This window comes from Cupressus sempervirens, chromosome 1, assembly GCF_028749045.1.
Source record: "Cupressus sempervirens isolate cs-2001-9-10 chromosome 1, ASM2874904v1, whole genome shotgun sequence".
Taxonomy (NCBI): Eukaryota; Viridiplantae; Streptophyta; class Pinopsida; order Cupressales; family Cupressaceae; genus Cupressus; species Cupressus sempervirens.
The window spans coordinates 589,218,895-589,290,983 of NC_143118.1; positions in this window are offsets into that span (position 1 = coordinate 589,218,895).

Here is a 72,089-nt window from a genome sequence, read left to right on the forward strand (position 1 = left end):
AGGTGAAGTTCAGTCATAAAGGAAGATTCCCAAATTAAAGGGAGTTAACTGATTTAATTTGAGTAGAAAAAGGAGTTAATTGATTTCATTTGAGTAGAAAAAGGAGTTAATTGATTTAACTCATTTTTTATCAATAGTGAACTGGAAATTTCCTTTTCTGAACTGAAGAGAGATTTTGGTGAAATATTTAATTTAATAAAATGAGATATGCTCTCATGATTACCTTTTCTATTTAATTAAATAATCTTTTAATTAATTAGAGACACTTTTCTTATTTGATTAAATAACTTCATTTAATTAATTAGGAATGGCTTCCCATTTAATTAAATAACTTTGTTTAATTAATTAGAAGTAAGTACTCCATTTAATTAAATAATTTCGTTTAATTGCTTAGAAATACCTTTCCCATTTAATTAATTAAGATAGGCATATTTATTAAATTAAATAAATTTAATTCCATAGTACATTAGCTTTAAGATATAATTTAATTTAATTAAAGTATAAATACTTATTAATTAAATTAAATATTAATCAATAGGTTTAATGTAACTAATTTGAGTAAATACTATAGGAATTAAATAATAAGCACGATGAATGCAGATTTAGGTTTTCTACATTTGACAATTAAGTCAAATAGCGAGTAGCAGAATGAGAATTGCCTATTAGAATAGGTCTTAGGATTGACCAGAAAATAGACCAGAATTGGTTGAGATGGCAATGAGCCAATTTTAGGGGTATTACAATGATACACCATGTTAATTTTATAATAGTTATTTTGTGTTGCACATTTTCTAACTAGTGGACTTTATTAAAACATACAATAATCTTTTCTTACATGGTCTAGGATATAAAGTCATAAATCATTTGTGTTCAAAGATTTAACATATCAATCAAATGAGGGTTCTACACAAGTTATGATGAAGTTTCACTAATTCACATGACTTACTGCACTATCTCCACTTTTGCTATGGGTGTTTTTGGTATTTATATTTTTGCATTAACAAACGACCTTTCGAATACTTGCACACTACATATTTAAGCAATATAGTGAAGTTTGTTCTATTGATGGAATGTGGCCATTATTTTCTTTTGTGATCACCATAGAACGATAATATCTCTTTACACTCTCAACTTCCTTGCCATTTTGAACTCCAACACCACTTCTATTGTTATTGAAAGAAGAGGGTAGATGGAGGATGGGGATAATAGTTTGATTCATTGTGTCTAAAAATCTCATTGTCATATTTTCTATAATGATCTATTAGAAATTTTAATATCAAAATTTAGTCACTATAAAGATTAGAGATAAATTTGCAAAATACTTCAATTTCCTAGTTTTAAAAAGTAGGAAAACAAATATACATTCCTACAAATATACATATGTAAAGATTTTATAGTCTTCTAAAATATGAAAACCCTCAAATATTCTTATATGATCAAATTATAAATTTGTGTACAATATAAAAAAGGAAGTAATGCAAAGAGGAAGATGATCTCTTCTTTTCAAGACTGCACATTTAGAAGGAAGATGTTCTAACATACTAAGAAGATCTAAGCGGTAAATAATTTAAGGATCCTTTACTAAAATAATATCCAATGTAGAGCAACAATGAAATAACAAGTATTTTCAAGAAATATGCAATCACCAAATTTCTATTTAAATGAATCATTTTGGAAACAAAACTCGCATATGATTAATATGGTTTGAGGCAGGAAGCAATTGATCAAATGGGATTATGGCTTCTCTAATGTCATTTTATGTATGCTGCATTACCGACAAGTCATATGCCCAAATTTTAATTTAAGAAGAGAAAACTAAAATCGTCTGTTCCCTATTTTGCAGTGAGTATCAAAATTTCATGTGCAAATAAATAACTGTAACATAGCTCCCACATAGTTCAATGCTTTGGTTAATATTTTTCAAATAGTGGCTCTATTTCTAAATATGATTCAATTGTTGACAACAATGCCAGTATGGCTCTATTTCTAAGGTGCACCTGATGAAGCAAATGTTTAAACAGAAAACTAAAATGTATTTCTCGCGAATGACATACTTAGAGGTTTTCCATCACTGTCTTAATAATTCCTAGTTTTAGTTTGCAATTTGGCCAGATCTGTCGCTCATAGTCCCCTGCCAACTATATTAATTAATTCTTCAACAAACTATAATCTAATTTAGGGAGAGCGTTGTTAGAAAGCTGTCCCAGTTATACAACATGCAATCTTTTAAAGAAAATACCATCTGTGTAGAAACAGATAAGTCATTTGTAGTGCTGAAGGTGTGTTTCACTGCAAGCTAAGTATGGTTAACTTATATTAGAATAGAAGAAGTGTGTATTTGTGTAAATGCTTATGGTTTAAACATCACACATTAAGTTTCATTCTAAGATTAAGAGTCTTAAATAGTCAAAATTGGCTTATTAGTTCTAAACTTAAAATTTTCTACTTAATGTGTGATGTTTAAGCAAATGAGGTGTGGTGTTTCCTACTATTTATGAAAGTCTTGTATTTGATGGATATAGGAGTATCAGTAAAAGAAACCTATGAGTTCTGAATTCTTGAGGGGCAAGTTGATATGTGTGGAATGCTGCTTTATATTGTTACGATTTACTATTTTGGAATGATCCTTCTACACTATCGAATGGTGTTTAGAAGTTGTTGATAACTTTATGTTATTTCAAATGGTACAAATTAAGGGACATTTTTAAACATCACATAGTAACAAAAAACTTATGTTTCAAAAAAGTAAGTCAATATTAACTATTCAATACTTTTAATCTACAAATCAAGTATTAGTGTGTGATGTTTAAGCCATCTACAAATTAAGCATATTTAAAAGTCGTGTTTCCAGTAAATGAACTTTTAGTGATTTATATTCTCATTGTGTGTAGTGGTTAAGAAAAGTGGGAAGTGGTAACCTTTTTTGTTAAACTGAAAAGTTTGATAAAGTTCTTTTAATCCTTTTTGAGTCATATTTTTCATAAAGTCTTCTTACTTGTTTGACATATGTATAATGTTTGTTAGAGACATTATGTTTGTGTGTTTCAGAGTTTGTTGAATGGTTGTCTTTGAGAATTATAAAGGCAATCAGTAAATAAATAGATGGTTCTCACAATGTAAGTTGAAAATGTAAGAAGAGATTAAATTTACAAATGAGAAGTTCATAAGAAGTATCAATAGGTGAGTTATCTATAGAACAAAACTAATATGAAAAATGAATTAAAATTAATATGAATGCACATAGTACACTTCAATAATAAATTCCACTTACATGAATTAGGCATCATGTTCAAAATTTGAAAACAATAAAAGAAATATAACTATCTCACAAAATTAAAGAATGATAAAATGAGTCTTATTATCAATAAATTTGAAAAAACTAAAGACATTATTTATAATTGATGCCCCCAATTACTATTATATAATTCAGGTACCTTATATTTAGTAATAAATAATCTAAACTAACACCTAAATCATAACCACTTTTTAAAAAAAAACATTTTAAGACTGCAAATCACTATTCTTTGAGGAGGTTGAGCCAAAAAAATTCATCTCCAATGAGACAAAACCTACAATTTATAAGGATTCTTCCAAGGTTTTTGATTGTGAAAACTAGAACGAGCTAGTGCATGATGAAATGGAGTATCCTTAAATAAATGATACTTAGCATTCAATCACTCTTCCAACAAATAAAAAACCACTTAAGAACAAGAGGGTGTCCAACTTGAAAGAAGGAGGAGGCATTAAATTCTACAAGAACAAGTTAGGTGTAAAAGGCTTTGATAAAAAAGGCTGATTGATTTTAATGAAATATTCTCATTGATCATTGAGATGAAAACAATCTAAATAGTTTTGGGATTAGTAGTCCCATAGGAAATTTTAACCTAGAGAAACTTGATGTCAAGATTGAATTCTTACATGGTGATGTGGATGAGGAGATTTATTTGGAGAAGCCTCAAGGATTCATCAAAAAAGGAAAAGTACATCTTTATTGTATATTGAAAAACATAAGTTTATGTGTGCCAAAGAAATCCCTAAGGAAGTGGTCTTTAAAATTTGATCACTTTATGATTGAACAAAACTTCATGAGGCATGGAAAAGGTCTATGCATTTATAACAACAAACTTCATAATGGTGAATATTTTATTCTTCTACTTATTATTGATCACATATTTGTGGGCGTTATAAGTACACAATTGTTCATAAGTTAAAGGCTCAATTAGCAATTAGGTTATCGATGAAGGACTCAAGGGAAGCTAAGAAGATTCTTTACATGATGATTACTAAAGATACATGAAAATATGAGATTGTGTTGTCATAATGGCATGCATTGACAAAATAGTAGACTACTTTGGTATGGCTAGTGTCAAGGTTGTTTTTACTCTTCTTGCTACCTATTCTTTTTTATCTTCTGATTTATGTCATAAATACAAGACAAGGAATTTATGAAAGGAATTCATTGTTATCTACAATTAGTAGTATTGTGTATTTCATGGTCTCCAATCCTTTTGACATTGCTAATGTCATAGGAGTTGTGACTAGATTCATGAGAAATCTCGAGAAGCCTCATTAGGAAGCACTTAAATGAATATTACGATATCTTAAGGGAACTTATGACTATGTTTAATATTTTGGTGGCAATAATCTATAGTTGCAAGGTTTCACTCATTTTGATCTTTTTAGAGATTTAGGTATACAAATATCTATTATTGGATATGCTTTCATGTTTTTTGGAGCTTTGCATTAGTTAGATTTCAAAGGTAGCAATATTCTATTGATCTTTCTTCTATTGAGGTCGAGTATTTGGGTCTTTCTAAAGGTGTAAGGAAAATGATTTGGCTACAATGATTGTTTAATGATTTGAAATATAAAAAAGTGATTATTTTGTTGTGTGATAGGCACAATGCCATTTTGAGAGCATGGAAGGTCTTAATTTAGTTTTATTTTATTTTTAAGAACTTGGTGGTGATTTTGGGGCTCACTTAACTTTGATAGGTATTGAGTTTAAGAAAAGGAGATGGATTGTCTCTTTCTTAAACTATTTTTTGGGAAGGTCTTGGGGATTAGTCTAAATTTTGATAGTGTATATTATAATTATTATAGGTGTGATCCTTTTGGGTTCACCTAGAATAAAACTTAATAGTAAAAAATATGATCGAATGTGTGTTTGTCTATATGGGGGTTGTGTTGGGGGATCACTTAAATTTTGATTGGGCATGTTGTTGTCATTGTGTCTATGATACTTTTGGATCTCTTTAGAAGTCTTTATTTAATTACTAATTAGCTTTTCTATTTCTTGAATATTTAAATTTTGTTTTGGGAACTTAGTTTTAGATAAGGGTACATTTCATATTGTGTGCCAAATATTTAATTGAGTAGTGGTTATGGATTATTGGTTGTTTTATTTGTAGATGATATTGGTAGTCAATTTGAATATTGATAGGAGGCATTTATCCTCTGTAAGTATATTGGTTATTTAAGAAGTCAACTTGTAACTAAAGTGACTTCAAGAACATCATTAAAGACAACTTAGGTCCTAGTTGCTATCATTTATGAGCTCTACATTTCCATGTTCTTTTTAGCGAAACAATGTTTCTCATGGCATTTTCTACTACTGTTAAAGCATTGAAAAGGTTTGAATGAGCTTCTCCAAATCATTTTATCCATGGCTTCTCATTTGCAAAAAAATGGGTGAAATGCTCTATGACTACACTACGAGGCTATAAAAGTAAGCAATACAACAAAAAGAAAAAGAGGAAATATCTCTATGTAGTCAAGATTATGATATAGGATCTCAACATTGAGAAAATAGGAAGAAACATTGTGATCACTTTGGAGAAGTACCACCTCAATATACATTGGGCACAAAAGATTGAGCAGCCCATGCGTGAAAACCAAATGCTTGTCATTCCATATGACTAGACCATATTAACAAGAGGACTAGAATCCAAGATCTTCAACCAAGTAAATAGGAAAAAACTTCCTAGAACCCTTTTCCTTTCATCGGCTAGAATCCCCAATCTTCAATCAAGCAAATAGAAAAAGAATTCCTAGAGCCCTAAGTTCCTGTTATCTTCTTTGATTATAATAACATCAAGATAATCGTTTCCCTAACCTTCATTTGACGAGAAAGAGATATCTTTGTAGATTATATGATTAGCTAGCTTCTTATAAACATCACCACTATATGGTGCTTCAACTGTTTAATATAGCCTTTATAATTAGATTAAGTATCCACTTGAAAATCCTTCCACTAACAAATTCTTCCATTCCTCTTCGCTTCTCTCTTTCCCACCAGGGGTGTAAGCGATCATGGCCAGATCAAACACAAGACCTGTATTTTCCAATTGGTTGAGATATGAATTTTTGAAAGGTTCAAAGATTAAAATATATACTGGAGTTGCGCTCGGTAAAGACAGGTACCCGCGAATCTTGGGAATACAAAATACCTAATCGACTTCGACGGGCTGCACCAATCATTCAACTTGTTTTAGTCACATTTCATTTAGTTTACAAACGTTGCTATCTGAGAAGTCAAAGTAATCTTAACAAGGACTGCCTTCGACATTAGAGTGCGTGACACTCGAAACATGCGTGCATTCACATGCCCCATTCCCATGGTATGAAATTTGCAAGTTGTCCACATTAGAGGTAAAAATACTGAAGACATCATTTGTGTGGTCATTCTTAAATATCACACATTAAGGAAAAAATTAAGTTTGGAAAAATAAGCGAACTTTCACTATTTAACACTTTTAGCCTAGGAATCAAGAATTAGTGTGATGTTTAAGCCGTCTTCAAAATTTTAGGTAGTTTTGACAAATTGTCGAAGTCATCAAGTGTTCTTGCAAAGATAAATTCTTTTTCGCAATAAGAAATCAATGAGCTTTGTCAAATACTTAAAATTTCACTTAAAAGTTTAGGGAAGTTATAGCCTTCATAAGTAGAAATAATTTTCTCACAACTCTCTCGAATGCTACGACCAATTTTAAATTTAATTTTATTAACTAGGATAATAGCTAGAGGAAAGATTTAGAAAAAGAATGGATAAGGAAAATATGCTACTTGCACATTATTTTATCATAGTTTTAAGAACTTTGAGGCTCCATAAAGGTTCTCAAAACCCTTAGATTTTTTAATGCGAACACCAACAAAAATTTTGTGTTAAAAGTCAAACCAACCAAGCTAGACGAGAGGTTTGATCATTTGGAAATTTTTGAGATGAAATAATTTTTGGCAACAAGAAGTTCTAGGTGTGTCAAATTCATGTGAGTGAAGAAGGTGTTCGATAAGGAGAAAAATGTTTAGGGAAATCATCAAAAGTTGCTTCAAATTTAGTAGTCACCACCATTATTCTCTGGATCAAAATGTTATCAATTGTCATCACCATTATTTAATAGATCACAATGTTTAGTTGATGAATGTAACGAAAAATGAGGAATATAAGTAGATCAAAGAATTGAGTCTCGTTTTAGCTCCTTTCTTAGTGATAGTGCACACAAATAAAATATCATCCATACCTCATTGACATATTTGTTTGTCTAGTCATCCCCCAAGATAATTCAGTACAAAAAATTGAGTTCTAGATTCATGGAGATTCAGTGAGAAAATGTTTTCCTAAATAACCATGACATTAAAATAAAAATCTAGTTAATACATATTTAAAAAGGAGAGTGAATGAATATTTAGCATATCTACAAAGTGTTGAACGAAAAGGAGGACAACTGAACTATTTTAGAATTTCCATCATAAGTGCTTCATAACATGCAAAGCGACAAGATGAACTTATAAGAAGCTTTGCAACTAACTGTTCATGGTAGTTTCCATGCTAGAAACTTTGGCCCCTTGTAAGAACTGCCCCTGCAGAACCAATACCAAATCAACAATCTCCATAAAATCTGGATAATTCAACAAGAGTCAAAGTATTTTTAATATAGACCAGTCAACATTAGTTGATTATCTATTGTTAACTTTAACAAAAATGATACATATACATATAAGCTTAGATTAAAAAGAAACCATAATTTCATTACCAGAATATTGAGATGTACCGATTATGTTGATCATGTTGATAGAAGCTCAAAAACCTATCTAAGAACACAAGGGCGAGAATATTCTAGGAGTGCTTAACCACCCTACCACGAAGGTATTAAGCTTCCCTAGAATCTTTCCTAACATGAAAGATACCTAGCCCAACAACAAGGAAGACTAACCAAGTAAAACCAAGAGAAGTAATGGAATTGTGCAATACATTGTTTATAACATATTCAAAAAATCTCCAACCACCCCAAAACGTAACATAATGCACTCATGCAATAGAAGATCAAATGAACACATTCACAGTTTCTCAATATGCACTATCTACACATAGACATTTTCATAAGTTATTTCAATAAAATATGCATTTCTTAAGATGAGTCATCATAATACAACATAATAACATGTGATAATATTTGAGTTGTACAACAATTTTTGGAGTATATCTCAACATAAATCTCAAGCTTCTCATAAAATTCTAACAATAAACAACAAGGATTCATATCATTATTTCCCAGTTTACCAAATGGAAGCATACTTTCAATTTCTATATCACTAGGAACTTTCATCCATTTTGAACAACATTATTCCAAAGTAAAAACATATGCAGTGTTTGAGCACGAGCCAAACAAAAAATTATGTCTGCAAATGAAGAATACATAGCTATGATATTTCTACTCATTTCCTTTGCATCTAAGTTTTCTTTAGACATTAATGACTTCAATAATAATTTCTCTCTATCGTTCATGCATAGCAAGCTCATTGACACATCCAACAAGTAATAATAATTAAATGTGTGTGATGAAGTTCATCATGTAGGAATGAAACATAAGGAGTTTTCTATGAAGAATTTATTTTAAACTATTATAAGCAGTGAATAAGAGGGATGGTAGATGAGACTTATTGAACACAACATTGTAGATCAAATCCAACATTTACCATGCTTCAATGCTAAATTTAGATTTCTTTATTTGATTGATACCAACTTAATGGTGATCCTCTCTTTCAAGAATAGAAAAGTTTGAAGAGATGGTTTCAACAGAATAACTCCACTCATTAGTAACAAGGAAGTTAACTTCATATGAATAAAAAACTTGCTTCTAGGCATCGAGTGAGATAGCTAATAAGAGAAATAATGGTCACAGTATTTTGGATAAACACACACAACACTAGGATAATCATATTTTATACTTTGTGAGCTAGATGACCCATATCCTATAATTCATAGATAATCAGCTCAAGGGGAAGAAAAGGAACATTGATGTTATGATATAGATTCTTCACCATTTCCCTAATGTATTTCTGTTCAACTAAACATTTTATAACAAGTATCGTAGATAGGGAAAATCCCTATATAGGGTTGCAACCCCTATATAGAGTTGCAATTGGATGACAAATGATGGTGGAAGCTAGTTCCTTCAACTCTTACTGACTAGATAAGTTAATGTAATGAAGAATAGAAGGCCTAGTCCTATAGCCTAACAACAGCTTAAACCACATGAAATCCTATGATATCCATTAAAAAGATTTTGGAGTTTGTTTTTCCTTCTTTTTTTCTGAAAAGGTACCAGTTTTGGAAGCTGAATAAAAGTGGGAGATTGTGTTGGCAAACCCCTCTAGAAAAATGCTCACCGACAATATATATCTACCTTCTTTAGATAAAAGTTGTACCAAAACTTAAGTAACTATCCAAAAGAAATTTTTTCTTAACCTCCCAATAAAAGTGCCAATATGAGTGTTAGAGGACTTAATGGTCTTCCAAATTCAATAATAAGTGCAACAGTGTGATCTTTTATTTTTAACAATAAAAAAAGGATAATTTATTCATCATGGGTAACAAGGCTTGTAACATCCCTCCCCACTTAGAAAAAGTATCGTCCTAGATGTAAATATATAGGAAAGACAATCATACTCATAAAATTCTAAGAATTTTTTGCAATGTTAAGATCAATAATCTAAGTTCGTTTATTCATAATACTACAAGTATTGAGTTTAATTCTATCAACAATATTGACTTTCATCTACTAAAATAAAGTCAATTTTTTTTTTGCTTAGTGAAACCTACATTTCTTTAACACATTAACACTTTAACGCTCATGGAACTGTCCTTTCAAAGACAATATTAACACATACTTGAAGTAACAATCTTAGAGAAAATGACACACATTTGTATAAGCACATGTATTAGCAATCATTTCAAGATCATTTTCTACATGTGAGTGTGTGAATTCCATTACTATTCTACAATTTTACAAGGTTAGGGTACCTCTCTCGGACAATATTCCCCCTTTCTAATGATGTGTCATTCCCTCTGTAGCATTACAAGAACAACACCAAATGTCAATCCATCATATAATATAAATCAATCAATTTTTCGATGAAATGTTAAATCAAATACTTTCTTATCTGAGTGATTCTCAAAATTAAGTAACATATTACCTTAAAATCACATGATATAACACACATACCAATGCTTACTTATCATACCTCAGCATCCCCATGATTTGACCCCGCTAGTAGGTGCTTCATATCCACATCCTACCATACTTATACATATATGCTCACAACATGTTTAGCTCATTCACAATACTAGTATCTCAAGGAGATCATTTCAAATATTAGGAGTCAAAATTATGTAATGACTTCTTAACTCATCTTTTAATCATATCTTGATCGTGAGTAACACATGATAATAATCAACCATATATACCATACATACCATCTAACATGTGGTGTTTGCTAAGTGAGTAAGTGTCCACATTAATAGGTCAATTACCAAAAGAACATACATCATTAGCATTTGATTTATCATGAAATATAATGACACATGCATATAAAATCACCAATACAAGTTCATTGACATTTACTCGTCATTAAGCATCTAAATACTTGCAAAAGTCAACATCCAAATGTATTTACATCATAATGCATCATTTAGCTCAAAATTAATGACAAAGATCCAACCAATATGATAACTAAAACAAAATGATATAAATGCCACTTAGTCAAATGTATCAAGCAATATTGACCCAAAGTTCTTCATCAATAGATAATTCAACCAATTTCCAAACATACATGTCAACCAAAGGGTCTAAGTTGGGTGCATAATAGATAATTCTATGTCAAACAACATATCGACTAGGAGTCAAATAGATAACTCAAGATGACCAAATTATTGATTGACATTCATTGACCAAGTTGACTAATAAAATGAATCAAGAACTTTCTATAAAGTAGAAGTCACATGCATAGTGAATAATCACATATACATAACACCAATGTAGAAATATGATCAAAAGTAGATAAAAGAGGGATCTATACATGCACTTTTTCATTCTCATAGGAAGACCACATTTTCATACACTTACCACATAGGCCAAAAAATCAAGTTAGGTTAGTCAAAAGTCAAGTACAAATAGTTGAATCAACAAGTAGATACAATGTCTTTCAATTAATTATGCAACTTCATTCTACTTTCTAACTTTCATGTCAAAATGATAGGTGGAATAAAAATTACATTTCATAAGCCAATTATCGACCAAATTGTTGAGCACAACATATCATCATGTGAATATTCCATACATGAATATAGTTAAAAAGTTGATCTACATGTCAAAATTTATTTCATCATATGTAAGAATAGTATCTACTAAACAATTTTCACATCATCAATTGTAAGAAACAAAAAAATAATCAAGCAAAACCTCAGTTTAAATAGTCAACAACTATTTCATTACCATAAGCAAGAATTAACAAATAATTATCCATTTAAGAATGTAACATATGACATTATCCATGGATGCTGACCTACACATTATCCATGGATGCTGACCTACACATTATCCATCCATCAAAATGCATGATTTAATAAATACATTTTTAGTATAATTTAAAGAATCATACCTAATGGACATCATAGAAAATGTTGACCTACATGTTGGACATGGAATAATAAGCACATCATACAAGTGCAATGCCATCTACCATATGATTAGTACCATTAAGAAAATCATCTAGGTATGCTCACAATCACCTACAAGGATCAATAAATCTATTTTTTATCAATTCAGCATGACATTAGGCCCTCAAACCCATCTCATAACCATAGTGTGCTTAACTAACATATAAGAACAAGTTGTGATATATGGCCTTCACACGATTCAATCATCACATAAAATATGGTTGAGGTGCTTTCCTGCCCAATCATGAAGCCTTACACTTTCTTGGGATCCTACCTAACTCATAGAATGCCCAACCCTGTAATGCCCAAATATTACCAATAAGAATTTCTTTGGGATCCTATCTAACTCATAGAATTTCCCAACCTGAAAAATGCCCTAGTAATACAAAAGGCACTTTCTTGGAATCCTACCTAACACATAGAATTCCCAACTATGGAATGCCCATATAGTACCAAAGACATGAGGTATTTGGTGCAGCAATGAAACATGCTACTTCCCACATATGTCCAAGTAGCCATAATCATGGATGTAGTAGGGAGATGAAACATGGGAAACCATATCAAATAAACATATGCACATAGCTTTGGCCAAAGTATGTTGTAGTTCTAGTATTACACTAGTAGGTAGAGTGAAAAATGAAAGCATCACTTCTAGCCTTCCCTGTTTGTCTACATTTGGCACCCACACTGGAAGGTAAGCTTTTCAAAATTAAAAAAAAATGCAAAAGGAAGAATGAAATGTTCTTCACAATCTACTCCCTTATACATCCTATCATTGCTCTGCAATGAACATCATAGATGACATCACTTTCAAATCAAAGGAATAGCATCATAAAAATAATAAATATACACACACACCCTAGCCACCTCAAGATAAATGAAATCTTGAAAAAAAGATTCATAATTCACAAGTCAATGTCCAAAATGAGGTACAAAATCAATAAAATAGAAGTGAACAAGAGTCATAGTAGATAGGTCACATAAGAAATTAATGGCTAGGTGATCACAAATAAAATTTTCAAGCTAGCCCCTCATCACATCAAAGTTGATGAAAATAAAATGTAATCAAATGAAAACCCAATTTGAACACATAAATCACAATGATTCTCACTAGTCACCAAGAAGGAGTAGATGTTTAACGACACCTTGCATCCAAGGCCACTAAGAACATAACCAAACTTCACATGTGTCACATGTAATTTATCTTGATAGTCAAATATTTCTAGATGCATAATGAAGAATTTAATACTTTTTCAAATGAAATTCATGTTCTCCCTATTTATCATACTAGGTTACTCAATGAACCACATAAATATGGCATAAACATAATTCTTGCTCCACTTGTGCATCACATACTATTTACACAATTAAAGGAATTTTTATTTTCTATCACAAGTCACATCTTCATTTGGTAGGCTCTCCTAGCCTAGTGCAAAAGTCAACCATCCTTTGACTATCTTAGTAGTTAATAGAAATTCACACTATTCTTGCATCACATATGCAAAGAAATATATAATTCAAGCTTAATACACCATTACGCATACTATACCATCACATAATTTAAATCAAAATATAATAATAACCAAATGAGGTATGCAAATTTCAAAAAGATAATTATATTTTGACAATCTTTAAAGGACTAGCATTTCAACTCAAAATCATGACATGCATAAGGAGCATCATATCCTTCTATGTCAAAAGTAATCATAACTAAGAGAAACAACATGAAACCCATGTCATCAACTCATACAACATAAAGTAATTAGTCAACTTATAGTTGTGTTTCTAGCATTGTGAACTCAAGGCCCAGGTGTGGAACCAAGAGCTCTGATACTATACGTAAGAACTGCCCCTACAAAACTAATGCCACATCAACAATCTCCATAAAATTCAAAAACTTCAATGAGAGTCAAATTATTTTGACAATCTTTAAAGGACTAGCATTTCAACTCAAAATGAGGTAAAATCATAACCAAATGAGGTAAAATCATTCCAAAAAGATAATTATATTTTGACAATCTTTAAAGGACTAGCATTTCAACTCAAAATCATGACATGCATAAGGAGCATCATATCCTTCTATGTCAAAAGTAATCATAACTAAGAGAAACAACATGAAACCCATGTCATCAACTCATACAACATAAAGTAATTAGTCAACTTATAGTTGTGTTTCTAGCATTGTGAACTCAAGGCCCAGGTGTGGAACCAAGAGCTCTGATACTATACGTAAGAACTGCCCCTACAAAACTAATGCCACATCAACAATCTCCATAAAATTAAAAAACTTCAATGAGAGTCAAATTATTTTGACAATCTTTAAAGGACTAGCATTTCAACTCAAAATGAGGTAAAATCATAACCAAATGAGGTAAAATCATTCCAAAAAGATAATTATATTTTGACAATCTTTAAAGGACTAGCATTTCAACTCAAAATCATGACATGCATAAGGAGCATCATATCCTTCTATGTCAAAAGTAATCATAACTAAGAGAAACAACATGAAACCCATGTCATCAACTCATACAACATAAAGTAATTAGTCAACTTATAGTTGTGTTTCTAGCATTGTGAACTCAAGGCCCAGGTGTGGAACCAAGAGCTCTGATACTATACGTAAGAACTGCCCCTACAAAACTAATGCCACATCAACAATCTCCATAAAATTCAAAAACTTCAATGAGAGTCAAATTATTTTGAATATTGACCAGTCAACATTAGTTGATTATCTATCATTAACTTTAACAAAAATGATACATATACATATATGCTCAAATTAAAAAGAAACCATAATTTCATTACTAGAATAATGAAATGTACCCATTATGTCAATGATGTTGACAAAAGCTCAAGAACCTGTCTAAGAACACAAGGGAAAGAATATTGTAGGAGTGCTTTACCACCCTACCACAAAACTATTAAGCTTCCTTGGAATCTTTCCTGACATGAAAGATACCTAGCCCGACAATGAGCAAAACTAACTAGGTAAAACCAAGAGAAGTAATGGAATTGTGCAATACAATTTTTATAGCATATTTAGAAAATCTCCAACCATCTCGAAAGGTAACATAATGCACTCATGCAATAGAAGATCAAATGAACACATTCATAGATTCTCAATATGCACTACATACACAGAGAAATTTCCATAAGTTATTTTGAAAAAATATGCACTCCTTAAGAGGAGCCATCATAATACAACATAATAACATGTGATAAAATTTGAGTTGTACAAAATTTTTCAAGTATTATCTCACCATAAATCTCAAGCTTCTCATAAAATTCTAGACAATAAACAACAATGATTCATATCACTCTTTCCTAGTTTATCAGATGGAAGTGTACTTTCAATTTCTATATCACTAGGAAATTTCATCCATTTAAACAACATTATTCCAATAGGTAATAATAATTAAATTTGTGTGATGAGGTTCACCATCTAGGAATGAAACATAAGGAGGTTTCTATGAAGAATTTATTTTAAACTGTTATAAGCAGCAAATAAGAGGGATGGTAGATGCAACTTACTGAACATGACATTGTAGATCAAATCCAATATTTACCATGCTTCTTGATGCTAAATTTAGATTTGTATATTTGATTGATACCAACTTAATGGTGATCCTCTCTTTCAAGTATAGTATAGTTTGAAGAGATGGTTTCAATAGAATAACTCCACTCATCAATAACAAGGAAGTTGACTTTGTATGAATAAAAGACATGCTTCTATGCATTGAATGAGATAGCTAATAAAAGAAATAACGGTCAAAGTATTTTTTATAAACACACACAACACTAGGATAATCATATTTTATACTCTGTAATCTAGATGACCCATATCTTATTCATAGATAATCGGATCAAGGAGAAGAAAAGGAACATTCATGTTATGATATAGAATCTTTATTGTTTCCCTAATGTATTTCTATTCAATTAAACATTTTATAACAAGTATCATACAATAATAGGCCACACAATCAATTTCAGGCAATAGACTGAACTAGAAGTTACATGCACCCTATGAATTTTGGAATTTATAAATAAATGATTTCTAACTCTATAAAATGATATCCAATCCATTGGTTATACGACAAAAAAGATCATCAAGAATGGTGTTTAGCTTTTCTTTTTGATGATAATAATTGGGGTAACAATAATGTTCTATGTTCACAATCAAAACCATAAATTCATTCATCCCCATGGCAGCTAGAAATCAAAGACGCTAACATTTATCTTGTATTGGTAAACATAGATTTCATCATTTTGCAAAGGAAAATTAGAAACTTAAAATAAAAGAGTGGAACCTGGTAATACCCACAGTTTTCAATGTCTCATTTTATGACGCTTCTCATGGCAAGTATGGACTTTAACAAGAAGTCTAACCCCGGCCTTGCAAATGGGTTGCTTATCTTCAAGAGCCTTATTGGGAAACAAGTCAATATATGCCTCCAACTATCATAGGGAGCGTAGACGAGGCCATTACAATCATAGGCAATGTAAGTGGCACATGTGTTCCTCCGTATATTAGAAAAGTTGAGATCGTTAGTCTTTAGGAAAAAGCCTCCACAACTTTAGGAGAAGAAGCCACAACAATATCAATGGTCCCAAGCTTCGAATACATGGAGACTTATATTGCTTGGAAAAATGATAAAGAAAGCTAGGAGGCATGGGGCCAAATACGGGAAGATTGTTGATGACCAACCATGCTGATAGCCCTCTTCCTTACGTTAACAAAGCTCAACGCATTATTACATGAAAAGTTGGTGCCCAAGTTTTCACTTATAGCAGACTTAGAAAAGGTTGAGAAGAAAAATAATTAAAACAATCCACATGGAATTTTTTTTCTTGTATAGTATATTTGGGAAATGAGCTTGATAATGGAGGTTTCTTAAATTTGGTAATCACTAGAGCTTGAGAAAATGCAACCATCCTTCCAAAAACTAACACCAATGTAAAAGATAAGATAAGATAAGATAAATTATTAATGTCCATGAAAAGCCAAAATGGTTTATGGGACTGAGCATACAAATAGAAGAGCTAGCCAAGCAAAGGCACCAAATGGTGACTAAGAAGGAACAAAGCAACAAGAAGAAAGAAAGACAAGGAAGGGACTCAGGGTCCTTCATTGTCAGAAAGAAATCCATAATAGAGAGCTACATCCATGGACAATCCATAGTCTTCAGATATCATGAAGAACCCCTATAGATCTGATGCTGCCTGTAGAGACTAGTACAATGTCTAACAGATTTGGAATGTGAAGTAGTGGAAGGCCTTTTTGTTGAAAATGATTGAAAAAGATCATGAATGAAGAATAATGGAACTGGTAAATAATGTTTTCAATCATTGTTTTGTCATTTCTGCCAAACTTGCTACTTGTAAGAACGACAAGTACTTAAGTGATCCAAATACTATCAATTGGTTGATTGACAAGGAGGAGGCAATCAATAAGATGTAACTAGAGCACCTAGAGAAAGGTTGAAGTTATGATGTTGTAATGAAGTATAAGGATCAACTAAGCCATTGATGAACTAGTGTATTGATGACATACTCTAAGAGGATGGGGACACTAAGACACATAAAAGATGTAAGGATTAACTAAGTCATTTATAAATCCTAACTAAGTTCATTTGAGAAAGCAAAGCAAGCTAGTTAGAGCCAATCAGATTCTTAGTTGAAACCAAGCAAGTTCAACTTCAATGTGAGCTGAGTGATTATTCAAGTGCTAAGTATCAAAAAAAGATAATGGATGCCGAGAAAATCTTTTCAGGTGCCAAGCATCAGTAAATATAGTAGGAGCCGAGCAACACAGAAGGTGTCTAGCATCAGTAAACCAATGATGTCGAGTTGCTACATTATTTGTTAAATCAAAGATTTGCCAGATCAGTAACGATAAGTTTGTTACATTGAAATTTGTGAATTAGTTGAATGATAAGGATGATGAGTAGATGTCACATAATTTCATGTGAACCATGCAAACCAATTCAAGGCCAATGCTAGTGGACTTATCATGAAGTTTCTAGAAGAAGCAATTTGGAAGGAAAAAAATATCACTTTCTCAAATCAAATCAAGATTTGAGCGAGAAATGAAGAACATAACTTCTTTGTAAGGAGTTACAAGTCAGAGATCAAGAGAGAGCACAAGAGGGAGTTGGTCATAAGTGTTGTCATGCGAAGAAGACAATAGAAGGCTAGTGTGAAGTGTCAAGAAGAGGACACAGTGAGGAGTAAGAATAGAGCATCAAGACTCTGAGTTGATCAAGTGACCATAAGAGTGCATTGGCATTACAAGTGGAAGAACTCAAGGAGATAGATCTTGAAGGGTGAAGAAGTTGTCAACACTACAAGGAAGAAAAGCCAAGCAAAGAAAAGAATTGAAGAGTGATATGAAATTTGCAAGGATAGGGTTGCAATCGTTATTAGGTCAAAACACTTCTAATACTTTCTTACCATTGTATTAGATATTGAAATTCTACATTGCTAGGTCAGCTTAATAGCAAGGTGGATAAGCCTCAAGAAAAGGATAAAGAGATCCTCAGGAGAAGGATAAAGAGATCCTTAGGAGAAGGATAGGAGATCCTTAGAGGGAGGATAGGAGATCCTTAGAGAGGGATAAAAGATTCTTTTGAGAAGGTAACTGTAAATCCCATGGACTTGAGTGAGCCTAATAGCTTTATGTAAATCCTTTAATAGGGTGGCATTCTAAATTGAATGTTCTTACGCCCTCTAACAGGGCACACTCCTAATAGGGTGTAGAAATCCTTTAATAGGGTCACATCTTATAGTGTGTAAAGCCTTTAATAGGGAAAGCCTTTAACAAGGCAGACCATCAGAAGTGGTTGAAATTAATTGCGTAGTTATTTTGTGGGTGTCATCTCCACTTCAGTTTTACCTTCTTATTCTTGGAGATTTTCTGGGTCACCAAAATCCTTTGTGATATGGTGTGATGCATGTTTACTTTTCATGATTGTTTAATGTTTAATTGCATGCATGATAATAAAATAAAAATGATAGTACTTCTGATTCACTCTCATTTTATTAGAAAGTTTTGATTGGACATTATTGGACCTTGAATAATTGATTCACCCCCCACTCTTAGTTATTCTAAAGAATACTAACAATTGGTATCGGAGCCCACTACTGATTTTTTTCAAGGTACTAGTAGTAGGAAGATCAAGATTTCCAAGAGAGAAGTTCCCAAGCTAAACAAAGAAAACTTTGTTGCATGGAAAAGTTTGATGAAGCTACACCTCGGATCAATAGGTGACTATGCATAGACCTCAATCATAGTTGATCATGTAGACCTTGTAGGACCTCTCACTACAGATGACATGAGCAAGAAGAAGGATCACAATCAAGCGATGTTACATATTGCTTTGGCACTAAGTTATGTTGAGTATGCTAGCATCAAAGAATGTGGTACTGGACGTCAAATGTGGGCAACATTATTAAGAATCGATGGAGGAGATGATAATGTCAAAAGAGCCAAAAGAGAGAGCCTAAGAGGAAAGTTTGATGACATGAAAATGGAAGAAGAAGAGAACGCCGCTCAATACAGTGCAAGGATGAAGGAAGTAGTAAGTGCCATAAGAAGCCTAGGAGGATAGTTAGCAGAAGAAACAGTATGTAGCAAATACTTGAGCACTTTGCTTCCTATCTATGCTATAAGAGTTTCAACCATCCAAGAGCTAAGGTGTGTACTGGGCAACACATTGTCATTTGAAGGAATAATTGGAAGACTCACTACCTTTGAGCTATCCAACTTTGACAACTACAAGCCAAAAAAAATTGAATTTGCGTTCAAAGCCAAGATGACAATAAAAGACAATGACGAAGTGCAAACAAAGAAAAAGAGTGGAAAATGAAAGTATGTATCTAGTGATAGCAGAATTGATGAAGATGATGTGACCAATTGGAGGCATTACCAGCAAGAAGATTTCAAAAAGGAAGAGGAAAATTCAAAGGTAAGCTGCCAATCATTTGTCAATTGTAATGAAGTTGGTCACATTGCAGCCAGATGCACACAAAAGAAAAATTACAAGGATGGAGGCAATTTCAACAAAAAGGAGGACAACAAGGACTACAAAGGTAAAGGAAAAAGATGCTACATTGTTGAAGAAGACTTTGACGAGAATGATGATGAAGTAGTCTATGTGGCTATGAAAGATGAATCAAATGAAGATGAAGCAACTGCCCTGGTAACTTGCATGAACAAGAATGATAAATGGATCATAGATAGTGGATGCTCTCATCGCATGACTAGAGATAAAAGTTAGTTCATTTCCTATACTCAATATGAAGGAAATGGCGTTAGATTTGGTAACAATGCACCATGCCAGATCAAAGGGAAAGGTAGTATCAAGCTTACTGAAAAGATATCATGTGATAATACATACTATGTTGAAGGCCTGAATTAAAACTTGCTAAGTGTCTCATAGCTAGGCAACATAGGATGCAAGGTTGAATTTGAAAAAGGAGTTGCTAAGATTTATGATTATCAAGGAAGTCTATTAGGAAAAGCTTATCAGACTAGGATTAATTTGTTTTAACTAGACATGGAAGATGCTTCTTGTCTCATTGTTGAAATTGATAATGTATGGTTATGGCACAAGAGGCTATGTCATGTAAATTTTGACAATCTGATAAGCATCAACAAAATGAAGAAAGTCAGAGGTCTACCAAAGTTGAAGAAGCCTGATAACACCATGTGCAAACAATGCACGCAAGGGAAGATGACCAAGTCAACTTTCAAAAGCAAGGCTTATACTTCTAATGAAGTATTAGAGCTAGTTCATACTAACTCGTGTGGTCCTATTGAAGTGCAAAGCTACAAAAGTGACAGATACATAATGCTATTTGTAGATGACTATTCAAGGATGATGAAAATCATGTTCCTAAAAATAAAATTAGATGCATTCCAAATGTTCAAATGGTACTTGGCCAGAGTTGAGAAAGAGAGTGGGAAGAGTCTAAAATGTCTCAGATCTAATAGAGGAGGTGAATTCACATCAAGAGAATTTGAAGAATTCTACAATGAAAGAGGAATAAAAAGGCAGACATCAGCACCAACGACTCCACCTCAGAATGGTATAGTAGAAAGAATGAATAGATCAGTTATTGATTGTGTCAGGACCTTAATGATGGAGAAAAATGTTGCACTCAAGTACTAGAGAGAAGCTGTAAGTACTGTAGTCTACACACTCAACAGAGTTCAAGTCAAGAAAGGTACAAATGCCACACCTTTTGAATTTTGGTATGGGCATTCTCCTAATGTAAAACATTTCAAAATATTTGGATGCAAATGCTATATATATAAAGAGTCTAGAAATGGAAAGTTTGATGCAAAAAGTGAGGAAGGCACATTTCTTGGTTATTCTACTAGAAGCAAAGCTTATAAGTGCTTGAATGTTAACACTAACAAAGTAGTAGAAAGCACAAATGTGAAATTTGATGAGCTTGCAGAAGCTCTAAGTGTTGAGAACACCAAGAAAGTAGAAGAATACAAGACCTTTATATACTTTTATGAAGGTATACCTAATAATGGTGAAGTTGTAACTCAAAATGACAATCAACAACAAAATCTAGCATCTGTCGAGTCACAGACAGTGAATGCCGAGCAGCAGACACATTCAAAAGTTGAGCTGCAAAATACAGAGAATGTTCATTTAGATTTTGAGAATAGCCAACATGAAGGAAATGAACAAATAGTTGATGAAAATATGCATGAAGATTCAGACTCTGAAAGAGATAACATGCTAACAAGGAAAGAACCAGTATTGGCAAATTATGTAAGAAGACATCATCCTGCAGATCAAATTATTTGAAACAAAGAGGAAAGACCAATGACAAGGAATAGACTCAGAAGTGAGACATGTCTGCTTAGCAAAATGGAACCAAAAATAGTAAGTGAAGCCATAAAAGATGATGACTGGTACAATGCTATGAAAGAAGAAATAGAACAAATTGAGAAGAACAAGACATGAACCTTAGTCTCAAGACTAGTTGACAAGAATGTGATTGGAACCAAGTGGGTGTTTAGAAACAAGTTAGATGAGAATTGTCAAATCACAAGGAATAAGGAAAGACTAGTATGTAAGGGGTATACACAAGAAGAAGGACTAGACTATGGAGAAACTTTTGCTCCAGTTGCCAGAATGGAAGGAGTAAGGACTTTACTAGCATATGCAGCCTTCAAAGGATTTAAAGTCTATCAAATGGATGCAAAGTCCACATTTTTGAATGGTATACTTGAAGAGAAAGTCTACATAGAGCACCCAAAAGGATTTGTTGATGAAAAAAAAAAAAAAAGGTATGCAAATTACACAAGGCTCTATATGGATTAAAGCAAGCACCTAGAGCTTGGTATGAGAGACTTCACAAGTATCTAGCGAAAATAGTATTTGAAAGAACTGATGATAATAGCAACATGTAAATCAAATCAGAAGAAGGTAAGGATATCCTTGTATATGAAATCTTTGTGGATGACATATTTTTTGGAGGAAAGGAAGCACTTTGCAAAAGTTTTGCTGACAAAATGAAACATGAGTTTCAAATGTCTATGTTTGGAGAAATCAAGTTTTTTGTTGGATTGCAAGTACATCAACTAGAACATGGTATATTCATGACACAATCAAAGTACATCAAAGAGATACTCAGGATGTTTGAATTGGAAGACTCCAAACCAAGTAGCGCAGCAATGGCAATAGGACAAAAGCTATCCAAAATGATGAATCAACTGAAGTCAATCAAACAATGTACAAATCCATGATTGGAAAACTACAATATGTTGTACATAGCAGACCAGACATAGCATTAATAGTTGGAATAATGGCTAGACTCTTTACTAATCTTAAAGAAAATCATCTCGTGGTAGTAAAAAGGATAATGAGGTATCTCAAAGGAACTGATGATTTTGGCCTATATTACAAAATGAATGAGAAGTTTGAGCTCAATGCATACATAGACGCAAATTGGGGAGGCAACATTGATGACAGGAAAAGTACAAGTGGAGGAGCATTATTCTTAGGTAAAAGGCTAGTTACTTGGACTAGCAAGAAACAAACATACACATCTCAGTCCACTACACAAGAAAAATATGTGGTAGGAGCAGTCAATTGTACAAACATTGTGTGGCTCAAACATCTATTGAAAGGAATGAAAGGAGAGGTAACAAAACCTATGAACTACATTGTCATAATACAAGTGCTATAAAAATATCCAAAAATCTAGTAATGTATGCAAAAACCAAGCATATTGCAATCAAGTATCACTATGTCAGAGAATTGGTGGAAGAGAAACAAGTGAAGATGGAGTACATTCACACAAAGGAACAAACTAAAAATATCTTTACCAAACCATTACCCAAGGATACTTATGAATATCTTAGAGGCAATTTGGGGTTAATTCCCCTAACTCAAGTAGTCTAAAGCAACAAACAAGCTGCCTTGCATCAATAGGAGTAGATCATTAGAATGATGCATAAGATGACAACAGGAAATAGAAATTCCAAAACAGTCACAAGCATGGTGATAGAGGGAGAAAAACATGAGATGCAAAGCTTATATTTAGCATGTTGAAGATGCTACATCTTTGGAATTTATTTCAAAGAGGGAGATTTATGATAAATTGATCAATGAAAGGTAAAGATATGGAGATGTATGAGATTAGTAGTAAGGATGCAGTAGTTAAGAGGGAGAAGCAAAACAAATGAATTAGTTTGTATCAGCAAAAGAGGGAGACATGATACAAAGAGGAAGATATGTAATAACAATTAGTTTTGTGTTTGGTATCTAATTTTGGTGGTAACTTATTTGATCAACTCAATCATTTGATCAGTTTGGTATGCCATCAATGCCAAATAGGGAGATTGTTGAAAATGACTGAAAAAGATCATGAATGAAGAATAATGAAACTTGTAAAGAATGCTTTCAATCATTGTTTTATCATTGATGTCAAACTTTCTACTTGCATGAATGAAAATTTCTCAAGTGATTCAAACACTATCAATTGGTTGATTGACAAGGAAGAGGCAATCAATAAGATGTAACTAGAGCATCTAGAGAAAGGTTGAAGTTATGATGTTGTAATGAAGTATAAGGATCAACTAAGGCATTGATGAAATAGTGTATTGATGACATACTCTAAGAGGATGGACACACTAAGACAAATAAAATATGTAAGGATTAACTAAGTCATTTGTAAAGCCTAACTAAGTTCATTTGAGAAAGCAAAGCAAGCTAGTTAGAGCCGAGCAGATTCATAGTTGAAGTCGAGCAAGTTCAACTTTAGTGTGAGCCTAGTGATTATTCAGGTGTCAAGTTTTAGAAAAAGGTAATGGATGCCGAGCTAATTTCTTCAGGTGCCAAGCATAAATAAATACAGTGGGAGCTGAGTAACACAAAAGGTGTCGAGCATCAATAAACCAATGATGTCGAGTTGTTGCATTATTTGTTAAGTCAAAGATTCGCCAAATCAGTAATGATAAGTTTGTTACATTGAAATTTGTGAATTAGTTGGATGATAAGAATGATGAGTAGATGTCATAGAATTTCATGTGAACCATGCAAACCAATTCATGGCAAATGCTAGTGGACTTATCATGACATTTCTAGAAGAAGCAAGTTGGAGGGAAAACAATATTGTTTTCTCATATCAAATCAAGATTTGAGTAGGAAATGAAGAACAAAACTTCTTTATAAGGAGTTACAGGTCAGAGATCAAGAGAGAGCATTACAAGAAGTTGGTCATAAGTGGTGTGTTCATGTGAAGAAGAGAAGAGAAGGCTAGTGCAAAATGTCAAGAAGAGGACACCATGAGGAGTAAGAATAGAGCATCAATACTCTGAGTTGATCAGGTGATGATAAGAGTGCATTGGCATTACAAGTGGAAGAACTAAAGGAGACAGATCTTGAAGGGTGAACAAGCTGTTAGCACTAAAAGGAAGAAAAGCTAAGCAAAGAAAAGAATTGAAGAGTGATCTAAAATCTGCAAGGATAGGGTTGTAATCTTTATCTGGTCAAAACTCTTATAATACTTTCTTACCATTGTAGTAGATATTGAAATCCTACATTGCCAAGTTAGCTTAATAGCTAGGTGGATAAGCCTTAGGAAAAGGATAGAAGATCCCCAAGAGATGGATAAGGAGATCCTCAGGACAAGGATAAAGAGATCCTTAGGAGAAGGATAGGAGATCCTTAGAGAGGGATAAAAGATTCTTTTGAGAAGGTAACTGTAAATCCCATGGACTTGGGTGAGCCTAATAGTTCTATGTAAATCCTTTAATAGGGTGGCATTCTAAGTTGAATTTTCTTAAGTCCTCTAACAAGGTACACTCCTAATAGGGTGTAGAAATCCTTTAACAGGGTCACATCTTACAATATGTAAAGCCTTTAACAGGGCAGGCCTTTAATAGGGCAGACCATCAGAAGTGGTTGAAATTAATTGCATAGTTATTTTATGGGTGTCATCCCCACCCTAGTTTTACCTTCTTATTCTTGGAGGGTTTCTAGGTCACCAAAATCCTTTGTGTTATGGTGTGATGCATGTTCACTTTTCATGATTATTTAATGTTTAATTGCATGCATGATAAGAAAGTAAAAAGGATAGTACTTCTAGTTCACTCTCATTTTATTAGAAAGTTTTGATTGGACATTATTGGACCTTGAATAACTGATTCACCCGCACACCCCCCCTCAATTATTCTAAAGATTTCTACCACTTTTCAAAACCTTTGGAGGAGACAAGGGAGAGGAAAAGGTGGTAGTGAGCTGATCAAAAGTTTGTCTCTAATGAAAGGACTGCAAGATATCCTCGCGAAGATGGGTGGCCTCTTGAGGATAAAGTGCTAAACACAGTTGATCAATATAACTAAAGAACATTGAGAGAGAAGAATAGTCTCTGAAAATGCAATATAATCTCCCTCTAATCTCATAGTAACAAGGACAATGAAATATGAAGTGAGTCTCAGTCTCAACCTCCATCAGAGTGCATAATTGGCATAATCAGTTAGTCTGATCCATATGGTGATTAGTCTAAGCCCTGAGATGATAAGAACCAACCCTAGAAGAGCCCAGAGAAAACCATAATGCATGATTCCAATTTCGGTAGAGATAGGTAGGGCGATCAACAATACCATCCTAAATAACAAGAAAATGCTCAGCATAAAAGGCCATCTTAGGTCGCAAACCACCTAGGGAATGAGACCAAGTAGTGGTAATAACCTATAGATATCCTATTTGACATGCTCATTCAACTCCTTATGAGAGGGAAGAAGATTAGTCGGGTTATCCAACAAAAATTGATAGGGAGGAAGACAATCAATCTCAATCTTGATCAAACCCAACAAAGAGGTGGCCTGAGTGTACCAACATTTTGATCTAGTAGAAGTGTCATATCTCATAATCTCCATCGAAGAACAATATGCCAAAAATGAGTATCTATGTCGGTCAACACCTATCTCCATAAACTATGAAGCTAATGAAGAAACCGAATCAAGTAAAAAATAATGGCAATTTTGAGAGGATGAGCACCAAAATCTACTAAAATAATTTTGTGAGGGGTGAATCTGTGACACCTAATGATATGATGCAACAATAGTGTCTAGACCTACTCAATAGAAGCCCAATTAGAAGAAATAAGAGAAGGTCCCCAAACCACAGAACCATAGAGGATTGTTAGATGAACCAAGGAGTCAAAAAGGGACAACTTGGACAAAATATCCTAAAAATGATGCCTGAAGCACTATCTCTCTAGAAAAGCCAAGGAGCCCATACCCTTACTGACTTTGGAATAAATAGCAGGTCTCAAATTGAAATGTGGTCTTGAGAACTTCACACCAAGATACATGTAAAAGGGAGTAATCTCAACCTCCTTCCCCTGGAAGAAGAAATGGAGATGAGAGGTCTGTAAAAAATTAAAAACCATAACTCGTGTCTTAGATAAATTGACCACAAGATGTCGCTGAGTATAGAAAGAAGCAAGACTATCAAGGAGTCTCTGTAAGCTATTGGGAGAAGAGGCCAAGAGAATGACATCATCAGAAAAGAGGAGAATAAAGATCAGAACCTAATGTAAATAAGACCCATCTCCTGGTTGAGAGGATATCATAAGGAAATCTTCCAACTCATTAATATACAAGCCAAACAGTGTAGGGGAAAGAGGACAACCCTACTTCATGCCAATGGTGCTCTGAATTGGATCAGAGAAGCCCTTCGGAGTTCTAAGCCTACTAGTAACCTTCTCATAAAGTCTCAAAATAGTAGTCTGTAACATATCTGAAATTCCAATCTCCTAAAGCCACTGAAATAAAACCAAACTAGGAACATAATCAAAAGCCTTACAGAAGTCCACAAAACAATAATAGACCTTCTAAGAGCAGTGTCTAGCCTCCTCAAAGATAGCCCGTAGTGTAAAACGTGATCCATAGTTTGGTAGTTTGCCCAAAAGCTAGCCTGACCTCTTGGCCTACATCTCTGTCTATCAAGCTCACTAAATAACATGGTATTCAAAGCAGTGGCATAAAGTTTTCCAAAAGTATGACCAATCATAATAGTTCTGTAAGTTCTTGGATTAGAAATAGGCCCAGACTTGTGAATAGGGTAAACAACATGTCTAGACTAGGAATCAGGAAACTCAATGAAAACCACTCTATTAAAGAGTGTAGCAAGGTAAGATCCAAGAACTGAAGCACCAAGTTTGAAAAGTTATGCCTGAAAACCCTCTTCATCAGCTACTCTGTTGCATCTCAAAGATCTAATGGCCTCCATAATGCTAGAATAGGTGAAAAAATGGTAGTGGGGAGGCAGAGTGGAGTAGAGAGGAGGTTTCCCATGAATGTCATAAAGCATCGTGATATGGGAGGTCAGAGAACGATAGTCGAGAGTGGAGGATGGGGGGGAGCAACGAGGGAAAAGTGTACGCCAAAAGCTCTAGGGATTCTAGATAAGTGTGGAGCAAAGGGTTCTGCACTACAAAAGGAAAAGGAATGTTTCTTATGATGAAGAAAATGTATATAAGAAACACATAGATGGGTAAAGGTAGGTGACTGAGCCTCAAAGGTGACAAAAATAGAGTGATGGAAAGATTTGTAGTCAGTATCAAACCATTTATTCATAGGATAGGTATTTCAATGATTAGCTATGAGAGAGAGAGGGGAATGATGGGGAATAGAAAGGAGAGTAGAATCCCATATGGCAAAGGCAAGAAAATCAAACATGTCTAAGGTAGCCAGCGAGTCATCAAAACTAGCGGGTGACAAAAGATTGATAAGTAAAAAGCTCACCATCACTCTCAGGGTAATGGAAGTGAGTAGAAAGGGAGATGGTACTAGTCAGGCAGAGCAAGGGAGAGGAATGATGGGGTGAAATGCTAATAGAAATGCTAAGAAGAGCATGATCAGCTAGCAAAAGACGTGAAATGGTGAAACTGCGAATGGAAGAAATGGAAGAATGATCTATGCAAGGTTTTGACAACATTAGGTTTCAACAACGATCTACCAATGAAATAGATCAAACACATGTCTTCATGACTAGATTTTGTAAAGTTTTTAATGTCAAATCCTTCATCAAGATGAGAGGTCAAGTTTTATAATGAATCCACTCCAAGCTAAAACTCTTCACAATTATTAGTTCGTCAATCCTAAAACATATGCTTTATTATTTTACATTATTCATTGAATTTGTATCATTAAAATTAGACTGTCATCCTCCAAATCCCAAAAATACACTATCACTGGATTACCAATCCCTATATAGGGCTACAATTGGATGAAAGATGATAGCAGAAGCTGATTCCTTCAACTCTTATTGATCAGATAAGTTAACATAATGAAGAATAGAAGGCCTAGTCCTATAGCCTAACCATGACTTAAACCATGGGAATTCCTATGATGTCCATTAACAAGTTTTTGAAGTTTTTTTTTCCTTCCTTCCCTTTTTCCAAAAAGGTAGTTATTTTGGAAGTTAAATATAAGTGAGAGATTGTGTTGGCAACCCCCTCCAAAAAAAGGCACACTGAATGTATATATTTAGCTTCTTTAGATAAAATTCATACGAAAACTTAAGTAACTATCTAGAAGATATTTTTTTAACCTCCTAATAAAAGTGCCAAGAACTTCCAAATTCAATAATAAGTGCAATGGTACAATCTTTTATTTTTAACTATAAAAAAAGGATAATTTGAATAAATCTAGATGGCAACAAGGAAACAATTTATTCAGCATGGGTAACAAGGGTTGTGACACCCCTCTTGACTACACGATCTTCCATAACCTGTGTTTGGTAATTTTCAATGGGGAGCACTTGGAAGCTAGGTTGACATTAGGGGATAGTTTGTTGACTTTCAAGGATTTCCTAAAACTGCTGGAGGACTTGGTGTTTCTTTTGAAGAATTGTCTAGAGGTGGGTACAGATAAGGTGATCCCAAAGAAGAGCTAGAAAGGTGTGTTGGTTGGACACTCAAACCTACATACTTTACCTAGGGATCTTTTGTTTATATCTCATGAAAATATTAGGCCCAAAATAGAAAAAGTGAACTATTTTAGAATTCCCATCTTAAGTGCCTCATAACATGCAAAGTGACAAGATGAACTATGTAATGGAGCTACAAGAAAGGGTGCTATATAAATATCATAACTAACTAGAAGTAATCAACTATTCTAACTATATATCTTTTTGGCATTATATTGTATTTGTCACTAGTGACAATACTTACTCAATTTTGAATGATTACTGAGTGCATAACTCAGTCTATAGTGTATACTAAGCATTCAGTGGTTACCTTGTCGGTTCATCACTTAAGTAGTTCATACCGAGCATTCTTGAAGCTACTGAGTGAGTGTGTAGTCAAGTAGTTCATAACGAGCATTCATGAAGCTACCGAGTGGGTGTGTAGCCCAGCAATATCTATTGAGCATATAGTGTTCACTGAGCTTCATAGTGTTTACCGAGTGATGGAAGTCTAGTGTTTATCAAGTAATGAAAGTGTAGTGCTTACCGAGTGAAAGCAAGGTAAACAAAGGATTCAATTTTTACTGAGTGATACTATATTTTTCAAGTCTCCAATGGTTACCGAGTTCCAAGCTATGTTGTGTGATTAGTATGGACTGAGCTTCTACTTCTACCAAGTACATGATGATGCCAAGTAACGCAGTGGATGCTGAGTATTAGAAGGTTACCAAGTCATCTTGAAGAGCCTAAGTTTTCTACTATTTGGCCGACTTGGTAATATTTTGTTCACTTGTGTTTTTGTCGACCTTGCAATTGTAATTATTGGATTGGTATATATGTAATGTATTATGTCATTTACAATGTATGCATGAGAGTGTCAAGATAGACATGTAATGTTTTGAGAAGAATGAAAGCAAATCAACAACAAAGTAGAGTATTCAGCAAGGTCTAAAAGGAGGAGTAAAGATTCATCAGTCACAAAAGGTGATCTATACTTCAAGCATCTAATTAGAAATCAAGTTTTAAGTAGACTTAGCAATCTTTTTATAAATCTCCTAATATAGTGCATACTTCATTGTATGTTGGTAAATCTTTGAACAAGGTGGAACTGGTAGACCTCTGTTCTCCTAATAGGGTAGATCACCAGAAGTGGTCAATGTAAGCCTTAATAGGCTAACTTCATACTGTAGTAATGAAGTTTTGTGGGTATCATCCCCACCCCAATTTCACTTTCTATTTGGAAGGTTTCTGGGTTACCAAATCACTATGCACATGTGTTATAAATGTCTGATCTCTCATATCTGTAGTAGATTAGATGAATGAATTGTAAATAGTATATATGGTTAAAGTGCTGAATTATTTAAAAGTTTTGAGGTTACTGATTCGCACCTCCCCTCTTAGTTAGCTGTCATATCTTGAATATTTTGAACAATTGGTATCAAAGCTTTTGTGGTTCTCAGGATAAAGTTTGATAGCTTGAGCAAAGATCAAGGACAATGGAGATATTCAGACTTGAAAAAGCTATTGAAAATGAAAAGCTAGATCTGGAAATAGCCATGGCTCAACTCAAAGAAGCAAAGGAGAATCTTTCTCAATCCCTAAAGAGAAGAACAAAACTTGCAAGACAAATGAATGACCATCAGTATGTTGAAGAAAAGATTGAAGACTTTTTATCATCAAACAATTTAGATGAAGCTAATGAGGCAATCAAGGAACTCCTAGAAAAGAATGGCTTTCTATAGAAAGAAGTAAGAAAGCTTAAAAGAGAACAAGAAATCCAATCCATTAGGCTATGTGAAGTTTTGGAATAGAGAAAAAAGGCAAATGAAGATTTAGAGATAAGAAATAATCAATCCCTTCAACATGAAGATCTTATAGATCAACTATCTAATGCAAATGAAGAAATTATGAATTTGAGATCTAAAAATGAAAGCCCGATGAATGATTTAATCACTGAAAGACAAATCAATGAAAGCTTACAAAGTGACTTAAGATCTGAAAGAAAAATCAATCAAAGTTTGAAAAATGACTTAATCACTGAAAAGCAAGTCAATGAAAGGATAATAAAATCTCAAGAAGACATGACTCAATTAAATCAACAAAGTGAGCAGAATCCTCATAGACAAAAAGGTAAAGTTGGTCTTGGTTATAAGGAAGAAGGTGAAACCTCCAAACAAGGTGCCCAAAGGAATCAAAGACCTACTTGCAATCATTGTGGTAAGTTAGGTCACACATCAAACAAGTGTTGGAGCAATGGAAAAGGTAAATTCAATGGTAAAAGCTTCAATTGCAGTCAGCATGGTCATAAAGCTAATGAATGCAAGGAGAAACCAAAATTTGAAGGAAATTGTCACAAATGCAAGAAGCATGGTCACGAGGCATTCCAATGCAGATCCAAATCATTCAATCCAGCTGAACAACTTGTTAAAAAAATATTTGGATGGGACTACAATACCTATTGCAGATGTCATTATTGTGGAGAATATGGACATATTGGTATAAACTGTGCAAGACATCACCTAAGGAAGAAGGACACTACTGTAAGATACTATACATGCACAAAACTCGGTCATATAGCTAAAAACTACATGAACATAGGAATAGTTGAAGATGAAAAGAAAGCTAAAGCTAATAACATTCAGAAGCAGATGAGGCAACAGTGGATTCCTAAATCTACTAAACAATATAGTTCAAATGATGGCGAAGTCACTCAAGAAGTGAGTGACTCCACCATCTCTAGTTAAGATCCATAAACAAAGATATGGAACTGCATCTTCTAGTGATATCTTAAGTAGTTCCAAATTGAAAGAAAGTAAATGATGCAATTAGTATTTCAAATACAAAGGGTCACAAGAAATCAGGTCATGTTGAGCTAGGTCGGGAGTAACTAAAGTTATGTTTGATCACTGAGTTGTAAGCACCTACCGAGCAAGTGAATGATAGCTTGTCAAGCACTATGTCATCTCAGCTACCTTTGTAGCAAGCATTTATGGAAAAAAATTTTGTCAAAAGGGTAGAATTTGATTTCATTCTTCACCGTGATTACAAAGCTAAAAAATTTCCAGTAATTCCAAAGCAAATTCCAAGTGGTTTCAAGCAATTTTCAAGCAGAAAATTTGTTCAAAATTTTCTTACACCTACCAAGTAGTGATGGCATCTAGGAGTAGCAACAAAACCAAGGCAAAAAATGGTTTAGAAATGCTAGTTGAAGGTGTGGAGTGGAAGGCACCAAATTTCAAGCTAGTTCTAGCAATTGTAGAATCACTCAACCCCAATGGAGCTCAATCACAAACTCCACCAAAGGTACTTCTCATAAACAAAATTCATACACATTTCAAATGTTCTATTCAAGAGATTAGAAACCTAGAGATGGACAATGCCCTAGGAGAAATGAGTGTTGATGGCTCTTTGAAACTTGAGCATAAGCATCTAGAGACCAAAGGGTTAACCCATATCTCGCATATACCAAGAAGTTTCCAAATTAAGTGGATCAACTACATACTTAGTTGTGTTCACAATGGGAAAGTATGGTTAGAGTAGCCAATGTTAATCACCAAGAAGATGATTCATAAGATTACTGGTCTCCCCATGCTAAGTAAAGTCAAAACACAAAAACCCTAGGTGAGCAGGAGTTACAGAAGAAAACCCTAGCTGAATGGGATGATAGAGGTTTGAAGGTTAGCACTGTATCTAATGTTAAATTAAGGTTTGGCATTCACGTCATTGCCCACAAAATTTATAGCTCCAGTCATTTGAACAGTCTTCCCTATGAGGCTCTTGATTTGGCATTCAAAATTGTGAAGAAAAATCTTGAATTTGACCTATCAGAATTGTTGTTGAAACAATTGAACAAGAATATGGACAACATAAGGACTTCAAAGAATAATCCCTACAAATTTGGTTCCTTGTTAATTTGTTTATTTTTCTATATTCAAAAATTCTTTCCATCAAAGGGCTCAATTGTATAGAGAAAAGATATTCCAATTTTATATCAGATTAATGAGTTTATTGTTGACATGGGTGAAAATTTTGAGAAGGTTATGAATAATTATTTTGAAGATTTCAAGGAAAGGATGAATAATAGGTTCTAAATTCCACCAAAATTGGTTGAAGATTAGAAAGATGATATATGCTTCATGGTTGACGGTGATAGAGTATACATTCAGGTAGTCAGACCTCGAGTTGAATGGGTGAAACCTCTTCCTTATGAGGTGAATATTGAGGAAGGCAGGGACATTATTGAAGCACTGGTAAATGAACTTGTAGATCCTACGATTCCTACCTTTGGCACTTATGATGAAGCAAAGACTAGAATTGAGATTGAAATCAAGCTAGCCCAGGCTATAAAACTTGTATCTGAAAAAGAAGAGGAACTGCCAAAGAAGAAAGGGAATGTGATGATCACCAAACCTAAGAAGCAACCTACTGCAATATTCTCTAAAAGAACCAGATAAGGCAAGCAGGAAACTATACTTGTCAAGCCTCCACTCACATTTGAGGAAAGGCTAAAATAATTGAAAGAGGGAGTTGGCAACACAAATTTCAAGGCATTAAAATTTAAAACAAGGGCTGATGTAGAGAAAATGCTGATTGAGGAACAGGTACTCAATAAGATGGGAAAATGGAAATACTCCCTAGACCAGCTTGTCCCTCAAATTTCCAAAGAGCTATTAGAGAGATTGCAACCAAGATGGGAGTCACATATATGAGCAATCCCTAAAGAATCTTCTACTAATTCTTACTGAAGCAAAAATAAAGGCAGCAATGAAGAACAATGAAGGTAAAATGATGATTAGATTTCACGCATGTTTGATTTTAATTAAGGACATTGAACATGTTGTAAGAGATCCAACAAACATGAGGAAGAACACCTATCATTTGCAAAAGTCCAGTGATGATCCTGTTGAAATCAAGGATGATGATAGTAGTGACAACAATGATTTTGATAGCACTCCATCCATCATAGTTACTCCAGGAGAGCTACATGCACTAATGGAAGAAAAAGAGGAAGAAGACAAGAAGGAAGAACAACTTGAGGAAGAAAAAGATGAAGAAGATCTAGTAAAAATTGCAACAGAAGTTATCGCATCCCTTCCTCACTCTCCACCAAAGATAGTAAAATCTACTATGCAGATAGCTTTTGTAAGTGAAATTTTGAGCACAACAGTCACTACCATAGCTCAATCTTTACCAGCCACCTCCCAGCTTTAGGTCTTTGAAACATATGTGCCAAGCACTTCATCTACTGAGTTGTCTGTCACTTCTTCAATCGCCGAGTCAGCCTCCTTAGGTCCGTCACCATCAGTGAGTGTAACAGTAAGTTCTAAAATTGTGTCTCCATTAATTCTAGTAAGTTCTATAGTTTTGTTCTTATCAACATTATCTGTATCCACTTCAACTCCAATCAGTTCAGATACTACTATGGGTACTCTACCAAGTGTGATACCATTTTTGGGAAGTGTTTGAATTTTTTATCTGGTTAGTACTTCTATTGCTATTCAATCCTTGAATCCTATCCCATTTTTCACTGCTATCCCTTCTATCTCCACTATTGTGTCTATTCCTAAGGTCAAATCTGTCATCACAAAAGTCAAACAAAAGCATCCGTTAAAACTTCTAATCACTGGAAAGGAAATTGGAGAAGACATTGACTTAGACACAAAAATAGTGATTCCAAAGATTGACTATGACAATGCTACCATTGAAGAGATGAGGTTAGCCAGTCAACTCATAGAGATGAAAGCTACGCAGAAATAGTTAAGATTAGAAAGGGATAAGGAATATAGAATAATTGAGAATGCAAAGGATATAATTATAGATGCTATAGGTGTTGAAGTAGATTCTACTCAACACATTTTGATTAAGTTAGAAGAGGTAGTATAGAAATTTAATGAAGATTCTTCTAGACAAGAGAAACTAATAGAAAATGCTGAAAGGAAATTTGATAATAAGATGCTAGAGCATATTGCTCAAAAGATAGCAATCAAGCAAGTTGAATTGTCAACATTTTTGGGTAATTTTGAAAATTCTTTTAATAATGCAGCATCACATTTCTCCAAACTATGTGATGTTTCTAGTTTTACTAAATAAATAAAGGATGAGCTAAATAATATTGACATTTATATGCAATCAAGTGCATCCAAGTTAAATGTGGACTCTTCCTCTACAACCTCCCATCACACAAAAATTAGATATTTGGCAGATGTACAAGCATAACTATTGAGAGAGGAAGCAAGGATCTAGTCTACACTCATAGACATCCAGAACATGATCCTTCCTATCATGGACTCAATGTAGAAACATATTGCTCATTGCAAAACATTGGTCCAAGATTAGAACTTCTCAATGGCTGATCACATGATCCAATTATCAACAGAAGTTCAAATTTCTCTCTCCACCTGTCAAATTTTGTAGCAAACTTGGGATAATACTTTTGCCACCATCCTTAAGGTACATCAAGATTTTCTATCTCACTTTGGTGTAGTCATATAAACTATATATGTAGTCCTTGGGCATTATTGTTAAAAAGGGGGAGAGATTCAACATAATAAGTGAGGAGAGTTGTCACTATAAGTGAAAGGGGGAGTTATCACTCAATAGAGTTAGCATGTATACATAAGTATCTTTATATATACATTATAAGTCATCAAGAAGATATATAGAAATGTATATGTAGTAGTTCTACAAAGATCAATTTTGAAAAACCAAAATTCATTGAGTCAGGTTATCTATATATGTTTTGGCTTATAATTGTTTTTTCACTAATGCCAAAGGGGGATATTGTTGGCATTATATTGTATTTGTCATTAGTGACAACACTTACTCAATTTTGAATGATTACAAAGTTCATCACTCAGTCTAAAGTGTATACTGAGCATTCAATGTTTACCTTTTAGGTTCATCACTTAAGTAGTTCATACCAAGCATTCTTGAAGCTACCGAGTGAGTGTGCAGTCAACCAGTTCATACTGAGCATTCATGAAGCTACTGAGTGGGTGTGCAGCCCAGCAGTATCTACCAAGCATATAGTGTTCACCGAGCTTCATAGTGTTTACTGAGTGATGGAAGTCTAGTTTTTACCAAGTAATGAAAGTGTAGTGTTTACCGAGTGAAAGCAAGGTAAATGAAGGATTCAATTTTTATCGAGTGATACTATATCTACAAAGTCTCCAATGGTTACCAAGTTCCAAGCTACATTGTGTGATTAGTATGGACCAAGCTTCTACTTCTACCAAGTGCATGACAATGCCAAGTAATGCAGTGGATGTCGAGTATCAAAAGGTTACCAAGTCAGCTTGAAAAAAGTGAGTTTTCTACTATTTGGCTGACTCAGTAATATTTTGTTCACTTGTGTTTTGGCTAACCTTGAAATTGTAATTATTGGATTGGTATATATGTAATGTATTATATCATTTACAATGTATGCATGAGAGTATCAAGATAGACATGTAATGTTTTGAGAAGAATGAAAGTGAATAAGTAGCAGAGAAAAGTATTCAATAAGGTCTACAAGGAGCAGTAAAGATTCATCAGTCACAAGAGGTGATCTACACTTCAAGGATCTAATTAGCAATCAAGTTGTAAGTAGATCAACTATCTCATCCTAATAGGTGAATCAGTTTTGTAAATCCTTTAACAAGGTAGACTTAAAAATCTTTTTATAAATCTCCTAACATAGTGCATACTTCATTGTATGTTTATAAATCCTCTAACAAGGTGGACCTAGTAGTCCATTGTGCTCCTAACAGGGCAGATCACTAGAAGTGGTCAATGTAAGCCTTAACAGGCTAACGTCATACTACACTAACAAATTTTTGTGGGTATTATCCCCACCCAAGTTTTACTTTCTATTTGGAAGGTTTTTGGGTAACCAAATCGCTGTGTACATGTGTTATAAATGTCTAATCTCTCATATATGCAGTAGATTAGATGAATGAATGGTGAATAGTATATATGGTTAAAGTGCTAAATTATTGAAAAGTTTTGAGGTTACTGATTCACCCCTCCCCTCTCAGTAACCTATCATATCTTGAATATTGCCAACAATATCTATCAAAATTCAGTTTCCTATTAGTAACTTTATAATTAATAAAATAACTTTAAAATTTATCTATTGAATAAAGTCTACCAGTAGAGTAGTCATGGTAGTGGTCAGCATGGGGATAAATTCGTATTGCTGAAGTAAGGTTTTCAAACATCATATGGATCGATACCTTCCTTAAAACTTTGGTTTGAATGATATATTTTCTTTTTCTCATTTCTTTTACCTTCTCTTCATTGATGTAAGGTATTTTAACTATATGAAAATTCTATTATTATTTTCATCTCGTACCAAAAAAAAATGAAACAATATTGCCTGTATGAAAATTCTTATTGTAGTAACTGATTATTAATCTCCTATCTTAAATAATTATTTAACTATTGAAAATAAATTCACAACTAATATCAAAAAATAACACAGCTGCAACTTCACCAATAAATAATGGAAAGAAATAAGCAACAAAATGAACACAATATTTTCAAAAAAATCATCCCTGGAAAAACCCCTAAGGGAAAACCAGTTCTACAAATGAGAAAAAAATATTGACTTTGGAAAATCAAGAAATACAAAATTCCTTGCCTCTCACTAGAACTCTGACAACCTCCCAATTCCTCCTATTGATATTCCTCTACTACTATCCCCAAAACTATCATTGTGCCCTTGCTAACACTACAAATGCTTCTACAACTCATTCACTCCAAATTATCCCTAACCCCATTTTATATTACTCCTATTAGAAAACCAATGACCAAGATACAACACCCTAAAGTGCCCCTTTTGTCCATTGTACTTCCTACCCAATCTGCATTAGTATAGCCCATCAACTTGATACCTTTACCTTGAACATATATTATCCCATACTCAATTGTACCATGCAAGTAACAGAACACATGCTTGGTCATTGTCCAATGCATTGTCTTTGGTTCAACCATGAATTGACTAAGAGTGTTCACTATAAATGCAATATATGACATGTTGTTGACTAAGTACATAAGCAAACCAATCAACTACCTATATAAGGTGGGATCTACATCCTTCTCCTTAGATGTATCTAGGGTATGTGCAAGATCATGGTCAACCAAGCTATGCTCTTAAGTGGCAATAAAAAATCAGAAAATTAGAGTTATGTCAACTTGATGTGCAATTTTCTACTTGCTATTACCTTTATATCAAAATGTTGAGAAAAAATAATCTCTAACAAATTGAATCTAGTTTCTAAACTACTAGAACTTATCTCAAAAAAATAAAAATTGATAGGTAAAATTTTTGAATTTTAATGCAATATTATTAAAAATTTTAGAACAAAAATAAGTAGACGTATGTCTGACCACCTTAATCAAAATCAAATGATAATATTTTTTAATAATATTCTAGATATAAGTAGTAGACTCATGCTTGGATGTGACACACATTTTTGGGTATTTTCATTCTAAATAAATATTAATTAATTAATTTTTGACTTTAGTATTTTTGGAATAAAAATACTCTCATGTCTAACCACCTTAACTAATTCAAAACTCTACAAAAGTCAATATTTCATTTTTTTCCCTTACAGTAGAAGAAACATAGAATGTGATGCATCTTTTGGATTTAAAAAATGTTTTACCATTTGAAAGTTATAGTTTTTTTTCAGGTAGTGTGTCAGTTAACACTTTATACGTAACTCCATTAGAAATAAGTAATAATTAGTTACTAAACTCATAATTTGACAAACCTTACATTTATGGAAAGATAAGAACATTCTTAAGAAACTCTTTTCATTTCATCAAATTTTGGTGGGAAAATAGTCATCAACGACATGTTTGAAGTAAAAATCACATAAAAACAGGCCCGAAGCACATCTTTAGGATGTTTTTAAAGTTGACCATATAGGTTTGGTATCAAAAGATATAGTAGACCTTATAAAGATATTAATTGTTTTCATTTAGTATCAGGATATGTGGGAAAAAAGTTGGAATAGATTTTGAAATGGTTTGAGATATTCCATAATATAGATTTTTCAGATCGCCACTTTCTGGCACACCATGATCCTACATATACCCTCTACCTTCCTCCAATTTTTGATCATGGGTGTAGAAACGGCTTTTAAATCCTCCATCCCAAATATTTTCAAGATATCAATGCAACATTTCCCTTGACCATGGAAGATCTCTCCATCTATCTGCCACACCTCCATGCCTAGAAAGTAATGCATGAGTCTGAAATCCTTCATCTCAAATTCTTTTGTGAGGTCCCTCTTGCAATCCTCTATGATCTCTAGTGCACCTATAAGAAATAGGTCATCCACATAAGGAACAAGAATAAGAACCTCAACCCCAACAACCAAGTATTAGAGGTTAGGGTCCACTTCACTTTTCATAAAGCCCATTTCTTGCAAGTATGTATCAATGCGCTCATAGCACACTATGGGAGCCTACATGAGTTCATAAAAGGCTTTCTTCAATCTAAACACATGGGTCTCTTTGTTGTGTGCTAAAAAGCCTTCTGGGTACTTTATGTATACCTCCTCCTTCAACTCACCATCAAGGAATGTTGTCTTAACATCCATTTGATGCGTTTCCCATCCCCTTAGTGTTACAAATGAGATCACAACTCATATAGAAGTATAATGGCCACTAAATAAAATGTTTCCTCATAGTCTATTACCTCCTTTAGAGAGAACCCCTTGGCCATAGACCTTTCCTTGTATTCACTACAACATTTGGGGTCAAATTATGAAGGCAATTTGTGATAGCGTTGAAATTTGAGGGTGATTTTCGTATTTTTTTCAGCAATTGTCTCTCATGCCATCAAAATATTGATGTTAGCATTGTAATTATGATATCGGCATGATTATAAACCAAAAGAAAGAAACATGAGATTAATCATTCACATTTGATCGATTGTGGAGAGTTTCACATGAAAGAGTGTGGAGAGCTCCGAACTAGAATATAAAGAAGTTGTGAAAGTGTGTGGAGATCAATGTGGATATCTATGATTTCTTTTCCTATCTATGCCCTTGCTCTACATTTTGTTGTCATATCATGCCCTTTCTCTGTGGTTACATTGCCATGCCATGCCCTTGTGATCTTCATGCCCTTGCTTTGCATTCTCCCTACACAAAATATTATCAGTGAGTATTACTGCAATCTTGGTTTTCATTATTAGTCTCATTCATTTGGACACAGAGTATCTTATATGGAATGTCTTATGGTTCTTTTTTGTTAATATTAGCAATGGTTTAGGTTTAGGGCTTTGAAAGTACATGATGGATTATAGGAACAAATTTTAATTGGTAGACAATAAGAAGCATGCACTTTTCACTTTCCATAATGCTATCCCGATAGTAATATAGCCATTTTCAAAATTACTAGTTGTTTTATATAATCATCAATACAATCTTTAGCATAACAATTTCATGCTTGGTTATCGATTTGATCATCAATCATTTTTTTTGAAAAATATCTTCTCCTTGTAGCATTGATTTGAATTTCATAATTATATGCAGCCAAACCATTGAAATAACCATTAGAGTAGTAGCTCCTCAACACTAAATTCTTTGCATTAACTTGAAGCTAATTTAATGGTGACAGGTGATATTTGAGGTCATTGAGATCAAAATCATGGATCGCAGTTTTGCAGATCGTATCCACTTTCTTCACTTTGGAGGGGGGGTGGGGGGGAATCACCATTATGGAATTTTCCCTATGATTTATCAATTTCTATACTCCACTAACTATTTAGTTAAACTCGTGATTCATGAGATGCCCCTTAGAATCCAATGTACATTAACTTGTAATCAAAATATACAAGAATAAGATATTTGGAATGCATATCCCTATAGAAAAAAGATAAATTAAATTTTGTAGAGAAAATATTTTACATTTAAATTCGCTATTTACAAATCCTTTTTTATTTACCTATAGTGTAGTGAGAATAAAATTTGGACTTTATAAAGGCATGAAAAAACAATGTATTTGTTAAAACTTATTTTTTATTTGTTGCCACATTATTTAATATAATTTTGAAATATTCAATGCATTACGAAGGAGAATAAGTTTAATGATCAAATAAAAAAAAATAGATTGGAAAAATATTTAAGCCTTTATCAAATGAGTATCCTTATTGCTATGGAAATATATATACAAAATCATACAATTTGGAACTCTTTGCATTATGATAATGTTATGCATTGAGAAATTGGTAGATGATCACTATAATAAAGTTTTTCATTTGTAATCTAAAGTGATTAATGAAATATATATTCCTCAACTTTAGAAAAAATAGGCAAAGATTTTTTATTATGTATAAGTTATAGTGAGGTAAATGATATCATATATGAAAATCTACGGTTCAAAAAAATAGACTCTAGATGCTTCAATATACATACCTAAGGAATCTTCCAACATCTAAGAGTCAAAATGTGGAATATATTTAACTTGTGGATGTATAAGTTGATGAAATCCAACTTCATAGCTTGCTAAGATCACCTACATGCAAATAACCTATCGAAGGCAAACCAAAGAAGGAAAAGGTGGAGCTTGGAAAAACACTAAATAGACCAAGAGAGAAGATATTGCAAACTAAGAAAAAAGTATTGCTATTGAAAATGAGATGAGAAATACAATGAGAGAGACCAAATATAAAGGCATCAAGGAAGCTTGTAGAACAAGCTGGAAAGTGCTAGAAGATAAGGTTGACAACTAAGAATACGCCCACAAAAGGTGGAATATCCTCGATCATGGTGAGGAGATAAGTATGATTTACATAGGAACAAACTCCTGTGTTGTCAAAAACTCCTAGATTATAACTAATAAAAAAATGCATTAACCTAAGTAAACTTATGTAAAAGAATAAATAATTACTATATAATGATGAGAGAGTTGAAGAGGTACAAACACCTATAAAGGCATGCACTAGTAAATTTAGCCTAAATTTTGATGCAAAAAGTTCAAAATTGCAACCAGATTTGGTTGAATAGACGACTAAACTTGTTATCAATCTTTTTAGTCAATTTTTCATCACAATCATTATGCATCAAAATTTCAACTTCCAAAAGGTCAACTTATCGATAAGAGGTTCCTCAATTTTGCTAGTCCAACTTGAACTCTTATTTCCTCATTTATGTCCATTGCTGGTCAAAATTTTGACGTAAACCCCTTAACTTTTTTGATGGTGAAGCCAAACTACAACCAACACCCCTTGAACCATCATTAAAATTGCATACCAAGACCCCTTAAGTTTCTATGGTGGTACCATAAATTCAAAAACAAAGGGAAGACATCTTCGTCTAAAGTGAATGCTTGGTAGAAATTTAGACAGGTTGTGTCAATTATTAGAAAAGCTTTTCTCTCATAGGAGACTTGTAAACTGCACAAAATTTGATTCTAAACCATAATTGCTCAATGCATGAGAATCAAGGTATCATGCACAGTTCTACCTCCATACCATTGTTTTGTTCATCACATGATTTATTTCATACAAAATAATGGGAAGGAGGAAGAAATGTGCATGGTATCATGAGTCTCTAGTGAGCAATTATTCTTTAGAATCAAATTTTGTGTAGTTTAGAAGGCTCCTATGAGAGCAAAGCCTTTGCAATAATTGGCACAACCCATCTAAATTTTGGTTCTTGAGACACCATTGCTTGTAAAGACTTAGTATATAAGCTACCTATGAATGGATTGTACTTTGAATAGAATTAGTATGAAAGGAAAGACATATGTTTCATGATATCAACTCAAAAAATGGATGTAATAAATATGAACAAACAATCTAAATTTGAAGTACAATAAAACAATTTCTATAAATAGAAAAGATGAGCAACAAATCAAGGATTGAAAGTTAGAGCCAATATTAGAGCTTATTGAAGAAAAAAAATTTTGTTTAATTTAAATAGCCTTTAACAAAAATATAGAAGATTAATTACTCATTCTTGACAAAGAGATATTGGATCCATACAAGGAACAAACCAATGGATAAAAAAATTGAATTGTTGCAAGGAGATGACTAATATCCACCTAGAGTCAAGCCATAAGAACCATTGAAGCAAGAGCCACATTTTAATAAGAGGCATAAACAAAATCCACCAATAATCTAAAATGGTTTATGAATCGAGATAAGAAATAAATGCTAATAAATAATAGGCAAAGGGCTATTCAAATAATATTTGTACAAGATATTTTAAGTGTCATTTAAATTTATAAATAATGTAATTTGGTTAATGAAGAATCAAAATTCTGTATATTAATGTGACATTTTAAAAAAAAATGTTTAAAATTGAGGGAGTAAATGTTGGTTGTATGCTATTATGCATAACTAATTAATAGTAAAACTTATCATATAATTGACAAATCTTTATAAATATATGATGGTTTTTTAAATATGTATAGAAATATTGATTAAGTAGATTACTTAGGAAGGTATGTAAATTTTAGAGATTTAGAATAGAGCTAATCAAGGAGATCAAATATTAGTTTTATATGCATCCTTAAGAAGATCGGATAAAATGTTCGAAGCAGATTCTCAAACTATTCAAGTTTCAAAGGTAAAAATAACAATGTTGTATGTTTTGGTAATTTTCTATCTTTTAGTCATCATAGCATTGTAAGCTGATTGGATCACCACTTGATGCTGATTGGATCAACATTGTTCACGCTAATGCTCTTGTGACTAGTCTTTTGGATTTATAATAATGTATGTTGACTGGATCAACAACTCCTTGCTCTGTTACTCATCAATGTTTATTTCAGCTATCAATTTTGGAAGATTCAACAATCTAGATATATAATGTTTGAGTAGATGAGGTGTGATCAATGAGCCTCTTTCTTTCTCACTCATTTAGTGCATCATTAAAAATAGACCAAAATGAAAGTTACCCAAATCAGAATTGCAGGCCTATGGATGTGATACAAATGCTAGGTTAGGGAAGGAAAGAAGGAAATTAAGAAAGGAAATTGCAATGTCTTATGGTATGCACCTCAAGGTACTTGAGATTAACCTCACACATATAACATTTCCTTACAAATACATGAATGGATTTTAGTAAATCAAATTTTAGATTTGGTTAAAATGATGACAAAGAGACTTGGCAACATATTAGCAAAACAAAAACAAAGAATGATAGCTGTATCTAATTTCAAAATCCTTCAAAATGCTCAACTGATTATATTCATTTAAAATTTATCATCATTTTAGTATCCACTTTCCAATCTTGATTTTCCTGTAATGTGATTCTCACTTTAGTATTTCTTGTTATTCCACCCTGTTTCGTTGTCTTTCAATAGTTCTTCTACTAATTAATAATTACCTCTCTTCAGTCAACTTGTGATCATGCATTACTTTAGATATTATTTAAAAATCAATCACCTGTTGCCTACTTTTGTTATTCTTAATCAATCTTAACATTGGCCCAACATATAGTAATTTGAATCTATAACTATGTGAATGTACAAAATGAGATGGCAATGGATATACAAAAAGAAGAATAACTTGGGAATTGGCCCCAAAAGATACCAATACATTCAAAGTGTGTGAAAATGTCAAGCTTGTAATTTTCTTTTGGTGACCTTTAAGCTTCATTTTTACCTGGTTAGTTTAAACAAGTTTTGAAAAGACACAAGTTAGAAGTTTCCATTTTTAATGATGCACTAAATAAGTGATCAAGAAAGAGACTCATTGATCAGACCTCATCTACTCGAACATTGTATATTTGGATTGTTGAATCTTCCATCCCAATTGCAATGATGTTATTATCTTGAGGGTGAAAAGCTAGAAATGTAGCTGCAGGAGGAGGTGCCATGAAGGTAGTCATAACTTGTTATAAACACTCATTAGCAAGCATGCCACAAAATATTTTCTCATAACTTTGGTTGAAAATAGGAAACAAAAAACTTGATAAGCAACCCAAGTAAGAATATAACTTCTAAATTGATTAGCTCAGTAGTCATGTTGAAAAGGAACATATTTTCAAAATATGCACCTTCAATGTCATCATATTGAATAAGGAGACCTTTCCACTAGAGGCAGACATTGCATAGGAATCATTCTTAGACAAAGCTATGCTAGCATCGACTTCTTCTAGATTCGTAGCACCGATATCATTAGTCATCACAATCCCACTACTTGGCTACCACATTTGTGGTTGAAGATTGGCAGTAGACTATAGAGAAGATCACTATCTTAGTGACTTAAAAGAAAATTTTCTAAGCAGCACACAAAAATTCTTTCCAAATTAAGAGCATCACCTTTCCAGATGGATTTTTCTCATTTTGTGGCCATTCCCATAGTTTATGGAGTGCATTTAATGCCAACAGTAAAAGGGCAACGCCAGAATTGGTATATATCAGTCTTGTAACCTGTACAAAACAATAGGTGCTAATCTAATTATTGAAGTAATGAATTGCAAAGAAGGATATTTGGGTCTAGTTATAGATATGACTTTTCATATTATAGGGAGTAATGCATGGTAACACAAAGTCCATAAAGTGTTTTAGAGGATAGCCTTTGTCCTTGATGTCAGAGTATGGAGATTGGTCCTCAAGAAATGTTGAAACAATGCATATAAGATTGATATTCCATTAGACATAAGTCTTTCTCCTATTTTTAATATTTCTAATCTTTATGCATATAAGCCACCTACTGATGTTTGTGATGCAAGAATAGGTCACAAGGATACTATTGATGTTTCTTAGTTATGTAAGGTCAATAAACCTTAGATTGAATGCATTTTTGACAAGAAGGTTACAAAAAAAACTAGGAGAGACACCTATTATTCCTACCTTCTCAAATGGAAGGACACATCCAATGAAGATGCAACTTGGATGACTCAAATAGAGATTGAAAAGGTAGGGTATCAATTGGACACAATACCAACTCAAGGGACTTGAGTTCTTTTGAGGAGGGTAGCCTGGTGTAGGGCACTCAAGGCCATCATGAGGCATTCCACAAGGATCTTGCACTACACCACCTTCCTAGGGAATTCATGAGTAATATAACAAGGTTTTTGGATGCTAGGAATAAGTTCATGTTGTTATAAGCCCATTTGTAAAGGTTAAAGGTTCATTTGGTGTTTCTATAAACCGTGAATCCTTAGAGACCTATAAGGGCTAAATAGGCTTAGAATAAGGAATATATCCAAAAATGGTTGAAAAGTCCTTAGAATAAATTTATATAGGTTTTCAGAAGGTTTGAGAGTCTTAGGACTTCATTATGTTCAAAATTGCAAAATGTAACAAAAAGTTGCTAAGTAATCTTTTCTTAAAAGTTGGTAATTAAAAATAAAGGAGTTTGAACCAATTATAACTATTCCCAAGGTATATGAACAGTCAAAAATTCTTATAAATGTATGATCCAACCTTCCCATTAGAACAGGTTGGTTGATGTACAAATTTTTGCAGATTTCAATAAAGATTATTGGTTTTTTGGCTCAAAACTGCTACATTTATGTTTTCACACATGTTGTATGGATTGGAAAGGGAGGTTGAATGATTTTATGAGTAAATTTATTGATTTTCCTATCCAACACGCTTGGTTTGAAGATCACTAGTGATTTCTATCAAAAGTTATAGCAATTTCTTTCAAAACTGTCTAGAAATCTTAGGTGGGATGTATAACTCATGACTATATAATTCAAATGGAAAAAAAAACCAATGAAAATGGGAGCTCTAGGAGTGTACTTTAAGATTCAAAAATTAGGATTTGAAAAACCAAAGGGAGTTAATTTTTCTTGCAAGCCTTAGGCCAAATATTTGTATGCATTTAGTCTAAAATTGAAGGAATTTGATTGCTAGAACTGTATGTGAAGGAAAGTAACCAAATAAAATGTGGATTGGTGGTGTACTAGTTACTCCTTGAAGTTTTTAAGGTTTATTTCTATTCTATACACCCATTCCTTAGTCTTCCTTTGAAAACCAAGCCTAAAGCGGTCCATTTAGGTCTGTGTACTTAGACAGATTAGTGGAGTGCTGGAGTAGATTGGAATTTGATCTTTTGGGGTATTGTTGGGGTTGTCAAACACTTATTATTTCCGCCCTTGGATTAGGTATTATATGTGTGGTTGTGATGGATGTAGAAACTTCTCACTATTAGCCCTCTTAGCCTTATTTATGAATAGGTTGGTGGAACTTATGAATAGTAAGTGATACTCTCCATACTTATCTCCATACTCTCCATGCTTATCAAATAGATAAGTATGTTTATGAATACTTATTATACTCTCCATAATTATCTAAATACTCTCCATACTTATCAAATAGATAAGTATATATAAACAAGATGGTGAGAAAGTGAGGCTTTTGAATTGCCCACGAAGTTCCAACTAGGACATTGAAAATTGTGGGGAAATTTAATAATTTGAAACTTCTATTGTTTATGATGATTTGTTCATATTTTTGATTAATTCTATGATCCATTATCAAAATATAAAAATATGAAAAAAATAAATAAGAAAATCAAAATATTCCCAAATTAAAATGATGAATGATGAAATTTGATTTAAAACATTAACAATAAAAAAATGATAAGATCTGTTTCACTCAACCCAAACACAATAGTGAAAACCCCACTCCATTGCAAAGACCATGATGATTTATCAACACCCTTGTCCAAAAACACTATCAAAGCAGTAGTTTCAGTGGATCACAAAAGTGTTGTGAGTGCCGACAGGGATAATGGGGCTAGAAAGCTTTTCATTATCTCAGCTTGCATTGCATGCTCTTAATTTTTAGTCACAACTCAAAAATACAACTACTATATAAGAAAAGATATTCATGAATGAGACCAATGTTTCTATTATAGTAAGAAAGGACTAAAAACTAGGAAAAGAGGATGACAAAATAAAATAGAACCAAGGCAAGAGTCTAGAACATATCTGTGAATTGTGAGCCTCTCAACTCAAATAATCATGAAACCAAATAATAATTGATCTTAGCTTCCACCTATACAATCATGGCATATGACATGATTGTCACAGTTGTTAAGAGCTAAATGCATCCAGTGACTATTTTGTCTAGATTACCCTCATGTAGAAAGTTAGGGATGATGTTTTCTGAGGGAGGGTCTAATGAAGGCCAGAGCTGGCTTATAGTAGGACCACGTAGGAAGCTCATGGCCATGGTTCTAGATGCACATAGCACTATACCCACAATCTTGAAATGGCTACTTACAAACTTAATGTCTACTTTCTCCATCCTACAAAGACAGAAAAGTACCAATTAGATCATAAGAGTATAAAAACCCAATCTTTGAAGAAGTAGAAAACATGTTAATTGCTTTTAATATGATGTTACTAAAGGATAAAATAGATTAATAATCTTAAGATTGAACTTTGTTAATTGTGTATCAATAATATTCTGATGTTAACCAAGTTAGACATTGTTGCATGACTAGTAAAAATTTGTATTGACATCTAAGGGACAAGGAATTTTTTGTGGTAACTGATTCACCCCTCCCTTCTTAGTTACACCCTTACATTTCTAGTTCAAGGTTTTGGCCTCATTTTCTCTAGCTCATATTGAAATAAGATCTAGAGAGTATTGTCACCAAGTCTTTGTAGTAGGTAACAATATAAGAGGTGGAATCTCAATATGAATATAAGTAAATCTAAAAACTTTAAAAGGAGGTTTCAAGATGACTAGTCTTGCTTGTCGCTCCTTTTGTGGCTAGCTGAAAATAAAATTTGATGGGGATTATAAAAGGGACTCCTAGGTAGACTAGGTATTAGGGAGTGATTAGAAATGAGTATGGATTTTTTAATTCTATAGTGGCACTTTCCTTGGACTATCAAAGTAACCACTATCAACTTCAATGTTTAATTCTTTCTAAGAACTTGAATACTAGATATGTTTGGCTACAAGGTGACTCAAATAATGTTTCTGATTAAAAAGACAGAGTGACATTTAACTCGACCCAAAACCACATATAGTCAATAGAAAAAGATATTACATGAAGCCCCAAAAAGGATCTTTGCTGGGAAAACCAACAACATGATAGAAAAACCCATTAAAATAGAAACAAAAAACTATATATACCATAATAGGATTTATAAACAAGAAAATAAATATAATAGGATTTATAATCAAGAAAAAAAATATATTCCACAAGGAGAGTTTCCTTGAAGTGAGGATCAAAATAATCCTTCCAAATAATTTCAAGAGGAGTGTTTAGACCAATATGCTTCAAATAATCAGCATGGAGTGCTAAGATATCACTGAAGACATTGTGGAAGTATCAACTAACTATCTCTCATGAGCACACAAAAGTTATGTACAATAACACTAATCATTAGATTGTGGCCAAGGATATGGATGAACATGACTAGTTCTTTTTTTCTAATGTTATGTTTATCATATTGTCATGCCCAATATTTGAACAAGACACACATATGCATGTGTGTACATGCACACACACACACACTCTCTCTCTCTCTCTCTCTCTCTCTCTCTCTCTCTCTCTCTCTCTCTCTCTCTATATATATATATATATATATATATATATATATATATATATATATATATATATATATATATATATATATATATATATATTCAAATCAAAAATTTGAAACACTTTAAGAATTCATACCAAATCATTTTAGATCATTTCTATAAAACTCAATTACTTTTAATCATATTTAAGGAAATATTTAAAGTGAAATGTATCCACAACATTGAAATGTCTTTTCTAATATTACAATCACAATTGGATTTTTACAACAAATCAAAATTACATAAATGAAGATCTACATGTGAGCTTTATGATACAAACTTTTACAAATTTCCAAGGGGTCCTGTACTACTAGGGATGTCTCAACTGCCTCTCTAAAGGTAGATGGAAAAGCTAACTAAATTGAATCTTGAAGAGGTACTCTAAGCCCCTTAATAAAATGATGAATACTACACAACTTCTCATGCTTATGTACTCAACATAGGGAAGAAGCTCAAAAAACCTATGCTCATACTGTAGCCAAATTATGATGAATTGGGTATTGTAGCCAAATTATTATTAATTGGGTATTGAAGCCAAATCCAAAAGGAAATTAATTTGATTGATATATATGTAATGTATTTCATCATATCCAAATGGAATCAAGTAATAAAGTAATGAGATAGAGGCTGATGAATGTGAATTAAAGAAGGCTACAAGTAGGATAAGGGACAACAAAGACTTGTCTATCACAGTAAGGTGAGCATTGCAATTCAAGGAATCTCTTTCAGCAAATCAAAGTTGAAAATCAAAGATCAACCGTTGATTCATTCGAATAGGTGCATTAGTCAAATCCTTTAACTAAGTGGGCTTAATAGTCTTTTTCTAAATCTCCTAATAGAGTGCATACTTCACTGTATGTTTGTAAATCCTTTAACAAGGTGCACCTAACAATCCTTATTTCTCCTAATAGGGTAAATCACTAGAAGTGGTCAATTGTAAGCCTTAACAAGCCAACTTTATACTATAGTACTAAAGCTTTTGGGTATCATCCCCACTATATTTTTACTTTCTTTTTGGAAGGTTTTTGGATCACCATATCTTGTGTCAAATTTTTATGAATCTTTTATTGCTTTAATTATTTCATGCATGCAATTAGATGATAATAATATATGAAGGATTGATTGGTGAAGTAAGTTAAATTTTATTGGTTCCTAATTCAACCCTCCCCTCTCAGTAACTTAACCTACCTTATATTTACAATAATAGTTCTCTCAAGTAGTGATACTTGATAGAGATATTCTTTTTCTTAGTGTACATCACTAGATTATTTGAAATGTTAATAGCACGTGTGTTATCACAATAGATAACTATGGATCCTTTATCTCTTCTTTCATGTCTTTCAATAAATTCTTAATCTGCATTATATTTGAACAGTTCACTGCATCTGCCGCATACTTAGCTTCATTTGTTGATTGGGAAATAAAACTTTGTTTCTTGCTTGTCCATGATCCAAATCTTTTTCCTAGAAATAATGCACATCCACTAGTTCTTTTTCTGTCATATCAATTTCATACTTCCTCTTTTCATTAGGATTTATAGGTAAATTATTAGGAAATTTATAACCATTAACACTTGAATCTCAAACATCAACATTAATAGATAAAAAATGTGTTTGCATCATTACTTTCCAAAAAGCGTAATCTGATCCATCAAAAGTAGGAACCTTTGAAGAACTATCTTGAGCTATGAAAGATAAGTATTCCACTCAACCACAATCTACCCAAATTTTTTAAACTTGATGTAGGGAACCTTTCTCGTATACCACTTGCTCAAATAAAAACACCACTGAGAGGGGGGTGAATTAATAGTTTAAAATATTTTTCAAAACTTGAAACAATGTCAAATTATAAAATTTAACACAAGAGAGAGATAGGTAATTCATAATTCTAATGTGGAAAAATCCTTAGGGTAAAAAATCACTTTGAATTTGAAACTTAATTGGCTTCTTTGGAAAATCTTTTAGAGCACAACTCTGGGAAGTACCAACACCCTATTTTAGAAACACCGATTTCAAGGAACACCAATCCCTTACACTTGAAGCACGGAATTTATGAACATAAGAAGAACCAAATTCCAAAATAAGAAAATGAGTTACAAAATTGGAGTATCATCTCTATTACAATACAAATCATGAATCCCTAGTTTCAACATATTGTTGAAAACATAATGTAGTGTATACTTCTATCCTTCTCTCTTATGACTCTTTTATATCAAAAATTGCACCAAAGAGTATGAGCATCTTTCAATGAATTTATTCGAGGATGACATGCATAATTAGATCTTAAAAAATATATATGATTTTAATAATATGACTTGAATTATATTCTTTCAAACTATCAACTTTGTTGAAGTAATAAACCCTTGTTTCTTCTCAAAAATATCAAGTATCCAAATATGTTTTCTTGTTCCATTAAAAGATTTGATCAAATACTTATATGAATGAATATAGAAGCAATATATAAGCCTTCTTCTACCTCTGATAAAATTTGGCAATGAAAATAAAATCAAAAATAGGAAAATAGAAACATAAATCATTACCCTCTTCTTTGTTCTTTAAAATCTTCTTGCAAACTATTCGAACTATAAAGAATTCCACACAAATCTTGTAACTTCTATGAAAACAACCTATTGGAAATTTTAGAGGAATGTACCCTCTACTTATAAACCAAAAAATTCAACATTTAGAGGTAGGTACATACCCTAAACTTGAATTGGACTAAAACTATTCAAAACTACTAAAACTATCATAACAATTTGATAATTACTTCTAGTAAACAAACTTCTTCTCTTTCCATACATGAATTATGTAAAAACTAACAAAGACCCATTTGATCTAATTCAAAGTCTTTTCCAAAAAGGTATGATAGTTGGGGCCTACGAGATAAAAATGCCTATCAACTTTCTAATAGACCAAAACTATTTTTTATAAACATTTTGTTAACCAATGTGAACATTAAGTGTTAATTGTATAATGTGTTTGTCTTGAAAATGTTTTGAACAATATTTAAGGACATAAAATAAGATAATTACATGATGTTAACCATACCATATGCTCATTATAGTTACGTAGATGAATTATTGACTTCAATAACAACAATTAAAGACCAATTACCAAGGGTTCAACAAATATTTGTATATGTAAACTAGTACAATTTCTAGGTTTGTAAATTTCACTAGTGTGAAAGGATATCTCAAACTATAAAGTTCTCTATTTCAATAAATGTGGGAAAGCTTAAAATCAAACAATTTACAAAATAGATTTGTTCATGCCCAATTAACCCTAAAACTTCATATTTTATGGTTTTTATTTTCTTTTAATTAAAATTTAGATTTTTTTTTTGTAAGTAGTTGGTCTCAAATTCGACTTCTTTTCTTCTTTTTCTTGGGGAAATATAGCTTTAGAAATACATTTAGGGAAAGATGGCTCTAGAAATATATATTTGGACTTGAGATTTATTGGTATCTCTAACTATTGTTGACTATTGGTGTCAATCACTTAGTCATTTACAAGGCAAAGTTAGATATTCATCACTATGACTGAGCTACTCTATAGAGGCCAAGTCATGTACATAAGACAATATGTGCCAAACAATTCTATAGAATTCAAGTAAAGTATGGTCACAAAGCAATTTTCTATAATGACTGAGCTCATTCAACGATCGAGGAAGTTATTAGCGACCTAGGTGAAATTCCAAGTATGTAAGTACCTAATGATATAATATATGTTAGGCATAGTATATCTTGAGCATCAAGAAATTAATAACGGTCAAGCAACAACAATGCCAAGCACCAGCAATAATAGAGCTCGAGTAATACAGAGTGTACATAAAAGTTAGGAATGGAGCTAAGTTTTAGGAAAAATGTTAATCAAGCTGACTTGGAAGGATTATTTAAGTTTTGAAAAGGTTGTTATAGAACATTTAATACTCGTTGAGGTTGTTACAGAATAGTTATGTGGCATGGATCACATATCCCCATGTGTTTTTTCAATAATCAATATGAAGAAGCAAAACATGGAATCATCTAGAAAAATCTTCATCAAATCTTTATAAAGCACTGATCTTAACCTTGACTAAGAAGATGTGAGAGCTAAGAAAGTGGTTGTGTGTGGACATGAGAAAATCAAAGTGGTGAAGATCAAAAGTCATTCAATGGTTCTGTTAGCATCTAATAGAAAAACTAACCTATTAATAAGTAGTGAAAGTGGAAGAGAAAGACAAGAGTATCAAATCATAAAAGAGAGGATCAGTTAGTAACGAAAGACTTAAAATCAACTTGCAGGGAAAATTGAGAGTTAGGTACTATAACAATTTTAATAGACTTGAATCAAGGTAAATCTCTTAATAGAGTGATCTTAACATATCTTTGTAAGTCTCATAAAAGAGTCCTTACTTTGTTGTAAGCATCAAATCCTTTAACAATGTGAAACCTAATAGTTGTTTAAGTCTATAATAGGATAGACTAGACTCACAGAGTAGATCATATGTTTATGGTCAAACATTGTAACCTTATCTAGTTAACTTTATTACTATAGTAGTGAATATTTTTTAATGTCATCCCTATTGGTGTGTTGAAATGTCATTGTTTGAAATTACCCTAATGAGAATAGAATACATCTAGGGGTAGCTACTTCCCATTTACAACATATCCTTTCAGACACCAAGCCAACTATAAGGCTAGACCCTTCTTCTATTTTAGGCTCTACAAAACCTAGGTGGGTGGACCTATAAATTCTTCATATGGTACCACCATTGAAAGCATACACTAAATCTTAAAAAAAATAGATGAAACCCTTATATCTTTTTTACTTATGCAAAGATCATAGACATGAAATACCTAATAACATGACTTAGGAAATTGATAAGCTAAACGAGGGCATCCTTTCAGCTCTTAAATAGAAAGGGAAATGGATGATTATAATTTTGATTTCAAAAATTCTCCAAATATGCAATAGTAAGAACAAGTTGATCCTATAGCTGATCAGTGACTTATCTATTGGGAAATTCCATAAATCACACACATACACCTATGATACCACTAAAATATTCCATACAAATAGATATTAGATATATCTGATCACTTTGTGAATTAGACATCAATGTTTATAAATAGCTCATTCTCATGAAATATCCTTCTCAAATAACCAGCAACCCTATCAAATACATCAAGCATTTACATGGCTCTTTGTTCCAATAGTAAAATATACTAGACATACAACATTAAAGGGGTGCAAAAGGGTCTAAGTTTTTTGTCCCTAAACCATAAAACATTGATGATTACAAAGATAGGAGATGAGAATCATAATGAAACTAAGAAGATTCTTGCACATTGTATTCATTTCTTTGAAACTATACATTCAAGGTGCATGTAAACATCTCATAAAACTACTAAATAGATCAAAACTATCTATATTATCTTAACTATTGTTGTTCACACAAGAGAAATACTAAAGAATGCGGTGGAATCATAGCTCTAAATCCAACAATGTGGTCTCATAGACAAATTGGAACCAACCCTTACAATGGATGAGAAACAGAATGATATAGGAAAGGAATGCAATCTCAAATCTAATCTGGAAGCAACATGTGCCAACTTGAATTTTCATTCCCTATTGTTGCAATGCATCTCTCATCTTTCTACAACCAAAATCTAATATGATTCTCATCATTGTTGTGTGACAAACTTAAAATACGTTTTCCTTAATGATTGAAAACCTTGTTTTGCCAAAATATCTAAAATGCTGATAATACCTTCATCAAATTGACTTGGAGGTGGAAAAATCTGCCCCTAACTAAATTCTTACTATCTCTTACATTCATCGAATTCACCATCTTACTAAAATTCCAAATCTAAACTGCTATACCTAAATTAGATCGAAAATAGATACCTGAGACAAAACCTCGTATAGTTCGAGCATGTGGCTTCCTGTGGAAAAAAGAACTTCAAAAATGGGAAGTTTGTTCTTTCCTAGTTCCAAAGGTATATAATAGTTCTACATTGGTGCATCATAGATTCCTAGAATTTCAAAATGAAAAACATGATCTTGGTATAGCTTTCTAGCCTGCATTTACTTGCAAATATTTAATATTATCCTAATGTCAAAACTTTAGATTATATAGCATTTTGATATAAAACTTAATGTATGCAAAGAAATTGAAATATAATAAAATATATATTTTTCATGTCTATGTATTTTCCCTCCAAATTCTAATCCAAGTGAAACCCTTTTGACCATCTATGCCACATGGCAGTATGCCATTGGTCAAATTCCACCACATTACCTTCCACCTAGGTGCCACATGGCACCCTTTGACTTGTCCATTGGTCACCTAACATGATACCATGTGGTAGCTTCTCATTGGACCTCCTGCCACTTAGTCAGTGCCACATGGCACCGTGTGATTCACTGGAAACTTGCACATGCCATGTCAACACTGACTGAGGCCTTTTTCCATGTGTCAGCTAGGCACTTCCGTATATTGCTTAATAGTTGAGCAACTTCACAATGCAAGGAAGCACCAACTGTCAAATCTCACCACATGTAAAAATCTAAATCCTTGATCTCAAATCTACCATATTAACATCTCTTCTCAAAGTGTGTGTCAAGTGTAACTTTTTGGTTGGTTGGTTGTCTAGTCATTAGTTTTGACATCATCATTTTGGTTCACATGTTTTGATCAAAATGTCCTTGGTTTTTCTCCAGCCTGCTAGGCCCACACATAGAATATTTGGCTTCAAAAATCCTATTGTCTTAAAGACAACTAAGGTTTAGAGTGTCTTGGTATTTAAACACTAAATGTGGGATAACGGAAATGCCCTTGTCCTTTTAACATCACAAGCCATATAATTTTAAAATATTGCTATTTTTTCATTGAAGGAGCTCAACATTGCACTTGATTTCGTTGCAGCTATGGACATGAAGAAGGCTTTTACAAGTGTATAAGAGACTTGATGTGAAGGGTGAAACCAATTTCTACTCAAGACATCGCATGTTGTACAATGAAGCAAGCAGGAAATTTCAATACATTCAAAGAATGAAAATAATCTACGGCTTGAAGACGTCTCATATTACTTTGTAAAATTGCTCTCCCTCAATAATGGATGGAAGTGGTAATGAATCCTTGCTAAGTCTTCATCCAAAAGTTAAGATGTGTACAAATGTACATGTGTGTTCTATTGAGGGATTGGCAAGGTGTACAACATTGAAATATTTGCATAACCCAGTGAAAACTCAACTCCACTGGACCCTATTTAAAAATTCTAGAGAAAGCTTGTGTTGAGCTCTTCTTCCTTGTGTGTAGTAGTGCATAGGCTCCTCTATAGCATTGTTTTTTAAATTTTATCACCTTACAATGATCGACGTCTTTTAATGCAAGGTGCAAGAATGCAACCTATCACCAATTTCATTTGGCATCTCCCCTTTTAGTGGCTCTGGTTTGTGAAGAATACACTTTTTGAATGGTTCATAAAACCTTACTTTGTCCTAAGAGAACTACACTAAATGTGGGAGTCTTCATTTCCCTTCCTCACAATCAGTGACATTTAACATTTGTCTCCTTCCTCTTTTATTAACTTTGGTCTATACACAAACTTTGATGACAATCATGGTAAAATTGATGCTTGACCCCACCATTTCACTTAGAACCTTCACCTTCATGCTAGGAACAAGTATTCAAAAGTATTGGGCATGCTTCCATTATAATCAAACACAAAGGTGGATTCAAAGGAAATTGACAATGGTTCATATCTCATTAGACCGACAACTTATCAATCATTCATTATCTTCCTTTCAAAAGTCTACCAATCCTCTATAAACAATCTAATGCCATTGCTTCACTCACGTTGCTAACATGACCCATTAGGATGTCATTCAATCCTATTTATGATTTAGCCATTTCATATAATTTGATAGTATGATCAAGCTTGTGCAATATTAACTTATGAGGAGTATCTCTCAAACTGCAATGTCAAAGAAGGCTATTTGTGAATTGATCCTAAAAGATGATATCAAAACATCAAATCTCATTAACTTAAGCTCAACTCCCATCTTTATTGTCTATTTTTTACAAATAACTCCACAAACCCTTATGATGTCAAATGAAAGTATGTGATTGATGAAGAAATTTGACCATCACAATCATTATGATCTTCTAAAAGCATCTTTTATTACCCATACATCTTCTTAATATCCTAACAAAAATTAGTTAGGCCCAAAATTGGGTATGGCTAAAAAAAATTCAAACTGAAACACCTGACTTCTTAAATTGGCCTACTGAGCATATGGCACTAATTAGAATCAAATTCAACCATTGAATAAGATTTTAAAAATCAATTAACCTCTTTCTACAACTTGTCAATTTTGTGCCAAGGGGTCCTTTGATTTCCCTTAAAAATTGATTGAAATTGACACCTGGGCCATAAGATGTGACATACTACTTCTTTTCTCAACAATCTCTTGCCCTACTAAATTTTGTCTCATGATGACTTTGGGGTCAAAATATATTGACCATCAAAGTTGCCTCCTTAGAATTAGTTGCAAAAAAACATGTCAGAAAACTATAAAACACATTTGGTTTTGGCTTTGAAAACAGGACAAACAGACACTTGGGGGCCACAAAAACAAGGGCATGGGTTACATATCATGAGGAAAGTATAATTCTATAATTTGGTCTCATGACAACTAACTAGTTGAATTTGGTGAGTAGTCAAAGTTGGCTACTCAAAATTGTAGGATTGGGAACAATGGCAGAAAAGTGATTTCCACAAATGGAATAGACCTAGGAAAATGTGCAAATGGATTTGTCAAGACTTGAAAACTAGAAAACTTAAAGAATTTTTAGAGTATAAAAAAGTGATACAATCTATTGGATCTCACCTATCATGAATTTAGAGTTATGACATCTCGAATAGGGGTTTTGATCAGTTTGCACCTTACGATGCTAGCAAAACTTTACAAGTAGCATATGGGATCACATTTGAAAAATGATCAAATGGATTCTTCATAAGCTCAAAACTGAAACATAACAAGTCTTTGACCTCTAGAATGAAATGCAAAAAGGAATTTTATCATTTTGTTCAACTAGGTTAATGTTGCACCTAGTTAAACAGAACCTCCTAGAATTTTGAACAATTTACATTAGCACGACAATAATAAATGGCCAACTTCAAGGGATTCAAAACCTAGTCAAAACATGTCAAAATAACTTGAAACTTGAAACATAAGTTCTTTTATAAGCATAATAAACACTCCCAAAGTGGAAAATCATGAAATATTATTGAGTGTGAGGTTTTCAGTTCTAAACTAGGCCTCTTGTCACTATTTCACACTTCGGCAAAAATCTAGATTTGGACATTGCTCAAAATGAGACTTCACAAAATGACTTGAAATGACAGTTTACCTTCACAAGATACATGAACATGTTGAATGCAAGGTGTTAGAAATATTTAACACCTCTTAGGCCTCAAAATAATAGCCTGGTACTCATGCATAAAATGTGCTCAAAAACTTGGAATGGTACTCAAATTGGGATGGTGATTTTGACTCCCAACAATCTCCACCCCAGTTTTACCTTCACCTTGGAGGGTTTCTGGGTAACCAATATTGTGTTATATGTTATTACTTTCATGCATGTGATAGATGTGATTAGCATGTTACAACAAGTTTACATTTATTGTATTGCATGCATAAGATATTATTAGATGTGGATGATTGTTGAAAAGGTATAAATTTATATAGATTTTGATTCAGCCCCCCCACCCTCCTCATAGTATCATGTTTACTCCTTCATAAATCAACAACATTTCCATCAAGACACTTAAAAATATTTTCAACACAATAACAACAACAAACACAAACACAAAAGCTAACAAATTATCAAGAAAGGAGGAAAGCACAAGTAGAAGCCAATGCAAAACAACATCAAAGCCTAGGACCTATACCCTAAACAAAAAGCATGACACCCAGAAGAGATGCGCTACGTGAGTAAAAAGAGAGGAGCAAGAAGAACCCATGAAACACACAAGGGAAAATACCTTAGTGGAAGGGAGCATATACCAAAAAATTAAAGGAGGGAGGAAAGAGAAATCCAAACAAACACCTACCATTGGAGACGAGGTGCAAAAGCAAGAGGAAAAGGGGGTGGGAAACAATTATCGCTCAAGATGATCTTGGAAAGAAAGCCTAGGCTTCCATGTGGGGTTAAGGACCCAACCATCATCACAATTGAGGTTGATGAGGTGGTTGTTGATTTCAGTGGCTTCCTTGAGATTTATTTTAAAATTTTTGTCCTCTTTGGCAAGGATTTGCAATTTTTCCATGCAAATGTGATGTTTGGTTGAAAAGGAATGCTTAGCTAAGGCTGACTTGTAGACCTTATCATGTCTAATGTTAGCAACATATTCTTTGATCAAAGTGTGGAATGAGAAGATTGTCTCACCAATATAAGGTGTGCTACAAGAACAAGGAACTTTGTAAACTCCTAAGTTACAATAAATATCTCTAGAGTCCTTGATAGGAGGGACCCAGTTCTTGATCTTGGAGAGAGGTTTGAAACCTACATGCAAACCCTTTTTGTACAAGATCTTAGAGATTTTTTGGGAGATGCCTTCGACAAAAGAGACGGAGGCATCAAAAACTCCCAAGGCAAGAGGGAAGGTTTGAGATTAGATAAGGATAGATGGAAGGACTCCACTTGCTTGGGGGCCCTAAATTTTTTTTTGGGAAAATAGCCATTTTGATGCAGGAGCATCTTGGATTTTCTCTGTGACTACTTTGGAGTTCATGGGAGGAGTCCTCATAGTTGCTTTAGAGGGTGCTTGGATTGGTCGCTTAGCATGGTTTGGGAACTCGACATGGTCTTTGGTTACTCGGCATAGTCTGGGAACTTGGTATGGTCTTTGGTTTCTTAGCATGGTCTAGGAACCTGGCATGGTCTTTGGTTGCTCAACATGGTCTAGGAACTCCACATGGTCTTTGGTTGTTCGGCATGGTCTATGGATCTCAGCCTTGCTTAAGAATTGTGTGCTTTTTGCAAGACATGTAACTAATTTTATAAAATGAATTAGAGGATGAAAATTTTAGAGATTGAAGAGTCCCTGGAGTACTAACTATGGTTCAAAGTGAAAGTTCTAATTCAATCAGAGCTAGGAGATATCATGATTTTACTTAGATATCAATTTTGGATTTTTAATTGTTATAGGCTGACTTGTGGCATTTAATTTATGTATTTGTATTTAATTTGTGTTCTACACTGATTTGTGGCTTAGATTGGTATAAGTAGGGGTTGTCGAGAAGTCGTGAGTCATTATTCACCATCTTGGAGAAGAGGAGGAGCTTTGAAGAGGAAATTATGGAAGAGAGCTAATAGCTAAGGCTCGTGAAACAAGGAGATTTCTTGGAGGCTTGCAAGCACAAGTTGAGATCTTGGAGGTTTCTACTAGAGTGTGGATCTAGACAAGCTAGGATTTGATTTGGATCTTTAGGGATCTTATAGAACTATTACTTGCTTTGTATTTGGCCATAACCAGGAAAGCTTTATAGCCAGGCACATTGCATGTAATAGTTGTTTTATAAATATAGAGATGTGATTTGGCTTCAAACCTTGAATTTTTGTTTGTGTTTATGTTGTGTAGTCATTTACTAGGGGCTAGGACATCTCCTTTCGGGATTCTTCTACCTTCAACTATGTTAGATGGTATCAGAGCAAAGGTTGTTCCTGAGTGTGTAGACAAATCATCAAAGCTGAGGTAGTTTCCACTAGGACTTGGGTTGGAGAAGTCAATCTGAGTTTATCTTGATTTGAGGGCATGTAGGTGGATCTATGGTTGCAAGGATGGAAAATTGATCTTGTTGAGGCATGATCATAGAGAGATTATAGATTGCAGTTCCCTAGTCTTGGACTTGTGATGTCTTTCCTGATTGTTCATGTAAGGTGGGAGGTTGTGATTTGACTTACAAACAATTTGAGGTTGTCACAAGGAGCATGAGAAGTATTTGTTGTAGAGGGTTTACGAAGATCTTGGGAGATGGCTCTTAGAGGATTGGACCCTAAGATGATTGTGAATATTCATGATGTGGTGGAGAGGAATTTTTCTAAGATGTCTACTCAGTTTGAAGCTAGTTTGGCTAATAGAGCTAGGGAGGTGGTTTCTTGGTTTGAAACTAGTTTAGATTATCAAGATATGTATAGGGTGAGGAAGGAATTCCATAGATGTTTGCAGAGTTGGAGTCTACCATTCTGGAAGAGAATTGTTTTGCTAGTTAGAAGACTTGTTCAAGAGAGAAGATGTCATAGCAAGGTCAAGGTTGAAGAGGTTGGTTTTGTTGATTAGCTTGTGGAGTCTGATACAAAACCTATAGAGAAGCTAGAGGTTGTTGCTGAAGATATTCCTAACCTTGTTGATGCTAGGATAGAGGTTGATTTTCATGATCAGTCAGTTGATTATGACATGAAAATTGTACAGAACTTGGTCATTGATGATCTAGTTGTTCTTGGTGGTGACTTGCATGTTGCAAAGCATCTTTTTGTGAGCAATGAGATTGTTGGTGTTGTGTGTTTGGCATGTTTTGATGGAGATCTTTGTATTTTTGTTGATGTGGAGTTTGTTGCTACTAGTGTGGATTTACTAGTTGCTGATGTGGATGAGGGTTTGTTGATGAAGCATTATGTTTAGTTTGTTTCTAGGAGTGAGCATGTTGATTAGATGGTTGAGATTCTAGAGTTTGATAGAATGATGCAGATTCAGATGATTTGCATGTTGATTTTCTTCTCCCTGTTGGAGTGGAAGCCTTTGGTGAAGATGAAGATGGTTGTTGATCTTTCTTTGGGCATCAATGTATTAGACACACTTTTCTATTTACCTGGGGAGTTTGATGCAAGAGTGTCTTGGGTTTTCTTAGTGACTACTTTGGAGTTCATGGGAGGAGGCTCAGTAGTTTCTTTAGAGGGTGCTTGGATTGCTTGGATTAGTTGCTTGACATGGTCTAGGAACTCAACATGGTCTTTGGTTTCTTGGCATGGTCTTGGAACTCAACATGGTCTTTGGTTGCTCAACATGGCCTAGGAAGTTGGCATGGTATTTGGTCTCTCATCATAGTCTTTGGTTGTTCAATATGGTCTAGGAAATTGGCATGGTCTTTGGTTGCTCGACATGGTCTATGGAGCTCAGCCTTGCTTAGGAATTTTGTTCCTGTTGTAGGCCATGTAACTAATTTTCTAAATTAATTTAGAGGATGAAAATCTCATGGATTGAAGAGGCCTTAGAGTAATAACTATAGTTTGAAGAGAAAGTTCCAATTCAATTAGACCTAGGAGATATCATGATTTTACTCAGATATCAATTTTGGGCATCTAATTGTTGTTGCAAGCTAACTTGTGGAATTCAATTTATGTATTTGTGTTTAATTTTTGTTTTGCACTGAATTTTGGATTAGATTGGTATAATTAGGGGTTGTGGGGAAGTCTTTAGTCATTATTCATCGATCTTGGAGAAGATGAGGATCTAGAAGTTAAAAATTTGGGAGATAGCTAGTAGCTGAGGCTTGTGAAATAAGGATATTACTTGGAGGCTTGCAAGCACAAGTTGAGATCTTGGAGGTTTTTACAAGAGTGTGGATCTAGACTAGATAGGGTTTGATTTGGATCTAGAGGGATCTTGAGAAACTATTAATTGCTTCATATTTGGCCATAATTGGGAAGGCCTTATAGCCTGGCACATTGAATGTAACAATTATTTTATAAATAAAAAGTTTTGATTTGGCTACAAACCTTGCATTGTTGTTTTTTTTTCCACTGTGTAATCATTTGTTGGGGGCTAGGACATCTCCTTTGGTGATTCTCCTGCCTTGCACTACATCACATTGTGTCTGAAGACCTGAAGAAGATGGTTAAGCTCTAGATGAAGGTAGTGAGCATCACAAATTCTATAGGCTCTCAAAGAAAGGGTCTTAAGAATGCCAACTTTTTGGGTAGGGTGATTCTAGTGATGAATCACAAAGTGTGATTCAAAATTTTGATGGTAAAAATTTCAACACAATCTAATCTAGAAGTAATTGCCAATAAATTTAATGGATTGTGGAAATATGATCTCCCTGATATAGTATGTGTCAAGCATAGTATGTGTCGGGCATTAGGAAATTAATGACCATGGATACTTCCAAGGGGCTAGGCCTAGCCTTGGATCCCTGTTGAGACTTGCTTCTTATTTTGACTGTGAATGGGTTTACCTAGGGGGATGTCGAAGTCGTTTGTCCTATTGGGGGGATGTTGGTGAAGTCAAAAAGTTTTCCAAAGGGTTAGGAGATTCAAATGAGCCTTATTAGGGCTCATTTGGTGGCCAAGAGATTCAAATGAACCATAATAAGGATCTAGGTTGGAAGGAAGTGGTCCTTGGTGAGAAGGAGTCTCTCATCCTAGTGGAAGCTCCCAAAGTGATTAGTAGTGACAAGGGAGTGGAAATTGTGGTTCTAGATAGCTTGGTTGACAATGTGTCTACCAATCTAAAACTCTGCCTCATTGGTAGATTTGTTTCCTTCTGCCTATTGATTGAGATGGTCTAGAAGTGGGTAAGTCAGAGATGGAAGTTGAAGTGAAGTGTTATGGTCTTAGCCATGTCAGGAGGCCTATTCTATTTTAAATTCAAAGTAGCAGAGGATATGATAATGGTGATGGTAGGCTCCTATTCATATGGAAAGCATAGCCTAGTGGTGGCTAAATGGCATTTGGCATTGGATTTGACAAAATAACTAGAAAAGATAGCTCTAGTCTGGTTTAGGTTACCAAGCCTTCTTCTTGAGTTCTAGGATGAAGGGATCTTGAAATCCATCAGGGATTCCCTTGGGCACTTTGTGGTGGAAGATTTGGTTACTTTGCAAAGAACTTGACTCTTCTTTGCAAGGTTCAGTGTTAATGTGGAAGTGGGTACTTCAATGTCGAGAGTCTATCATTCTGAGCTCAAAATGGGGTAAGAAGATTGAACCTATTTTTTATGAGAACGTGGGTGTGTTTTGTCAGAAATGCTCATCATTTGGGCATTTTTTTGTCAACTATATGAAGTCATATAGGAAGGCTAAGGAGATAATTGAGGGAGATGTTGTAGGGCGGGCCCTCCTCCTCCTAAGGTCTCAGAGGTGGTGAGGGAAGTGCCTCTTGAGGGTGACAAGGAGGTGACTTTCTCTCCAAGGAAGGAACTAGAAGTAAAGAATCCTCAGATAGATAAGGATAAGGGATTGACTTCCCCTTCTAGGAGGGTGCTAAGTTATAAACCTCAAGATGAGATTGGGAGGGTTAGAATGGAGGAGCGAGAGTGGATGTCTAGTTTAGTCTAAGGTCCAGAGTTACTCTACACACAGGAAGGGGAGATCGAGGGTTTGGAGGAAGGGGGAATTGATTCTTTCTCCCTTTTACAAGGAATTGAGGAGCTTCTCAGTACCCCTTTGAGGAACCTAGTGATTGAGGAGGTCTTTCGAGAGGGCACTGACAAGGTTGTGGAGAAGGGAGAGGTGAATGATGGGGAAGAAGGAGAGGTAGCCTGAGTACTTCACTGGAATGAGGAGAAGTTTCCAAATAAGATGGTGGATCTAGTCCAACTGGATGATAAAGAAAAGAAGTGGCAAACATAGAGAAGATAGACAAGGTTTTCAAGGAAATCGGAGGTGATAGTGGATTTGAAGTTGGATGTAGGAAAGTCAGGGAAACAAACTAAGAAAGCCAAGCAGTTGGCTAGGGAGATGGAAAATGGTAGGCATGCCACTTTGGAATCCTTAACAAAAGGTAGGAGATGATTTGTCTATCTTGGAATATGAGGGGGTTGAACAACCTTCATAAGTAGTTTTCCCTCAAACAATAGCTGGCAAACCATAAAATTGATATCCTACTTGTTCAGGAGGTTAAAATGTCTATGGTTAACTTGTTGAATATGACAAGTTTTGTTTGGACTAGGGCAAAAAAAAATTATAGTGAAGCAGAAGGTGTGGCTATGTTCTAGAACCCAGATGCTGGTAATGGTAGTCTAATCTATAGCTCAAAGTTTTATCTTATTACTAAGCATAGGATAGGAGATAAGAAATGGAATATTATTAATGTTTATGACCCTAATACAATAAATGGTAGGCATAGATTACATGAGGAGCTATCGATTTTTATCTCTCAAAACAAGAATACCTTGTGCATGGGAGATTTCTACTCGCCCCTGTACCTTTCAAAGAAAATTGGAGGAATGATTGATTTTACTGATAGTATGAAGGATCTGGTTGACTATATAAATAATAATGATCTTTTGGACATGGAGATGCACGGTGTGAAGTTCACATGGTCAAATAATAGAAAAGGGGTTGACATGATTCAATTAAAACTGGATAGGCTTTTGGTCCTGGCAAGGTGGGAAGGACTAAGTTCCTCCTTTCTTATGAGACTACCCAGGACGGTTATAGATCATGCCCCTATCCTTTTTAATTTGAAATAAGATTCCCTGGGGTGCCCAAGACCCTTTAGATATGAAATTATATGGCAATCCCATCCTGATTTCAGCACTAGGGTGGCTGAGTGGTTGGGAATAAGGATAGAAGGGACAATGATGTATAGACTCTCTATTAAATTGGAAAATTTAAGGAGAAATGTGGTGCCCTAGGAAAAAAATGTATTTTGGGGAAATTTTTAAGACCAAGGTGGAGGTGGAAGAAACGTTAGTTGAACTCCATAAAGCCATGGGGGAAGGCATACCAATGGATAGCATTATCTAGGAAGAGGGGAAATACAGGAAAGTTTGGAAGGAAACCTTGAGTAGAGAGGAGATTTACTGGAAATAGAGGTATAGGGAGTTATGGCTTAAAGTGGGGGATAGGAACATTGCATTTTTCCATAGATCTACTTCCATCCACAAACAAAGAAACATTATTGATAGCATTAAAGATGACAATGATGTGAAGCTAAACAAACCTGAAGAGATAGGGAACTAGGTGATGGCTTACTTTAGTAATTCTTTCAAGGAAGAACAGAGGGACTTTAGAGAGGAGGATTGGTAGTGGTTGATTGAGACTATGCCCTTAGTGATCTCGGCTAAAGAAAATGAAGAGCTTGTGCAGATGGTGACTGAGGAAGAAGTCCATAGAGCTATGTTTTTCATGAATGCTTATAAATCCTTGGGTCCTGATGGTTTCGTGCAAATGTTCTTTCAGCACTTTTGGGAGATTATCAAGTTAGATCTCCTTTGGGTGGCTCATGACTTCTTTAGGACTGGGAAGCTTCTCAAACAACTCAATAAAAATTTCATTGCTCTAATTCCCAAGGTGAAGGATTTGGAAGTTCTCTCTGACTTCAGACTGATCAACCTTTATAACACCACCTACAAGATTTTCTCCAAAATTTTGGTGAATGGGTTGAAGCCGCTATTGCATAAGTTCATTGTGAAAACCCATAATGGGTTTGTCCTAGGATGACAAATCCTAGAGGTAGCAATAAAAATGCAAGAAGTATTGCACTCTATGAAGAAAAGTGGTAATCCTAGTATGGCCTTTAAACTGGACATCTCTAAAGCTTATGATCAGAGCAATTGGACCTTCATGTATAAAGTTATGGAAAGGATTGGCCTAAGTCAGAATGATATTAGAATGGTAAAATAAATGGTGGAAACAATTAACTATTCTGTGTTGGTTAATGGGTCATATTGGGGAAACTTTGGGGGGGGGGGAGAGGTCTTAGGAAGGGCGACCCTATCTCTCCCTACCTGTTTATCATGGTGGCTGAAGTTTTGAGGAGAGCGTTCATGAGAAAGTGGGAAAGGAAAATAATCAAAGAGAATAAATCTATGTCCACTTTACCTCCTGAAGTGATCCAACAATTTGTGGATGACACCTTCCTTAGTGGGGAGTCCTTGGTGGGTGAAGTAAGAGCTTGGAAGTCGGTGCTAGAGATATATGCTATGAATGTAGGACATAAGATGAATTTTGACAAAAGTAAAGTGTTCTTCTTTAACACCCATCTAGACCTACAAAAAAGGATTGTTAATATTCTAGCTTGTAATTTTGCTAAGTTACTAGGTACTTATTGGGGTTGCCCTTTAACTATGAAAGATGTTAGTAATAACTCCTGGAATAGCATTTTTTAAAGAATGGAGAAAAAGTTGATTGGATGGATTGACAAAAATTTGAGTAGTGCAAGTAAACTTCAACTACTGATCTCCTCTCTCCAAGGATTACCAATGTACTTCCTATCCTTATTCAAAATAACTCAATGTATGGCTAATAAGTTGGAGAAAATTCAATGTAACTTCCTTTGGTCTAGGGGAAGTGAGAAGAGAGGAATAAACTTGGTCAGTTGGGATATAGTCTATAAACCTAAGTATAGGGGAGGATTGTTAGTTAGGAAGATGACTAATCTGAACAATGTGCTTCTCACAAAGATGGGGTGGAATCTGATGAAGGGAGATTCTAATTGGTGTAATATTATGAGAGCTAAGTACCTTGGTAATCTTAATTTCTCTTACTGTACTTGGACAAATGATCTTCCTATGTTCTCTAAAATCTAGGGTAACATTGTGAGAAATAGAACCTTTTTGAAGAGGGAAGTAAGGTGGCTCGTGGGGAAAGGAAACCAAATTAATTTCTAGGAGGATCCTTGGCTTATATATAAACCTTTGTCAAAAAAAATGTTTGGGTCACTTTGATATGACCTCCAAGACTTGGGGGCTTGTATGGTTGTAGATTTTATAGGCTCAAGATGAAAATGGAAGAATTTGAGGTTGCAATAGAATGATTTGATAAGAAGGTCTTGACTGAAGAGTTGAATTCTTTACTAGAAGAGTACAAGATTTTGGGAAGAGAGAGGACTAATGAGTTCATATGGAGGGCCACCTTGGTTGGGGAATTCTCAATTAAATCTTCCTACAATCTTATGTTCGATAAATCTTTCGAATCTAATGACTTGGGAAATGTTTGGTTTAATCATTTAATCCCGAAAATCAACATTTTCTGGTGGACCAGCATCCATGGCAAAATTCTCACTATTGACAACTTGAGGAAGAGGAGGTTTCAATTACCTAATAGATGTTGTATATGTAAGAGGGAGGAAGAGAGCATCAACTGCCTATTCCTACATTGCATCTTTGCATCTATGTCGGGGAATTTTCTTCTAAAGTTGGAGGTGAATTGGGTATTCAATGAGGACATGGGGCATTTGGTAAATTGGTATGGCCCTTTTGCCCACCCCCTACTTATCAATCTATGGAAGATCATACCCCCCAGGTGTGTTGGGGTATTTGGAAGGAGCAAAATAATAGGGTGTTTAGAAATGAGGAGAGGGAGGTGAAGGTCGTAGTGGATATGGTCTCCAAATTGATTGTTGAAAATATCAGATGTAGCAATTGGAGAAAACTAGTGTTCCCCGTTCTACCTTGGAGGTTAGAGTGGTGAAGTGCTAGTTGTTGATGGAAGGGATTATGGAGATTAATAACTCTAATCTTATGGCTAGAAAGAGAACCCGATGAAAACCCCCACCTGCTAACTGGGTTAAACTTAATTTCGATGGAGCTACCAGAAAGGAGGGATCGGCAGGGGGAGGGATTGTTAGGGACTATAAGGGAAGGATGTTGTTGGCTTATGTTTGTCCATTAGGGAAAGTTTAAAATAATGTAGTGGAAGTGATGCCTCTTTACTGGGGTATAAAGTTAGTCATAAGTGTGGGATGGTAGGATGTGCAAGTTGAAGGTGATTCTAAAATTATTATTGAGACTATAAAAGGCAATATGTGGGAGAGATGGGCTATCAAACATGTAATTGATGATATCAAGTACCTATTAGCCACCCTCAATAGGTTTGATTTGAATCACATTTTTATGGAGGGAAATAACACGACTGATGGTATGGAAGCGATTGGCTTAAAGCTGGAAGGGCTAAGAGGTTGGAGGAATTTGAACACTCTACCAAATTTTGGTGAGGGAGTTAGTGAATAAAGAAATTAAAAATGATGAATCCTAGCTGGTTACTTTGTATTGTGCTCTTGAAATGATGGGGATGAAATGTACTTGATGCTTATGTGGCAGGGAGTAAAGGCTTGCGTATGAGTAATAATTACAACTCATGGCCCAAAAATTGGAAGTTTGAAATGGGAGATTTTTTATTTATTTCCCTTTATAGATCATCGTACGCTGTGCAAAAAAAAGAATTATTTTTTAAAGATTTGTGGTATGTTGGGAATGATGTAAATGATTGGAGGATAGATCATGGCGGATGACATGTGATCTTTCTCACCAATTTGATAGGTTTCATTACTCCTATTAATTGTAATTATTAGCTCCATTTGTGGGTTTATCTTTCTAAGAGTGAAGTATTTTTTAGAGATTGGGCCCTCAATAGAGAGAGAGGAGAGAAAAAAAATTATAGAGATGGGAGGTGACCTTATGTGCATAGAACCGGCTATGATCAATGATAATGTAAGAAAGCCCTTGTTCTGGTACTTACTGAAGGAGGGTAGTTTTGTCCCGTTCATGGGTTCTCAATGGTCATGTTGAGAATTTTTCTATGTAGTTTGTTAACTCATGGAAAAATCACAGAGTGAAAATTAATGGAATCTCATTTAATGTTTTGGAGGATGTGACTGCTATGGTGATGGGCTTGGCAATGAAGGGAAGAAAATGATAGAAGGTGACATAAATGACTGATGAAACAAGTCTGCAATGTTTCTTTGTGGAGGGTGAGGAACTGATTCAGCACATAGGGAGAAACTACCTGACTTGTGGTATGAGGTTTGTCTAATTTTGATGAAATATCTTACCTTGGAAGGAAGGTATGGAGTTTTCTACTACTACCATTTTCTTCTTCTTAATCATTTTTGTCACTGTGATTTTCTTTTTCTTCTCTTCTTCTTGTTGCATGATCTTGAGGATAATGTTGTTGATGTGAAAGATAAAATGAGAAGGGGGGTTAATTTTACTATTTTACACTTGGGTTTAATTTTTAGGTTGTATCAATTTCACCTTACACTGGTCCCCCCTAAGATTGTGGAAATTGATATTCTTGTACACTCGAACCCCAGACCCCAAATGGTCCCCCTCAGGATTATGGGTCCTAGAGCCCCTACCCCTCAGCCCTCTCCTAGTGGGTCCCCAACGAATCCATTCCCTGGGGGGGGATAAAGGAAAAGGTAAGGAGAAAATGTAGACAAACTTGGAGGATGAAGGGAGAAGGGGAAGAAGGAGGTCTAGGAGGTTGGCTAAATCTCAGGCTAACAGGAAGTTAAGGGAGGGAGCCTCTGAGGAGGAGGAGTCAAATTCTGAGGATTCAAGCTGCCCAAAAGAAGAATGAAGGAGAAAATTGTAAACTTTATAGTGGGAGATACAAAGCAAGTTGAAGAGGAGATTTCTGATTCCTCCAGGTCAAACTCAGGTAATGGCAAGGAGAATAAGGTGGTGTCACATGTTTCAAAGATGGTTGTGCCTGGGTGTGTAGACATACCAAAAGATCAATTCCCCAAAACACTAGATAGGATGCCTTCCCCCATTACAATCTCCTCCCCTGTTAAGCCAAGATCCATAAAGGCTACTAACCCCCTAGTTGTGCAGGATACTTATGCTAGCAGGGATAGACACCTGGGAGATTTGGATAAGGCTAGTAATGAGCTGCAGGATAGAATCCATGCGTTGGAGGAAAGAATGGAACTATTATCCAGGTTCATGTTTAAAATCACTCACGCGACAACTACCACTCTGTGCCTATTGAAGGATGCCAAAGGAGACTTGCGCAAGAAGGACTCCAAGCTACTTTTTGACTTCTTGGTGGAAGACTGGGAAGATGTCCTTCTAGGGAAGAAGGAGGTCAAGAAATCATAAGGGCTCCTCCCTTCTTTATTTTATGCATGCTGTTAATTTGCAGGTTTATAAACTTTTTTTATTTTAAGGCTTTCATGCCTTTGTCTTTGTTAAGGGACTTCAGCTTGTTAACAAGCATTTTGTTTAAAGCCTATAGTTACTTTTATAATTACAACATAAACTTGTATTTTTGCTTTAAAAAGCATTAGGGGTTAGTTATGTTCTAATGGTTATTTGTTGGTAGATGTCTAGCTTGTTTGTAATGGGCTAGCCCCCTTGTTTTGGTTGCTTTTATTTCCAAAACAATGGTGAGCACTATTAATAGTAGAGGTCAAGCAATACA